Source organism: Phascolarctos cinereus, unplaced genomic scaffold, assembly GCF_003287225.1.
Source record: "Phascolarctos cinereus isolate Bilbo 61053 unplaced genomic scaffold, phaCin_HiC Scaffold_5;HRSCAF=322, whole genome shotgun sequence".
NCBI classification, from domain to species: Eukaryota; Metazoa; Chordata; class Mammalia; order Diprotodontia; family Phascolarctidae; genus Phascolarctos; species Phascolarctos cinereus.
In genome coordinates, this window is record NW_027555958.1 from 185,600,793 (window position 1) to 185,672,881 (window position 72,089).

Sequence of the window (72,089 nt, forward strand, 5' to 3'; positions counted from 1 at the left end):
TCAGGTGAGCCTCAAGATTTAAGAAAGACTCTATTGTTTATAGCATGTAAGGGTTTACCTTGTCAGTATTCATTTAAATGAAATCTTATATCAGGTCTGAAAATAATTACAGACCTGACAACATAGGTTACTATGGTTCTGAAATGATTCCAAAATGAATTCTTGAGATAATTTCCCAACTATAACAATGAAGCAAGGTATTTCTGTTGCAAAATAGCAGCATGCATACTGTCTAGTTAGATTCCATTGTCATTGTAGACAAATTCTTAGTTCTTGGAAAGTATTTAGGAAATCTTTGCTTATCATGAATCCATTCTGAATACAGAGCCATGTCATTCAGAAATTCCATTAAATTCTGGTTTTGGTTTCTTATCATGAGTCATTTTGTGTCTTTGGAGGATGCTGTGCTTTAGAGTTTCCATTTCTGCATCTGGAAAATGTACTCAGAGATTGTTGAGCATCTTTACTAAAGGTGTTGGTATTCTAAATTCCATTCTCAGATAATCGATTAATTACAAATAAAATATTTTAAAATCACAGTTGTTTAGTACATGCAAACAAGGATAAAGGGAAAATGTGTTTGCATTATGAATATGGAAGAAAGGAACATGAAATTGAAATAATACTGCTTTTTTGACTTTTCTATGGAGACATTTTAAAATATATTTGATGCTTTTCTTATCCTGTCAGCCTCTAACAGGTTACTGGGCCAAGAAAAGAAAAACGTGATAATCTACCTCCCAGTATATCTCCCTGGCTAGCTTGGAAGAGGTAGCATCTGCACACCTGAGTCAGTGCAGGTTTTCCAGGCAGCTGACCCTATTATTTGTTTACTCTCCAGGCTATCAAAAAGTGTGCAGGATCCTTTTCTCCTGATGCTAATGATAATTAGAATAAATATGTTAGGAAACCATGTTTTTGGATAGTGTTTTGAGAGCAAATTTTCATTTTATAGAGGATAGGGAATTAATGTTTAGCTTGAGTGATGCTGAGCAAAGTCGTATGATCCAAAAAGTGAGACAACATTGCCTATTGTGAATGAACAAGAATTTTATTTGGGGGCAGATCATTGACAATTGAGCTAATTTATAAGATAAGATGATTTGTGGGAGCATGGGAAGAGGCAAGAATAATGCATTATGCATTATTAAGAGGCATTTGTTGTCTGACCAATGTGGAATCAGGTAACATGGATATGTACTGAGTCCTTGTGCCAATTCCCAAAGAATTATTCAACATCTTGGGAGAGTGATGACCAGACTTAGTAGATATCATATGTGATTGGTAAAGTTAAAAGTCCCCAATATTTTCTGTAGAGGAATGAGATTGCAAGCAGATCCACAACCAGAAAGTCATAGTTTTTGTATTGTACATCACAGAGTCTCTTATAGCACATAAAGAACGTAAAATGAATCTGAAATTTTACAGTATATGTCATTACAATCATTTTTAGATCATTATCCCCTCCAATGAACATGGTGTTCTTGCCTAAATACAGCCACAATTGAACTCTAACACTACGAAGCTAAGTGAAGATATATCTTCCTTAGACATCTGAATTCTAGGTTTAGATGAAATGTCCATGATTCCACTATTAAGCAGTATGAACTAAGTGTGTCAGGAGAGGATAGTCCCTTTGACAAAGGATGAAGTGTAGTGTGTTGGAAAGGAAATTGGATTTGCAGCAACAGAACCTATGATTGAGTTCTGAATATTCTTACTATTTGTCTATGCTTGAGAAAGTCACTTACGCCCTTTCAATGTTATTTATTTTCCTCAACTTCAATATGAAGTTATATTAGAAAAAAATATGATACCTTAAAACTGAAGAGCCTATGGTCCGTTTTAGTCTGACTGATTACCATCTTATACACAGGGAGGGAAATTGCAACCCCACCAATACGTATCCAAGAAAATATTAAGTAATATCAACCATTCACTAAAAGCTTTATTCTACTGAATGAAAGTTATACATTCTTCAGTGCACTTTGCTAAAAAGTATGCTCAACTTGGAATCAAGAGAGACAGAGATTGAAATAATGACTTTTATATTTGTAAGCTTTGTATTCATGAGAAAGTTACTTAACCACTCTGGTTTTCATTTCTTTAGCTGCAAAATAATTATTTTCCAGTTATTGAGTGTATCAAGTGAGATTTTTTAAATATATATTTACATATATAGTTTTAAACAGATATCAATTATTAGTATTTGCCTTTAACGTATTATTATTATGAAAATATTAATTTTCTCAAATTTTTATGCCTTTACTGCTCCTTACGAGTAGATGACTGTAATGATTTTTAGTCCTATGGTTTAGGAAAGAATGACCAGGATATTCCAAAAATGATGACAATCAGTGAAGTAGATGAATTACTAGTCCTCATTCTAGATATTTGGACAGTGTGCTGTAATCAAAATTTGATTATGCATAAAACAGAGTTAGTTGTTAAGTTGAGTGATCAATTTAATGCTGAGGGAAGTGATGTGAGGCAAAAGGAGGAAGAGAACATTGCCTATTATACGTAAAAAAGGAATGTTATGTGCAGACACTCAAGGATTTTATGAAAAGTCTAATAGGTGATGCAAGACTTGCTCTCAGAAGAAAGACAGATTGTACATATGGGATCCAGGAATCATAAATCTAGAGCTGAAAGTCATTTGTAGAAAACATAATTGAATCCATGGGAGGAGGACAATGAGGGAGACAGAAAGAGGAAATATAGAGACAGAGATAAAAACAAAGAGACAGGCAGAAGAAGAGAGAGAGGAACAAGAGAGAGACAGAGATAGAGGCACACAGAGAGAGACAGAGAAAGAGAGGCTTTCTGGTGGTGGTGAACTAGTCCTCGTAACTTACCAAAACTGCTTCACTTTCCCTAATCAGGCCTTCATGATTTAGCCATTTGTTTGATGATTCTTTGTTAATACATTTCTAGCTGAGTTCATATATATGACACCCATTAAGGGTCTTTTGATTCCATTCATATCTTTTACATCTCAGAGGATCCACCTAAAAGTAAAAGACTGATTCAGTTTCTGATAACGTCTACCTGTTATCAACCTCCACTTTTGCTCTGTGAAGCATTTATTGCTTATTCCAAAGCTATTTTTGTGGGTTTTTGCCCATTACCTTTTGCTTTGAAAATGTGTGTGTGTGTGTGTGTGTGTGTGTGTGTGTGTGTGTGTGTGTGTGAAATGACATAGAAGCCAGTGGGTAAAGTGTTTCAAAAACTGAGAGGGTGGTCACCAGCATCAAATTCAATAAAAGTTCAGGAAGCCTAAGTAACCTCAAAAAAGTCATTGGACATAATGATAGAACAACTATAGTCAGAGGTGGATTACTTGTAATTTGGTTGAACAAATAGATGGTAGAGAAATAGACGCATCAGATGCTGACCATCCATTATCTTCTCTGTCTATCTATCTATCTATCTATCTATCTATCTATCTATCTATCTATATCTATCTATCTATCTATCTATCTATCTCTCTATCTCTCTATCTATTTATCTGTTTATTTTTGAGACTGGGTCTCCACATCTCACTACCCAAAGAGGAAGTGTAGTAGCCATCCACAGATCCTATCATCATCATTTGGGGACCTTTGACCTATTGTCTTTCTGACCTGTCAATTAACTGTCTTACACAGTCTGGTGACTCCATGATCCTTTGGTCTCACTAGATTAGTGTCAAATTTAGTGCAGACACCTTAACAATTTAGTGTACTGCAGCTCAAAGTCCTGAGTTCATGTAATCCATCAGATTCAGTCTCCCCCAGTAGTAGGAATTACAGGAATTCAATACCGTACATGACCATTAAAAAGAAAGCTTTTTTGGAGAAAATCTGGAGAATGTTAGTATGTGTTGCCAAATACCAATAACATCATTGTGATTGAATTGAAACCTTGCATGTGTTCTATATATTGGCAAGGTAGAGGGAAGAAAGTCTACAAGAGAAGGTCAGCAAGATAAAAAAAATCTAAGAAAAGGTTAGCTTTGGGCTAGAGAAGAAAAAAATTATTTTGTCAAATCGAAGCAGATTTTCTCTGGTCACAGCTGGTTGTTTCTTAAAGAGTATCTCGTGTTGAGAAAGCATAGACTGTATTAATTTTATGTATGTACAGACATACCTATGTATAGGTATATATATATATATGGATATGGATATATACACACATATACATACATATACACATACACACACGTACAAATGTATATGTGTGTATGTGTGTGCATGTGTGTATGTATTTGTCCTCATGTTGTCTGCTCTGAAGGAATGTAAGTTTCTTTTGTCATTGTATCCTTGGTGCCTATAATAATGCCCAATACACAGAAAGTGCTTAATATATGTCTGTTGATTCATAAAATTGTACTCTAGAAATAGATTTAATATGGAAGGTGCTAAGAAAACCTGCATGAATTCTTGGAAGAGATCCACAGGGTAAATGGCCAGGGTTGTTAGTGCTAGAGACAATAGATTTGGGAGTTACACAGAGGAATAATAATTATAGCTATGAGAGTGGATGAGATGTCTGGGCACCTTAAATCCTTATTATCTCTAGGTTCATTTTAACCTTCATTGATAGGTTTTGAAGTTCATCACAACCAGACTCTTTTTTATCTTTCTAATTTCTTGAACCATTTCTCTTTTCCACACCTTCTTGGATCCAGCTATACTGGCCTACTTGATAGTCCTTACACATAATATTCTACTTCCCTTCCCTCTATATTTGCACTATCTATCCAGATGCTTGGAATGATCTCTTTCTTCAAATTCCTGGCTTCTTTCTTTTTTTATATATTTAAAAAATAATTTATTTATTGTTAGTTTTCAACTTTCACTTCCATAAGCTTTTGAGTTTTAAATTTTCTCTCCCACTCCCTTCCCTCCCTTCCACTCTGCTCCCTCCCCTCCCCTCCCCAACCCTTCTGTCCTCTTCCCTTCCCTTCATTTCCCTTCTCTTCCCTTCCCTTCCTCAGTAATTAAAGTGGATGTGAGCTTTGTCTTGAATGTGTCAATAATTGTAACCCCTGTTTTCAAGAACATGTTAGTCATTGGAAGGAAAGCTATCGAAAGTACTCTTTGCAATTTGTCTAGACTTTCAATATTAGCAGTGCCATGCTGTTAATAGGTGGCAAGCTGACAGCATATTTTCCTGTCAACAATAAAGTTGCCAATTCAACAAATATACTAATTTTACTTAATCTTCATTTTCTTTTGCTTAACTTTGGCTTCTCTCCTAAACTTCCATAATCTTCTGGGCCAGACAAGACTTAGGACAAAATGAGAAACCTGCAGTCCATATAATGTACATTAAAAAAGGAAATTTAGTTGAGTTACATGAAAAAGATATTCTTCAAAGATACAGCCCTAGTTCAAGTAGATGCAGCACCCTGATCTTTACATGTCAATATGGAGGTCAGAAGTATGTATTGACTCTCAGGGACACTGGAACATCTATCAAGTCTGAGTAGCCCCAACCCCTCCTGAGCTCGACTTTTTTATGCCTCAGGAACCAGGAAGCCACATCTACATCTCAAACCCTAATCCCCTGGACTAATAAAGTATCAAATGGCTTCACTGACTTTGAGGGAAAAAAATAGATAAACCTACATAGAAAGGACCATACCTGGTTTTCCTCCTACTACACATGCAGTTTTTTACTATCATTTTAACAATTTCCTTCCTATTTTTGATGGTTTGGGGCAAGGTTGGTTATTTTGTTGTCCATTTCTTTTTTTATTTCTGTTGTTCATAGGTTTTTGATACTTTCATGATAAAAGAGAGCCATAAATAAGTGAATACTTCTCATATTCTGTTCTAATCAGTAATTACGACAATAGAGAAAGAGCTTAGAGGTCTAGATAGTAAATTCTTAGCTAAGACAACCTTCTTCTGACACATTCTAGATCTATGATATTTGATAAATCAATTAATCTCAGTGCTCTGGGAAACTATTTAAGGATCTAATTAATTAAAGGTCTAATTAATTAAGGGTCTAAATTAATTAAAGGTCAAATAGAATTTTTAGCTATGGGATCCTGAGCAAGTTATTTGACTGCTCTTGGCCACAGTTCTTTATCTGTAAAATGAAGGCACTGCATAAGATGATCTCCAAGGTTCTAATCCATTGAAATCTCAGGTCTGTACTGAAATAAAAATTGATAATGACGTCAATAATAATATGCATATTTAGATGTATGTAAATATATGCATACTTTTAGAACACCTAGCATGTTAGCATATATGTGTGCATATGTACACATGTAAATATATGCATTTTGTGATGTGTTTACTGTACATAGATGTGTGTGTTTATATAGTTGTATATGTGTATATATAGATATTGATATAGATATAATAGATACAGCTATAAATGATGGATAAAATTTGAGGCCTAAAACTGTACCAAGACTTTTAGAACAACTTGCTCATAAATAGTATTTTAGAATTTATAAAGAATTTAATACACATTACTTCATTTGCTTTACATAATTATAAATACTATATTTTTTTTAGTGAGGCAATTAGGGTTAAATGACTGGCCCAGGGTCACACAACTAGTAAGTGTCAAGTGTTTGGTCTGAGGCCGGATTTAAACTCAGGTCCTCCTGACTCCAGGACAGGTGCTCTATCCACTGCGCCACCTAGCTGCCCCAATACTATACATTTTCAGCCAGCCTCAACCCTCTATTTTCTTGAGAAATCTAAAGAACTCAATAGTGGCTCATTCTAGCATTTGGCCAAATTAGTCCACCATGTGTTGTTGAAATTTCTTTTTTTTTTTTGATATAAATTTATTTATTTTTAGTTTTCAACACTTACTTACACAAGATTTTGAGTTCCAAATTTTCAACACATCTCACCCCTCCCCCACGCCAAGATGGCATGCATTCTGAATGCCCCTTACCCTAGTCTGCCCTCTCTTAAATCTCCCCCCCTTTTATCCCCTTTCCCTTCTGTTTTCCTGTAGGGAAGGATAGACTTCTGTACCCCATTTCCTGTAGTTCTTATTTCCCAGTTGCATGTGAAAACTTGTTTTTAAAAAACATGTGTTTTTAAAATTTTGGGTTCCAAATTTTCTCCCTTCCTCCCTCCCCACCCACCCTCATTGAAAAGGCAAGCAACTCAATATAGGTTATACATGTGCAGTTATGCAAAACACTTCCATAGTAGACATGTGAAAAACTAACTCTATTTCTCTTAATCCTACCCTACGCCCCCATTTATTCTATTCTTTCTTTTGACCCTGTCCCTCCTCAGAAGTATTTGCTTCTGATTACCCCTTTCCCAATCTGCCCTCCTCTCTATCATCCCCCTGCTCTCTTGTCCCCTTCTCCCCCTATTTTCCTGTAGGGTAAGACAGATTTCCATACCCAATTGAATGTGTATGTTATTCCCTCCTTAAGCCAAATCCTATGAGAATAAGATTCACTCATTCCCTCTCACTTTCCCCCATTTCCCCTCCACTGTAAGAGCTTTTCCTTTTCTGCTTTTTTATGAGATATTTTACTCTGTTCTACTTCTCCTAGTATAATCTTCTCTCATCCCTTAATTTTATTCTCCAGAAAAGAGCCCTTAATCTTCAACTCATCCTGTGCCCTCTACCTGTATATCTATCTATCTATCTATCTATCTATCTATCTATCTATCTATCTATCTGTCTACATACATATAATTTCCCCCTCCAACTACCCTAATACTGACAAAGGTCTCATGAGTTATAAATATCATCTTTCCATGCAGGAATGTAAACAGTTCAACCTTAATAAGTCTCTTATGATTTCTCTTTCCTGTTTACCTCTTCATGTTCCACTTGAGTCTTGTATTTGAAAGTCAAATTTTCTATTCAGCTCTGGTCTTTTCATCAAGAATGCTTGAAAGTCCTCTATTTCACTGAATGACCATTTTTTCCCCTGAAGGATTATACTCAGTTTTGCTGGGTAGGTGATTCTTGGTTGTAATCCTATCTCCTTTGCCCTTGGAATATTAAATTCCATGCCCTGTGGTCCTTTAATGTAGAAGCTGCTAAATCTTGTGTTATCCTGATTGTGTTTCCACAACACTTGAATTATTTTTTTTCTGGCAGCTTGGAATATTTTCTCCTTGTGGGAACTCTGGAATTTGGCTATAATATTCCTAGGAGTTTTCCTTTGGGATCTCTTTCAGGAGGAGATCGTGGATTCTTTCAATTTCTATTTTGCCCTCTGGTTCTAAAATATCAGGGCAGTTTTCCTTGATAATTTCTTGAAAGATGATGTCTAGGCTCTTTTTTTGATCATGGCTTTCAGATAGTCCAATAATTTTTAAATTCTCTCTCCTGGATCTATTTTCCAGGTCAGTTGTTTTTCCAATGAGATATTTCACATTGTTTTCTATTTTTTCATTCTTTTGGATTTGTTTTACAGTGTCTTGATTTCTCATAAAGTCACTAGCTTCCAATTGCTCTATTCTAATTTTTAAGGAAGTATTTTCTTCAGTAATCTTTTGGACTTCCTTTTCCATTTGGCCAATTTTTCATTTTAGGGCATTCTTTTCCTCATTGGCTTTTTGGACCTCTTTTGCCATTTGGGTTAGGCTATTTTTTAAGGTGTTATTTTCTTCAGTATTTTTTTGGATCTCCTTTAGCAAGCTGTTGACTTGTTTTTCATGATTTTCTTGCATCACTCTCATTTCTTTCCCAGTTTTTCCTCTTCTCCTTACTTGCTTCTCAAAATTCCTTTTGAGCTCTTCCAAGGTCTGGGACTGATTCATATTTTTCTTGGAGGCTTTGGATGTAGGAGCTTTGGCTTTGTTGTCTTCTTCTGATTGTATGTTTTGATCTTCTTTGTCCCCAAAGTAAAATAATATAGTCTGACTCTTTTTGTGCTGCTTGCTCATGATTCCCAGCCAATTACTTGAGTTTTAAACTCTTTGTTAAGGTAAGAATCTGCTTCCAATGTGGAGAATATACTGTCCCAGGCTTCAGGGGTTATACAGCTGTTTTCAGAGATACTTGTAGGAACCTGTAAATTTTCAGTTCTTGCAAGGTAGTATGATAAGGTGTGAAGTGTTTACTCCTTTCCTGGCCTGTTCTCTCATCTGTTAGTGACCACAAGTACTCCTTTCTTTCCTGGAACTGTGAAGAAGGTTTCATCTGTACTGCCACTACAAGCTCCACCACACCAGCACTCCTCCTCACCCCAGTACCACCTCCCAGAACTATGAACTAGATCCAAGCACGGGCAAAGCAAGAGATTCCTGCCTCAGCACTGGCAAATAGATCCCTGAAATCCCCCTCTGATTAGCCAATGGACTCCCCCTCAGTCTGTGGGCTGGAAGCTCAGGACACAGCCACCACCCCAGCTCCTGAGCTCTGTGCTCTGCACTCTGGAGCTGGCTCTGACCTACCTCCTCTCTCAGTACCACAAAAGCAGACTTTTCCCACTGACCTTCTAAGTTGTCTTTGGTGTTTGTGGGTTGAGAGGTCTGAAAGCCACCACAGCTGCCCGTGATTCAGTCCTCTGAGAACTGCTCCAGGTTTGCTGTGGCCTTCACTGCACTCCTCTCCTAGCCTGGAGAGATATGCCTCTCTGCTCAACCATCCAGGTTGCCTTGGGCTGGAAATTTGCTTCACTCTATCTTTTTGTGGGTTCTGTTGCTTTATAATTTGTTTAGAGTCATTTTTTATAGGTATTTGGAGAGGTTTGGGGGAGAGTTCAAGTAAGTCACTGCTTTCACTCTGCCATCTTGGCTCTGCCCCTACCTTTCTTTTTTTGAGCCCAAATTTTTTGAGCCCAAACTATAGACTTAGGTAAATAGCAGTTAATTTGTATAGTTAAATATTTGATGACGTCATTCAGCAGAAATTCATCATACAGGATGATTATGACAAGTTACCAATGAAAATAGTTCATATCCACCAAGAGACCTTGGCTGATGCCTGTATAAATGGGCCTATTGACAGAAAAAAGAGCTGGGGAGAGAAGAAAGAGCAACAGCTTTAGAATCAGCTGTTGAAGACTCACTTGTAATATTTTATTTGTGACATTGGGCTATGTACTCTTTCTCTGACTCAGTTTTCTCTTTTGCAAAATAAGAAGATTGAGTTGCATGCCCTTTGAGGAAGTACGGTGAAGAGAATTGTTGTCACATCAAAGGACTTAAGAGTTCAAATCCCATCACTGATATTTTCTCTACTTTTGTGACTTTGGGTAAGAGATTTTAAGTCTCTCTAGTTCCATATCTTTAAAACAGCAGAGTTGGACAGATGGTGTCTGAGGTCTTTTCCCGCTCTCGAAATATTATCCTTATATTGGTTGGGAATATGTGCAAAGGGAATTTCATCTCTCTGAAAATGGAATTTTACTTAAATGTCCTGTCCCTTCATTATATAGGGATCCTTCCCTTTTCATATTAAAGTGTTAAAATTCTCACAAAATAAAGACTTAAAGAAGGAAGAAATATTTGTTTTACTTGGTACTGAAAACAGAAAACTGAAAAGAAAAAAGTACATACCTAAATAGATGCTTCTTGTCTCATTTTCTTTCAAGTTTTAAGGCAATAAATTATTTCTGTATTAAATCATTTTAAAATGAATTTAAATAAATCACAGCTTCCTATTAATGGACTATTAGAATTCAACGTAAAAGGTAGAGTAAAAATTTTCTTTAAGGCATTTCTTCACATCAGATCAATTAAAACATTCTACTCACATTCTACACCTCCATCATATTCAGAGTCCTGGAATTGCTCAATGGCTTCAAGAGCTGTTCTCATTTGCTACCTAACTCCTGGTAGGAATTCCTTGGATGCCATTTGACTTTAGAGCCCAACTGTGAAGATACTACAAGATACAGATATCTCTGTCTGGCAGGAATTAGGGTTTAGATCACCAATAAATCCCAAGAAGGAATGTTTCCTTTTCCTTCCATGCTGTAGGTGGCTTTCAAAGTCTGAAATTAGCTTCTGTTTGCTGGTGGCTGCTTTGCCTGGTCACAGTGGACTTCAGACAGACTGGTGCAAGGAGTAAGGAGGCACAATGAATCATTCAGTGCAAGGAAGGAAATGCTTGGATGACCAAAAAGCAGTGTGGACTTTCATTTAGAAGTGTGCACACATTTCCCTGAAACATGCTTAGGAAAACAGCTTTGTGCTGTTTTTAGGGTGTTCTATTTGTCATTCAGAAACACAACACATTAGCTGCTTTGAACTCCTCAGCACTAAAAATATTTAAGTTGCATAAGCAGAGCAGGAGAAGGCCTGAATGAAGCTTTTGACCAGCATGTTCTAAGGCATCTCCATATTTCCCTGACTAAATAGTGAAACTGTTGTAAGGGGCATAGCTACAGTCCTGAAGAGAGCCAACATGGTGAGACCACTAACCAAGAGAAGTAGTCATATACTTTTTTTAATAAGCTAATGAAAAGAAATATTTTAAAAGTTATATTTTCTACATACCAATACTTTCAATTCAACAATTCCAAACAATTAAACAGTATTAATAAGCAAATATGCATTTATTAAAAACTCAACATGTCAGAAACACTATTATACCCTGGGAACACATGGATAGAAGTTAAAATATTCCCTGCCTTCAGGAAGCTTATAGTCTACTGAAGGCAAAACAACATATTTAATGAAGCAGATACAAAATATGTGAAAAAGTGGCTCTTCTTGAATGATCTTCCTGACCCATTTTTCAAAACTTTCCAGACTTCAACAATGTGTTGGTAGGTGGGGCACAAAAAGAGATATAATGCTCTTTATTTTTTAAAATTCTTCATCCTTACAGTAGAACTTGAAAGGCAGATAAGCCAGAATATGCTTATAAAAACAAAATGACCAAACTTAGCTAGAAGGTTTAAATATTTTTTTGGCGTTCTCTTTTAAATTCTGAAGCTTTGATTCATAACATTGAATCATTTAGTGTTGGTCTCCGTTGACTGCGTGGTACCTCCCGTATGATTCATTCTACTACCTATTTTTGTGCTGGCACAGGTCACCAATGAATGGAGGTTTCCTTAGGATAGAAGACCTTTGTGCAACTTTCTCTAGGAAGGACCTTAGCAGTGAAATAATCACTATGCCTGGAATGGAGAAATCTTTACAGGAGCCATTGCTATTTCAAGAGGCTTTCTCCTGGATGTGAAAAAAAATCAACATAATATTGAGGCAAAACGAAATTTGTATCCGTTCCAAGAATCCTCACATGGTCAAGTATCACTGCATGAGAAGATTTACTTATTTGGGGGATTTGAGAATTTATCAGTAGAAATGGAAATAGTGATTAGATATGCCTTAGCAATGTCTATGTGCTTAATAGTCCTCTCAAAAAATAATAATTATTAGAAAACCCCCTCAAGTTCAACCTATTTTCCACCTGGAAGTGAGGGGGCAATATCAAAGTAGGGAAATGGCACAGACTGCATGGACTGAACAATGATACTTGATATAGTAACTATCAAAGCCCAGCAGCACCCAAGTTGAGTTGTGGTGATTGAGTAAGTACTCCAATCTATGTGATGTCACTGGTCCTGAGAATAAAACAAAACAAACTCACACACACACACACACACACACACACACACACACACAAAGTGGCAGAGGGCTACAGCCTGTCCTACTTGAAATCATCATGATAATCAGCTTGAGGAAAGAGAGTGGAGCAAGTGGAGTTCTTCTCTCTCACTCTGTCTCTCTCTCTGTCTCTGTCTCTCTCTATCTTTGTCTCTCTCTCTGTCTCTCTCTCTCTCTCTCCCTCTGTCAGAAGATGGTAAAATACACTAGAATAAAGTATAAATATAAATATCCTACCTAGTAGAAAAGATTGTCAATAGAATTGAATGTTAGAAAAGGTAAATCACAGGAACACATGAAATGGACTGAGGGAAGAAATTAACTGAATCATTCAATAAAGAACAGGTAGTTAAAAAAATGTAGGGTATTGTACTAGGTGCTAGGGATGCAAGCACAAAGAATAAAACAATTCCTAATTGCAAGGTGCTTGTATTCCAAGAAATGAATGTTTTCATTATACATCAATGATGTATTGCAAGAAAATTGTACTCCCAGTTGTGAGAAAGGGCTTCCTAATGCTTTTTTTTTTTGGTCATTGGTACACTCATTTTTAAGTTAGAAAATGATATACTACTGAGAAATTATGTGTGTGTGTGTGCATGCATGTGTGTATGTGTGTTTCTGTGTGTCTCTGTGTGTGCATGCATACATATATACATACACATGCATATATGTATATATAAAATACATGTGTGTATGTATATGTATATGTATGTGTGTATATACATGTGTATATACATATGTATATATACACACACACACATATACATACACATGCATATATGTATATATAAAATACATGTGTGTATGTATATGTATATGTATGTGTGTATATACATGTGTATATACATATGTATATATACACACACATAAACAGATGAATGAATACTTCAACCTTAACTGTGGTTTAGATGAAATAAGAGATGATAAGGAATTATTAAAATCATAGGAAGCAAGAACTGAAGAACTTGAGGTCCTAGAAACAAATATTTAGTGAGAACTCCAGAAATTATACTTAACAATGAAATAGCTGACAAGAACAATATGACTTCTTCTGGTGATTTTGAGGAGGAGATAGTTAGACTACAATTTTAAAAATCCATTCTTGAATTGATCTTAATAGCATGAATCTAATCAGTAGACCAATTACTTTAAATTAAATCTTATTTTTGATTAACATAAATTATTTTTTTCTCCTCATCCCATTGGGGAAAAATGGATTTAAGAGCATGAATCTAACTCATAGAAAGATTATAATAAAAAATAATTTTTAAAAATCTGTTAACCTTTCTGAAAGAACATATTTGTCTCATATTATTTGACATAAATTATAAAATGTTTCAGACACTACACACAATAATATATGCAACAGCCATTGTCATGTGAAGAACCTTAGAAAGAAAGGAAAATATATCAAAGCATTTCCTTAAGCAATAGAAATAAAACACAACTATAGTATCAGCTATTTGAAAGTGTTATTAAAGATGTGCAGAAAAGCATCTGAAGGAATCAATATAAAATTCTTATGAACAGTAGAAAATTTCAAGGTAATATTGCTCAGTTTAATGTAATGAAATATAAATAATTCCAGTTGTAATAGGAATTGACTGGTATATAGGATTCAGTCCTAAGAATAGTCCAAATGTTCACGTAGTGAACTTTGAAAAAGCATGCTTCCAGCCATTGCGACTGAGAGTTTTGTGTTGTACAATGACAAAAATGTCTTCTAGGAGTGGAGTCACGATGATGGAGTATAGGAAGCACAGTAGTCAATCTCTCTCAAAAATCACCCCCTCAAAAAAATTGAATAATGCTTAAAATCAAATTTTGTAACAACACAGCTAACAAAATCAAGGTGATACATTTTTTTCCAAGCCCAAGAAAACTTATGAGTTTGGAAAGAGAGATCTGTGACGTGCAGTAAAGGCTGCCCAAATTTTGAATGTACTTAAGATCACTGGTGGTACTCAGTAATGGTGATAACAACTTTGAGGGCTCTCAAGTCAGAGATGGTAAGAGGGTTGAGCAACTGGTCAGTAAAAAGTTTACAGGGAGCCCTTGTGATAGCACTGGCTGCAAGACTAAATGCCATTTGGCAATTCTATTGCCTAAACTCACTTCCAGGTCACAGTTATAAGGCAGAGAGGACCATTTTTGGTCATGAAAGAGCAAGGGTCATTAGGAATAAAATTATTTGATATCATAAGGGACTGGGGGCCCTGAAGATCAGCATTAACTCCAACCCCAAGGGATAGGGTTCCCTTCCTGAGATAGGACCAAATGAAAGTGCAAGAGAACAGTGGCAACACTTCTCCCTGTATCACATCATCTTGAAAGTACCAAAAATTTCCAAACTCTCAGAACTAGCTCTGAAAACATCAGTGCAAAAGAATCTGGACAATTGGGACTGTGCCCAACTCATTCCTAACCTAGAAACATAACGCAGCTTTTACATAAAATGCAAAGTCAAGAGTAGGCTAGCAAACAAATAAACAACAACAAAAAGAACCTGGCCAAAAAAATCTACTATGATGACAGGGAAGATTAAAACACAAACACAGAAAAAGGCAATGATGTCAAAACAGATATGAGCAAATCCTCAAAGGAAAGCAAGAAGTGAATTGGACACAACCTCAACAAGAATTCCTGGAAGAGATTAAAAAAATCAAAATCAAATAAGAATAATAGAAGGAAAATTTTAATAAAGAAATGAGATAGAAGAAAAATATGACAAAACAATTAACATTTTGGGGAAAGAGGCACAAAACAATACTGAAGAAAGGAATACTTTAAAGAATAGAATAAGCCAAATGGAAAAAAGATGAACAAATCTTCACCAATGAAAATAAATCCTTAAAAACAAAATTGTGAGTTTCGCTTCCAGGAGCCAAGATGGCAGAGTGAAAAGGTAGTTGCTCTCACTCTCCGCTATCAACCTCTGAAAACCCAGAAAATATCAGCCCAGAAAAAAAACCCTGGAACAACTGAACTAGAAGAAAGACAGAGAGCAGCAGTGCAGCAGCCCAGAAAATGGTCTCCCAGTGCCTACGCAAAAATAAGGGAGGCAGAACTACAAGGGGCCCCAGGCAGATAAGTATCCTGTGGCATTCATCTGAAAGGAGATGAAGAAAACAACCTAAAGGCTTCCTAAAGCCCCGACCTTGCTGATTCCAACCCAAAAACAGGTGAGCTATGGGAGGTCTGTAGCCTCCAATTGTGAAGAAATCCTGAAGCCCAGGTGGTAGAGCAGGCAAACACTGACACCTGGACCTCCAATTCCCTCAGTAAGGGCGGGGGGAACTGGTGGAAACCAGCTCAGAAAACCACCAAGTGCCTCAGCACTCCACCTCAAAGAAATCTCCTGGTGCATTAGCAGAAAGGAGGGAGACAACACTTCAAGGGGCCCCCAGGCAGATAAACACCCTGCAGCACCCATCGAAAAGGAGCTGAAGAAAGCTAAAGGAAAGGAAAAGCAGGCAACCTAGAATTGCCTGAAAGTTCCAGCCTTGCTGATTCCAGCCCAACACAAGGTAAGCTGCCAGAAACCTACAGCCTCCAATTTGCCAGCATAAGAAGCCTCAGCACACAAAGCCAGTGAACAAGACCTAGGCGCCCAACACAAGAAGCTTGGGCCAGTACCCTCTGTTCCCCAGCAGGAGAGCTCAATCTCTTTAAAGGCCAGGGAATAAAGAAACACCATGAGTAAAAAGAAACGTACCATAGATTCATATTATGAGAAGAGTGAAGATCAAGACAGAAATTCTGAAGAGGACAGCATTATCAATAAACCCACATCTGCAACAACAAAAGGAAATATGAACTGGACTGAAGCCCAAAAAGCCTTCTTAGAAGAGCTCAAGAAGGATTTTAATAGTCAAATAAGAGAGATAGAAGATTCCTTCAAAAATACAATTGGACATTTGGGAAAAAACACACTGAAGAAAACAAGTCCCTAAAAAACACAATTGGCCAACTGAAGAAGGAAGTACAAAAATTAACATAAGAGTATACTGAATGCAACAAGTCCCTAAAAAACACAATTGGCCAGTTGAAGAAGGAAGTACAAAAACTAACAGAAGAAAACAATCTGTTAAAAACTAGAATTGGACAAATGGAAACTAATGTCTCTATGAGAGAGCAAGAATCAGTCAAACAGAAACAAAAAAATGAAAAAATAGATGAAAATGTAAAATACCCCATCAGTAAAACAACCGACCTGGAAAACTGACTCAGGAGAGACAATTTAAAAATTATTGGACTACCTGAAAATCATGATGAAAAAAAGAGCCTGGACAGTATCTTTCAGGAAATCATAAAGGAAAACTGCCCAGAAGTCCTAGAACCAGAAGTGAAAATACCCATAGAAAGAATCCACCAATCACCACCTGAAAGAGATCCCAAATTGATGATGCCAAGAAATATAATAGCAAAAGTCCAAGATTACCACATGAAAGAGAAGTTGCTGCAAGCAGCCAGAAAGAAAGAATTTAAATATCATGGAACCACAGTCAGGATTACACAGGACCTTGCAGCTTCTACATTAAAAGACCGCAGGGCATGGAACATGATATTCTGTAAGGCAAAGGAGCTTGGAATGCAGCCAAGGATCAATTACCCAGCAAAAATGAGCATCATTTTTCAAGGGAGGAGGTGGATATTCAAGGAAATAGAAGACTTCCAAACTTTCTTGATAAAAAGACCAGAGTTCAAAAAAAATTTGACCTTCAAGTACAGCACTCAAGAAGGACTTAAAAAGGAAAATGGGACAGAAGGATACTATATACTGTTAATAAGGGGGGGGGCTATTTAAACCCCTACAAGGGAATATAAGACTTGCAACCCTTGAGAACTGTATTGTTATTACACCTTGTTAAAGGAGTATACATAAAGAGGGTGGATATTAGTTGACTTTGATGTAATGATAAAAAAAATCTAATCAAGTGGGTTAAATGGATCCAAATAAGTGGATCAATCTGATCTTAGAAAATGTACTGAGAAAGGAGGAGGCAGACAAGGGTAAATTACATTACAGGAAAAGACACAAAGTTCTGTTACAGCAGAGGGAAAGAAGGGAGGGAGGAAGCATTGTTTGAAACTTACTCTTATCAGATTTAGCTCAAGAAGGGAATAATATAATCAGTTAGGTATAGAAATCTAACTTGCCCTATAGGCAGTAGGAGGGAAAAGGGGAAAGAAAAGGGAGGGGGGAAGAAGGGAGGGAAAAGCAGTAAGACTAAAGGGGAAGAAAAGGGAAAGGGATAATAAAAGGGGGAAGGGACTGAAGGAGGCAGTGGTCAAAAGCAAAACACTAGTGAAGGGGGAAATGAAAAAGGAGAAAGAAAAGCATAAATGGGGGGAAAAGGATGGAGAAAAAGACACAGATAGTAATCATAACTGTGAATGTGAATGGGATGAACTCTCCCATAAAACAGAAATGGATTGCAGAATGGATTAAAAACCATAATCCTACAATATGTTGTTTACAGGAAACACATTTGAAAAAGAGTGACACATACAGGGTAAAGGTAAAAGGCTGGAGCAGAATATATTATGCTCAGCTGAAGTAAAAAAGCAGGGGTAGCAATCCTGATCTCAGACAAAGCAAAAGCAAAAATAGATCTAATCAAAAGAGATAAGGAAGGAAACTACATCCTGCTAAAAGGCACCATAGACAATGAAGTAATATCATTACTAAATATATGCACCAAATGGTATAGCATCCAAATTCTTACAGGAGAAGTTCAGGGAGTTACAGGAAGAAATAGACAGCAAAACTATACTAGTGGGGGACCTGAACCTCCCCCTCTCGCACTAGATAAGTCTAACCACAAAATAAACAAGAAAGAAGTTAAGGAGGTGAATAGAACATTAGAAAAGTTAGGTATGATAGACCTCTGGAGAAAACTGAATGGGGATAGAAAGGAATATACTTTTTTCTCGCAGTACATGGCACATACACAAAAATTGACCATGTACTAGGGCATAAAAACCTCACAATCCAATGCAGAAAGGCAGAAATATTAAATGCATCCTTTTCAGATCATGATGCAATAAAAATTATATGTAATAAAGGGCCATGGAAAGATAGACTAAAAAATAATTGGAAACTAAATAATCTAATCCTAAAAAATGATTGGGTCAAACAACAAATCATAGAAACAATCAATAATTTCATTCAAGAGAATGACAATAATGAGACAACATACCAAAACCTATGGGATGCAGCAAAGCAGTTCTTAGGGGAAGTTTTATATCTCTAAATGCTTACATAAATAAAATAGAAAAAGAGGAGATTAATGAATTGGGCATACAACTAAAAAAACTAGAAAAAGAACAAATTAAAAATCCTCAACTAAACACCAAATTAGAAATATTGAAAACCAAAGGAAAAATTAAAAATTGAAATTAAGAAAACTATTGAACTAATAAATAAAACTAAGAGCTGGTTTTATGAAAAAAAAATAAATAGATAAGCCTTTGGTTAATTTAATTAAAAAAAGAAAGAAGAAAACCAAATTACTAGTATCAAGAATGAAAAGGGAAGCTACCACCAAGGAAGAGGAAATTAAAACAATAATTAGGAATTATTTTGCCCAACTATATGCCAACAAATTTGACAATCTTAGTGAAATGGATACATATTTACAAAAATATAAATTGCCCAGATTAACCAAGAGGAAGTAAAATACCTAAATATCCCCATCTCAGAAAAAGAAATTGAACAAGCCATTGATGAACTCCCTAGGAAAAAATCTCCAGGGCCAGATGGATTTACATGTGAATTCTATCAAACATTTAAAGAACAATTAATTCCAATGCTATATAGACTATTTGGGAAAATAGGTGAAGAAGGAGTCTTACCAAATTCTTTTTATGATACAAATGGTGTTGATACCTAAACCAGGAAGAGTCAAAATAGAGAAAGAAAATTATAGACCAATTTCTCTAATGAATATAGATGCAAAAATTTTAAACAAAATACTAGCAAGTAGATTGCAGCAACTTATCACAAGAATAATACACTATGACCAGGTAGGATTTATACCAGGAATGCAGGGTTGGTTCAATATTAGGAAAACTATCAGCATCATTGAGCATATCAACAAAAAACCAACAGAAGCCACATGATCATTTCAATAGATGCAGAAAAAGCTTTTGATAAAATACAACACCATTCCTATTAAAAACTTTAGAATGCATAGGTGTAAATGTAGTCTTCCTTAAAATAATAAATAGCATATATCTAAAACCTTCAGCAAGCATTATATGTAATGGGGACAGGCTAGAAGCATTTCCAATAAGATCGGGGTGAAACAAGGATGTCCATTATCACCACTGTTATTCAATATTGTACTGGAAACTTAGCTTTAGCAATAAGAGAAGAAAAAGAAATTGAAGGCATTAGAATAGGCAAAGAAGAAACAAAAGCTATCACTCTTTGCAGATCACATGGATGATATACTTAGAGAATCCTAGAGAATCAAGTAAAAAACTACTTGAAATAATAAACAACTTTAGCAAAGTTGCAGGCTATAAAATAAACCCACATAAATCATCAGCATTTCTATATATTACCAACAAAGCCCAACAGCAAGAGATAGAAAGAGAAATCCCATTTAAACTTACTGTAGACATTATAAATATTTAGGAGTCTACCTCCGAAACAAACCCAGGAACTCTATGAACACAATTACAAAACACTTTTCACACAAATAAAATCAGATCTAAATAATTGGAAAAACATCAGTTGCTCATGGTAGGGAGCTAATATAATAAAAATGACAATCCTACCTAAGCTAATTTACTTATTCAGTGCCATACCAATCAAACTACCAAAATTATTTTATAGAGTTAGAAAAAATAATAACAAGATTCATTTGGAAAAACAAAAGGTCCAGAATATCAAAGGAACTAATGAAAAGAAATGCAGGGGAAAGTGGCCTAGCAATTCCAGATCTTAAATTGTATTATAAAGCAGCAATCATCAAAACTGCTTGGTACTGGCTAAGAAATAGGGAGGTGGATCAGTGGAATAGGTTAAATATGCAAGACACAGTAGTCAATGACTATAGTAATCTATTATTTGATAAACCCAAAGACCCCAGCTTCTGGGATAAGAACCCACTCTTTGAAAAAAACTGCTGGGAAAACTGGAAAAGAGTATGGCAGAAACTAGGCATAGACCCAAATCTCACACCATATACCAAAATAAAGTCAAAATGGGTTCATGACTTAGATATAAAGGCTGATACCATAAGTAAACTGGGAGAACAAGGAATAGTTTACCTAGAGAACAGAAGAATTCATGACCAAACAGGAGATAGAGAACATTATGAAAAGCAAAATGGATAATTTTGATTACATTAAATTGAAAAGTTTTTGCACAAACAAAGCCAATGCAACTAAGATTAGAAGGAAGGTAGAAAATTGGGAAAGAATTTTTACAACCAGTCTCTGATAAAGGCCTCATTTCTAAAATATATAGAGAATTAAGACAAATTTATAAGAACACAAGCCATTCCCCAATTGATAAATGGTCAAAGGATATGAACAGACAGTTCTCAGATGAAGAAATTAAAGCCATCTATAGTCATATGAAAAAATGCTCTAAATCATTATTGATTAGAGAAATGCAAATCAAAACAACTCTGAGGTACCACATCACACCTATCAGATTGGCCAACATGACAAAACAGGAAAATGATAAATGTTGGAGAAGATGTGGGAAAATTGGAACACTAATATTGTTGGTGGAGTTGTGAAATGATCCAACCATTTTGGAGAACAATTTGGAACTATGCCCAAAGGGCTACAAAAATGTGCATACCCTTTGATCCAGCAATAGCACTTCTAGGGCTATATCCCAAAGAGATCAAACAAATGGGAAAAGGACCCACATGTACAAAAATATTCATAGCAGCTCTTTTTGTGGTGGCAAAGAATTGGAAATTGAGAGGATGCCCATCAATTGGGGAATGGCTGAGCAAGTTGTGGTATATGAATGTAATGGAATACTATTGTGCTATAAGAAATGATGAACAGGCTGACTTCAGAAAAACCTAAAGACTCTGATGCTGAGTGAAGTGAGCAGAACCAAGAGGACTTTGTACACAATAACAGCCACTTATGATGACTAATATGTTAAACTGAACCCTTCTCAGCATTAGAGGATCTAAGACATCTCCAGACCTCGGATGGAAAATGCTGTCCACATCCAAAGAAAGAACTATGGAAGTCTAATTGCTATCACTTATTTTTACCTTCAGTTGAGTTTTGTTTCATCTTTCTGATGGTTCCTCTCATTGGTTTTAATTTTTATTTAAAACTCCACTAATGTGAAAATATGTTTAATAGGAATGTAAATGTAAAGCCTATATCAGATTGTTCACTGTCTTGCGGAGTGTGGTGGGGAGGAAGGGGGAGAAAAAATTTTCAACTCAAAAGCATATGGAAGTGCTTGTTGATAAATCAAAATAAATTAATAAAATTTTAAAAAAAGAAAAAATTGTCCCAATACAAAAAAGAGATGCAAAATTTCACTGGAGAAAATAATTCTTCAAAAATTAGAATTGGGCAAATAGAAGCTAATGTCCCCATAAGACATCAATAAGTAATAAAACCAAATAAAAAAAAAGAATGAAAAAATAGAAGAAATGTCAAATATCTCATTGGAAAAAGCAACTGTCCCAGAAAACAACTGAAGAGAGTTAATTTAAGAATTAATGACCATCTGAAAGCCATGTTGAAAGAAAGAAACTAGATATCATATTTCAAGAAATGTGAAGAGAACTGCTCCAATATCCTAGAAGAAGAGGCTAGAATAGATATTGAAAAAAAAATCATCAATTACCATCTGAAAGAGTTCCCCCTCCTCCCCCCAAAAAAAAAAACTCCCAGGAAAATTATAACCAAATTCCAGAGCTCACATACCAAAGAGAAAATACTTCGAGAAATGAGGTGTGTGTGGGAGGGGGGAGAAGTGGTTCTTTGATATCATAGAGCCACAGTCATGATTACACAAGATTTCTTAGATTTTTAGGAGCATATGATATTATAGAAGGCAAAAGAGCTAGTATGACAACTGGGAATAACCTATGTAGAAAAACTGAGTAAATCTTTCAGGGAAAACTGGATATTTAGTGAAATAGACGTGTTGCAAACATTCTTGATGAAAAAAGCAGAGTTACTTAGAAAATTAGATGACCAAATACAAGACTTGAGAGGAGCCTAGAAAGGTAAAAATGAAGTCTTTCCAATAAGATAAGAGGTGAAGCAAGTCTGTCATTATTATCACTATTATTCAATTTTGTATTAGAAATGCTAACTATAGTAATAAGAGAAAAGCTAATTGAGGGGATACAAATACACAATGAGGAAACAAAGGTATCGCTCTTTGCAGATGATATGATGGTATACTTAGAGAACTCTAGCAAATTGACTGAGAACTAGTTGAAATAATTAACAATTTTAGCATAGTTGCAGGATGTAAAATAAACCTACATAAATAATCAGCGTTTCTATATATTATCAACAAACCTTAGCAGCAAGTGATTTTTAAGAGAAATTCTCATTTAAATCGCAGAAAATATAAAACAGTTTCAAGTGTCACTGCCAAGACAAACCCAGGGACTATATAAAACCAATTTCAAAATATGTTGTTTCAGGCAAATAAAGGCAGATCTAAACAACTGGAGCAATATTGACTGCTCATTGGTAGGCAAAGCCAATATAATAAAGTGACAATCTGCAGAAATTTACTTATTTAGTGCCATACCAACCCAACTAAAAAAGAATTATTTTATAGAGCTAGAAAAAAAAATTTAACAAAATTCATTTGGAAGAACAAAACATCAAGAATATCAAGGGAGTCAGTGAAAAGAAAAAGAGAATGTGAATGAAGGCATCTTAGCAGTACCAAATTTCAAACTCTTATAAAATGGTACTCCTGAAAACAAATGCTGGAGGAAATATGGGGAAAAAAAGTAGAGACACTAATGTACTTTTATCGTGCAATTAGGTGACACAATGAATACAGTGCTAGGCCTGAAGTCAGAAAAACTCATCTTTCTGAGTTTTGATTTGGCTTTAGATACTTACTGACTGTGTGATCCTCAGCAAGTCACTTAATCATGTTTGCCTCAGTTCTCTCATCTGTAAAATGAGCTGGAGAAGGAAATTACATAACCTCAAATGGGGTCACAAAGAGTTAAAACAACCAAAATGACTGAATGACAGCAAAATACAATGTTGCTGGACTTGTGAACTTTTCCAAATACTCTGGAGAACAATTTGAAACTACTCTCAAAGCGCTATAAAAATCTACATGTCCTTTGACCCAGTTATTCTGCCACTAGTTCTGTATTCCATAGATATTAAATCAGAGGGAAATAGACCTCTTTGTACAAAAAATATTTATAGCATCTCTTTTTGTGGTGGCAAAAATTTATACCTGAAGGGACCCCCCTCAATTGGAAAATGGTCTAACAACACAATATTATTTTGATGGAATACTATTGCGCTATAAAAATGATGAGCTGGATGTTTTCAGAAAAAAATTAGGATGTCTTACATAGACTGACATAAAGTAGAATGAGCAAAAGCAGAACAGTGTACACCTATGATCAACTTTAAAAGGTTTAGCTACTTTGGTCATGACAATGATCCAAAAGAATTCCAAAGAACCCAAGATAAAAAATTCTATCCATCTCAAGAGAGAATTGATCAACTCTCACCCATAGTATTTCACTTTATTCATTTTTCTTGTGTTTTTGCATGTGTTTTCCTTTGCAATGTGACTAATATGAAAATATTTTGCATGACTTTACATGTATAATCAATATAATTTAGCTTGACATCTCAAGGAGGGGGAGAAGAACAGGAGGGTGAGAAAAAATTTGGAACTTAATTGAAAAAAAAGAATGTTTAAACTCTTGTACTTATCAGATTGGTTAATGTGACAAAAAAGGAAAATGATGGATGTTGGAGTGGATGTGGGAATACTGGGACATTAAAGCATTGCTGGTGGAGCTATGTACTGATCCAACCATTCTGGACAACAATTTAGAACTATGCCCACAGGTCTATAAAACTGTGCATACCATTTGATCCAGCAATGCCACTTCTTGCTCTATATCACAAAAGCACAAAAAAGGGGAAAGGACCTATTTATACTAAAATATTTATAGCATTTATTTTTGTCAAGGCTAAGAATGAGAAATCAAAGGGATGCTTTTTAATCAAGGAATGGCTAATCAAGCTGTGGTATATGATTGTGATGGAATATTACTCTACCATAAGAAATGACAAGCAAGATGATTTCAGAAAAAAAAAAACCCTGGAAAGACTTACATGAAATTATGCAAAGTGAAGTGAGCAGAACCAAGAGAACACCGTACACAGTAACAGCAATGTTATATTATGAAGAATTGGGAATGGCTTAGCTATTCTTAGCAATACAATGATCCAAAGCGATCCCAAAAGATTAATGATGAGTACTATCTGCCCCATAGGAAGAACTGATATTGTTTGAATACAGACTGAAGCATGTTATTTTAACTCTCATTCTTTTCTTTTGTTTGAATTTTCTTGTACAAAATGACTAATTGAAATGTTTTACATTATTGCATGTGTATAACCTATATCTGACGGCTTACTGTTTCAGGGAGGAAGAAGAGAAGGGAGGGAAGGAGGAAAAAAGGGAGGGATAGAATTTGGAATTCAAGACAAAAAAATGTCAAAAATCATTTTAACATGTAATTGGGAGAAAATAAAATATATTAAAAATAAATGCTAAATTTTTTTAGAAATATAACTGGGAAATATTTTTAAAAATTTCAAATAGTCTTTAAATAGACTGATAAGTCTGATGAACAACTGGCTTGGAATTTGATGGTTCAGAACTCAGAATTCAAATGCAAAAGGGGATATATGCCCTTTTAATGTTCTTTTTTTTTTTAGTTTCAGCAATGAGGAGGGAAAACTCCTTTGACCTGTCTCTGAGAGTCATGTGGATTCTCTGTGTTGCATTTAGCCATGGAAACCATGAGAACAAAGGTACTTCTTCTGTCTGTCCCCCACTCCTTTCTTCCCTCCCTTTGTCTGTCTCTCCCTCCCTCTTTACTTCCTTCCTTCCTTTCTTCTTTCTTTCTTCTTCCTTCCTTCCTTCTTTCTTCCTTCCTTCCTTCCTTCCTTCCTTCCTTCCTTCCTTCCTTCCTTCCTTCCTTCCTTCCTTCCTTCTTTCCTTCCTTCCTTTCTTCTTTCTTCCTTTCTTCCTTTTGTCATTTCTTCCTTCCTTTCTTTTTTCTTTCCTTCTTTTTCAATCAGGAAAATCCCACTGCTGAAAGGACAGCTTTGACCTGATCCATTTATGCCTGGGCCAAATTGCCTCCCATTAGGCAGCCTGGTGCCCTCTTCACCCCCAAAATCATCAGGGACTCACCACCCCATTGCTGATGGATCCTGTGCATGTTCTAAGCCAATTCATCACAGATTTTGAAAAGAATATTCTGTACAACTGTTATTAGTATACCTTCTCTAGAAATACCTTTTCTAAAAATTAATACATTCTAACTTGCTGATTGTCACGTGAAGTCTGATGTGAAAAAAGGTCAAGTTGGGTTAAACGAGAAACAGAAATTTTGTGTATAATTGATATAAATAATGACAGAATAGAAGTAACTGACTATCTAGTTTTTCTAAAAAACCTGGAAAATGGCAGGGCTATAGAGAATCCATAAGTATTGGCTAAAACATTTCATTGTAATGCCACCAGAAAATTAATAGCAAAGCTATTTACTAGCTTTCTCTTAGACCTAAGCCTGATCCCACTTTTCTTAACCAAAGACATTATTAATCTATTACCAGTACATGAGGAGACCATTGACTCTTTCAGTTGTAGACCAATTAGATTTATGCACTTTGAACAAAGCATTCACAACTTATACCACTTCATAAATATGTAAACACTTATAAGAAAGCAATATTGGACATGCAAAAATTTTCTATACCTTAAAAGATTGTTTTATTATTGAGATCAATTTATCATTAAGTAATTATTGAATGAACTGCCTGAAAGCACTGTGAAGATTTATAGTATGTTACCTATTGTATAATAGTGATACATGCAATTTTATACTGTTGATAGCCCCAAAGACTTTGACTTAAGTCTCTGCTCGTAACTTATTCATGTACCAAGCTGAAATGTATGTGAAATATTCAAAATCTTAAGGAGAATACTAGAATACTTCATATCTACATGGAAAATTGTTCTCTGTTTAAACTATAGTTCTTTTTGTTTGTTTGTTTGTTTTTGCCTAGGCAGTGGGGTTAAATGACTTGCCCAGGGTCACACAGCTAGTAAGTTTATGAGTATGAGACCAGATTTAAACTCAGGTCCTCCTGACTCCAGAGCCGGTTCTCTATCCACCACACCCTAAAATACAGTTCTTACAAAATGTTAAGCTCAATTCATATCAAAAGCAAGATTTTTTTCAGTGAGAACTTTTAAGTCCATTATAATTCTGCCTATTCTTAAATTATTTTTTCCTATGTGGTTATCAATTATGTGATATACTTACATGTCATAAAGGTACATAGCTCCATTAAAAACACAATAACCTACCTCTTCATGTCTTGGAAGCTTTCTTACTAATGACATCAAAATATTACTTAGACTTCATTAATGGACAATGCTTAATATATAACAAAAAAAGATTAATATTGAAGGCTTCAAGCTTGAACTCATAAGTCACACTCAATCAATAATTGAGGTTTTACCTAAAAATATTTCCTGACAAAACATTTCAACCATAAGGTACCAACAAGAAGGCTTTGGTTGCATATGTTAAGAGAATTGTTAGTACTTTTTAAAGTTAAAGCTGAGGAAAGTATATGTTTAGAGCAATAAACACCTATAAAATGATAATCCTAATGTATTGTTGTTGAACTATATAAAATGGTCAATAACAGACTTGAAAAGCATCTTCACAAAAACCCATACAATTATTACAAGACAAAAGGTCCATAATCTTAAATCAGTTAAAGTAAGATAAACACTTTTTTTTAACAAAATGAAGGAAGTGGATTGTCAGACTTCTCAGATCACATGAAAAAATTGGTTAAAATTAGAATTACTTAAAATTTAAGCAAACATCATTTTATGAAACAATATTAAAGACATAATAGATACATGCCTTTGAATTTGTTCACTTTAACTGTAAAGTAGGATTTCCACACATACTTCAAATAATGTAATCACAGAAGACTGGCATGTTAACTCAAGCAATCAATTAAGAGCATTAATTAGTTTTTATTATTTTTTCTAACTCAGTCAAATAATTTTTGGTAATTTAATTAGGATGGCATTAAATAGATTAGTTAGGCATTACCAACCCTTCCCCCTCAATTACTTCCACTGTAACATTTCTTCCATTCATTCCCCATTTGTATAATTATGCCAATTTACCTCTCTCTACCCAGTTTTATTTGTTATAATGACCCTATCATATGCAACTCAACTCCAAGCTTTTTGACAATGTATGATCTTTCAAACTACCCAAGTAATAATAACAATCTTAAGAGTACAGATGACATTTTTTTCCATGTAAGAAGTAAGCATTTTGACCTGAGTCCTTTATAATTGATCTTTAATGTTTACCTTATGTTTCTCCTTGATCTTATACATCAAATTTTCCATTGAGTTCTGGTCTTTTTGTCACAAATACTGGAAGGTCTTTCAATGGATTAACCATTCATTTTTTCACTCATGATAATATTCAACTTAGCTGTGTTATTCTTGGTTGCAAACCTATCTCCTTTACAAAATATAATGTTCCAAATCCTTCAGTTTTTTTAATGTAGAAGTTGTTAGTTAGATCTTGTGTTTTCTTGACTGTAACTCTCTAGTAGTCAAATTTTCCTTTTGTTGATTATAGTACTTTTTTATCTTAACCCAGGAGCTTTAAAACTTGGCTAAAATTTTCCTGTGGACTTTCATCTTGGGATCTTTTTTCAAGTGGTGATCGATGGACTTGGTTTTTTTTATTTCAATTTTATCCTCTTATTCTAGTACTTCAGGGCAACTTTTCTTAATTTCTTATTATAGCTACACTCTTTTAAAATTATAACTAAGTAGTCTAACAATTCTCATATTGTCTCTCCTCAGTCTATTCTTAAGATTGGTTGTTTTTTTAATTAGATGTTTCACATTCTCTTCTTTTTTTATTCTTTAAATTTTGTTTTATTTTTTCTTTCTGTCTTGTAACATCATTGGCTTCCTCAATTCTAGTTTTAAAAGAATTATTTTCTTCTTTAACTTTTTTCCAATTGGTTAACTTTCTCTTCATAATTTTCTTGGATTGTTCTTATTTTTTCCTAATTTTCCTCAACCTTTCTTATTTTATTTTTAAAGTACCTTTTAAGTTCTCCCAAGAACTCTTTTTGGGCTTGTGACCATTTGACATTTTTCTTTGAAGTAGGCACCAATGTATAAAACATCAAAAAGCTAAGCTGCTGTAGGTCAGTCCATCAGTTGAAGCTTCAGGTTCTTGAAGTGAGATTTTTGGAGTTTAAGCTGGACATCACAACCTCTTAGGACTCTGGGAGTAATGGGAACATCATGCTTTAGGGTTAGAGAAATAAATATTAAACACCTCATATGAAGACCAAATGGAGTGAAAGTTCCAAGTTGGTGATTGGTCCCAGAAACAGGATTACATTATCCAAAGTGGATTACCATCAGATGCAGCCTGTTAAATGGCCAAGATCTGAGATGAAATTCAATGGTCCTCCATGTGTAATAAAAATTAAAAAAAGGAATAAATCAACCAAGTTGAGTCATGAGAATTTGTATAAATGAAGGGATTTACAACACTTTAGAACTATGCCATCTCTATCAGAAAACAGGGAAGATTTTTTTTTTAAGTAACAATTTTGTGATAGATGTGGATTGTGTAAGGACATGCTAGAAACTTCATAATATGTCACTGGAGGCTACAATAACCTACCCAGTATCTAGCAAGATAGGGCTTGTGGCTAGAATTTTACATCAAAAGCTTACTGTTTTTCATGGACAGATAGATAACAAGTAGCAATACTACAAGCATACACCACAAAATATCCTTGAGAACACATTCAATAAACTGTACTAGAAAAGATCCATTACCCTAAAAAAAATGTTGTCGACAATCATCTTGACCCAATGTTGATGCATAATATTTTAAGAATAATGCTCTTGGAAGCTGTTTAACCAATCCGCTTAACCTCCAAATGGTATGAAATGAGAAGCTTTCACAACAGTAGTAGTAGTAGTAGTACTAGTAGTAGTAGTAGTTGTTGTTGTTGTTTTTTGTTGTCATAGAAGTTGCAGTAGTAGTAATATTCATATTCATTTTATAAAGCAAATATCTACTTACACAATTCTTTGCCAAACAATAAATAATAATAATGGTAAGGTAGTAACCTAATCCTGGGAATATTTCTATCTAAGCTAAAAAAGAAATCATGATGATGATGAGGAGGAGGAGGAGGAAGAGGAGAAGGATGAGGAAGGAGCATGGTATTGATAGAGGAGTTTTAGTGAATAGGTCAAATTTGGAGTCAGGAAAACCTAGGCTCAGATTTTCCTTCCTGACTTCCACTAACAGTAACCATGGCAAAATCACAACCTCGCAGTGCTCCAGGGACCTCTCTAGACTTAGATAGCCAATTTGTATCAGTAAAGGTAGTTTCTGGATGGGATATATACTTTGCTTTATCTCCATCTGATAAAACCTTAGGTCTATGCAGATTTTTCCCTTAAAATTATAAGAAATAGCCATCAATTAGATTTACCCTATGGTAGAAGCAAATTGTTTAGATTTAATATTAAACTTCATTCTTTGATTTCCTAATATGTCTGAAATATTTGCAAACTCATAACACTCCAAAGGGAACTACAATGGAAATAAGTTATAATTTAATATTGATTAAACATGTTTGTTACTTTATTCTAAATTTAAACTAATTTAATAGTTTCCCTAAGAAAAAGTTTGGGTCTTCCTACTACAGAGGAAAAAAGCTCAAGTAGCCAAATTAACCTAAATAGCAATAAAACTCTTAATTATGCAACAGAAAATTACTGGAAGAACTTTTTTTAGTCTACCAATTTGAAGAATCAAACAAATATAAAAAGATGGTATTAATTAGTAGCAGAAACAGACATGAAATAAAACTAGGAGGGGCACAGGATATAGGAAACTATTTGAAATATTTTAGCACTTGAAAATGTCAAGCAATTTATTGTGGATTTATTCACTTGGATTGGAAGGCTAAGCAGGGTTGTTATAAAAAATCTAAGAATGAGTAGTTCTATAACTGAATAGAAGAATAGAAAAATTCTTTCAAGGTACTCTTGTTACTGTTAAGAAATAGAAGGAAGATATTAATTATGGTCATATTAATATTATTCTCACAGATGGGAGATGAAATATTTGTAGATAGGGTCTACCCCTATTTAAAATACATACATGAACAGATACTAGAAATACAATCAGTTTGGTAGACTACAAAAGCAGATGTACATCAATTGAAGCTAATTCAGAGGGAAAGTCATTTTGGAAAACATTGGCCACAGTTTCATCCTCGATCCTCTCCATCAACAAAATTGTGTGGTTTTAACTTTTTTCACCTATTTTTTTATAAAATTCTGCTTTATTCAGTGAATATTACATGTTAATAAAATATTTCAAGACTTTTTAATTCAATATTTTTGGATGAAATTAATATTTTATTTTCCAATTACATGTAAAAAGACTTTTAAATTCATTTAAAAATGTTCTCTTCCAAATTTGCTTCCTCTCTTACTTGACCCTTCCTTGAAAAGGCAAGAAATTTGATATAGGTTACACATGTGCAGTCATGCAATACATATTTCCATATTAGTCATGTTGTGAAAGAAAACACAGACTTCCCCCAACTCCCCCAAAAAAATAAAGTTTAAAAAATGTGCTTCAATCTGCATTAAGACTCCATGAATTCATTATCTAGAAGTGGCTAGCATTTTTCATCATAAGTTCTTTAGAATTGTCTTAGATCATCATATTGTTGAGAATAACTAAATTATTCAGTTATTGAAAGTATATTGTTATTACTGTGTACAGTGTTCTCTTAGTTCTGCACGCTTCACTTTGCATTATTTCATATAAATCTCTCCAGGTTTTTCTGAAAGTGTTCTGCTTTGCATTCTTATAGCACATTCTTATAGTGTTCCATCACAACCAGATACTACAACTTGTTTAGCCATTCGTTCTTCAATTGATAAATATCCCTTTATTTTCCAATTCTTTGCCACTACTAAAAGAACTACCATATTTTTTTTCTGCACACATAGGTCCTTTTCCTTTTTTAAATCTCTTTGGGCTAGAGGTAGTGGCATTGCCAGAGTATGCACAGTTTTATACCCCTCTAAGCTTAGTTCTAAATTGCTCTCAAGAATGGTTGGATGAGTTCAAAACTCCACTGACAGTGCTAATGTTGCAATTTTCCCGTATCCCTTCTAATATTTGTCATTTTCTTTTTCTGTCATATTAGCCAATCTGATAGGTGTGATTAGCCAATCTGATAGGTGTGATATTGTACCTCACAGTTTTTTTTTAATTTCTATTTTTCTAATCAATAGAGATTAAGAACATTATTTCATATGACTATAGATAGTTTTGATTTCTTCATCTGAAAACTGTCTGTTCATATTCTTTGACCTTTTATGAATTTGGGAATGACTTGCATACTTATAAATTTGTCTCATTTCTCTACATATTTGGGAAATGAAGACTTTATAAGAGACATTTGCCATACAAATTTCTCCATGGTTTTCTGCTTTCCTTTTAATCTTGGCTGCATTGCCTTTTTTATTTCTGCAAAATCTTGTAAATTTAATACAATCATAATTATTCATTTTACACCCTGTAATGCTATCTATTTCTTGTTTGTCCATAAATCCTTCCCTTATCCATAAGTCTGACAGGTAAACTATTTCATGCTCCTCTAATTTACATATGGTATCACCATTTGAGTCTAAATCATGTAATTCACTCTGCCATCTACTTCCATTTTATGGGTAAGTTAATTACACTCACATTAATAGTTAAGCTTATTGTGAATTTCTCTATATCCTATTTTCTCCTTATCTATCCCTCTCTCTCTCTCCTTTTTTAATATTTTTTTCAATTGTTAAAGATTTATTTTGCCTCCCATTACCCAATATTGGGTAAGGGCTAAAGGAAATATGAATACTTGTATCATATAAGAATAGTCAAGCAAAATAATTTCTCACATTGGCATATGTATATGTTTCTCATTCTGTGTATTAGTCCATCACTTTTCTGACAAGAGTTGGGTAGTATTCTTCCATCTTCAGTCAGCTAGCAATACATCTACTCATTCTTTTGATCTGAGTTGTCTTTCAATATTGCCTATTTTTACAATATTGATGATGTAGCATTAATTGTTTTCCTTGTTATGCTTATTGAAATCTGCATTGGTTCATGCTAATTTTCCCAGGTTTCTCTGGAAGTGTCTTTTCATTTTTTACAACACAATAACACCATTACATTCATATACCATAATGTGTTCAGGCATTCCCTTATTGATTGGCATCCTCTTCGTTTCCAGAAATACAGTAATTCGTTTATCCACTCCACAGTTGATGCTCATTAGTTTTTTTTTTAATTGTAGGATATTATTCATTCTTGTTTCCCTCCATAGGAGGAGTGGTGATGTTGTCTTTCAGACTTGCGGTAATATTGTAATAATTAATGGGATTCCATACTGTGAAAGCACATTAAGTACTTAGGGAAATTGCCTACATTGATTTTTTTTTTCTAAATCATTCAAATACTGATAAATGTGTTCAGTCAAAAATATTTATTGAACATGTATTATATAACTTTAGCTAGCACAAGTCATGCCTGGAGTTAATGCAGGTTTTGCTTTTTTGGTGGGAGGGAAAGAGAAGTAGAAAAACCATAGACCAAAGAGGATGAGGAAAGTAATAATAAGAGTGTAATTAAGTCATAGGTCAGGTTTAACATGTGAGGATAGGAACCCTGAAGTGTAATTGTGCTCTGTGTAGAACTATAAGTTAAGATGCAGGTATAGCAGTTGAGTTGAGGAAAATGTAGACAGGTATGTAGTTTTTTAGCAGGAAATGTATTGCTCACATATTATTGACCCATTATACAACCCCTTTTATGTGCATACTATTTGATCCAGCAATAGCACTTCTAGGGCTGTATTCTAAAAAGATCATAAAAATGGGAAAAGGACCTACATGTACAAAAAATATTGATAGCAGCTCTTTTTGTGGTGGCAAAGAATTGGAAATTGAGAGGATGACCATCAGTTGGGGAATGGCTGAAGAAGTTGTGGTATATGAATGTAATGGTATACTATTGTGCTATAAGAAATGATGAGCAGGAAGACTTCAGAAAAACCTGGAAAGACTTGTATGGACTGATGCTGAGTGAAGTGAGCAAAACCAGGAGAATGGTGTACACAGTAACTGCCAGAATGTGTGATGATTAACTCTGATAGACTTAGCCCTTCTCAGCAATACAATGATCTAAGATATCTCCAAAGGTCTCATGATGGAAAATGCAATCCATATCCACAGAAAGAGCTATGGAGTTTGAATGCAGATCAAAGCACACTATTTGCTTTTTTTCTTCTGTTTTCTTTTGTTTCCTCTTTCTTATGGTTCCTTCTACTGGTTCTAATTCTTCCTTACAATGTGACTAATGGGAAAATATGTTTAATAGGGATGTACATGTATAGCCTATATCAGATAGCATGCTGTCTTGTGGAGGGAAGTGGGGAGGGAGGAGGAGAAAAATTTAAAACTCAAAAGTTTATGGGAAATGATTGTTGGTAAATCAAAATAAATTAATTAATAAAATTCCTTTTATCCTGTGCTTTTTTATGACTAAGTAGTGTGGACAGTAGTGGGAAAATATAATAGTCTTAGGAGAATATATAAATAATTAAATATAATCTGTATTCTCTAGCTAATTCGATATTCTATTTTTATATAGTTATCATATACTCTAAACTTCATTCATCCAAAGTAAAATATTTTTTCAGTGCCTGATTTCTGATTTAATGGGATTTTATACAACATAATAGGCAGCAAGGTGTCACAGTGGATGCTGGGCCCAGTATCAGGAAGACTTGAGTTCAAATCCAGCCTCGGACACTTACTAGCTGTGTGACCCTGGGCAAGTCACTTAACTCTGTTTTCCTCAGTTTCTTCTTCTGTAAAATGAGCTGGAGAAGAAATGGCAAACCACTCCATTATCTTTGCCAAGAAAACCCCAAATAGGGTCTTGAAGTGTTAGACACAAGTAAACAACAACAATGAAGGCTAAGGGATACAACATGGCATAGCAGAAAAAAGTGGCTCTGGAGTCAGAAGTTCTAAGTTCAAATTCCACCTCTGGTCCTATGTACCACCTTAAACAATTCACTTTATCTCCTTGGGCTTCAGTTTTCTTGACTATAAAATGAAGATGTTAGATGAAATTGTATTTGAACTCTTTCCAGCTATATATCTATAATCCTATAAACTGATACATTTTAAAATTATTATGAGACCTCCATATAACTGAGATTACTGGAATTGTGAAAAAACACTAATTATTAAATGGTTACATACCCATCTTTCAACTGATATATTTAATTCAATGAGAGTTTTCTAGTACCAGCATATTCAAACACAGATCATATTCCTACTGACTCTTGGTGTTACCATCTGAGTAGCCTAATAAAGGCTTACTCAGTTTTCCTATGATTCATTTATAGGAATGCTATCCAAGAACAGACTATTTGAAAGCCAAGTGGAAAGAATTAATTTAGTGTTGTCATCATCATTTCGGACTTAGCCCAATCATAAGGCTAAGGGACAGAAAAAAGCTGAAGTGCAACCAAGCCATTCTGCTACAGACTTCTAAGCTGCCCAAAAAGATGTATCACAACATTAATTAAGAAGATCAAAGACTTTGTTCAGAAGCTCCTTTCTCTGGCATTCAGAGTTCATTTTCTCTTATTTTAGACAGAACCCTAGCAATCTTGGTTAAATGATTTCCCAGGCAATAGAAGATTTGAAACAGATAATCAAGATATGCTTTGAAGACTGTTAGAGATATGTATAGTGACCAAGAGTAAGAACTAAGAGGTGAGAGACTGACAAAAGAAGGAGAAATAGAAACTATAAAAATGGAGACTCAAGAACTTGAAATGCATTTCAGTTTAATGCCAGTTAGCAATGAATTAATTTGGGTAACTGGAATTTATATCTGGGCTGCTCTTGTGGTGAGAGACAGTTCAAATGTTATACTGATTGTCTTGAAAGTTTCAAAGAATTAAGGAAATCAAGAAGATTCCTCTGGTGAGCAATAAATTATAGACAGCACTTGTACTATCAGGAGCAGCTAGCCAACAGAGTGAATAGAACACCAGACTTGGAATCAGGAGGACCTGAGTGCAAATCCAACCTCAGACACTTAACAGCTAGATAACCCTGGCTAGTCACTGAACATGTATTTTGTCTCAATTTCCTCAACTGAAAAATGAGATACCTCCTAGGTTCCTTGAGGGGTTCAAATGAGATAATAATTGAAAAGCACTTAGCACAGTGTCTGACATATAGTGTTATGTAAATATTAGCAATACTACTATTTTTATTATTTAAGAAAATTGGGAAGAAGATGCGATGTCTTTCACAACTATAGTTGGAAGAAAGTTCTTAACCAAACAAAATAGGCACACTAATACGTTTTTGCTTGAGTTGTGAATTTATCCACTTATTCTTGGAAGCAATTTGGAGTGGTATCTGGAACAACACTAAACTGCCTGCTCTTTGACATAGCTTAGTCAGGGGTGGGAATCTGCAGGCTTGAGGCCATGAATGGCCCTCTAGGTCCTCAATTGCGGCCCTTTGACTGATTCCAAACTTCACTGAACAAAATCTTTACTGAAGGGGATTTGTTCAGTGAAGTTTGGATTCAGTCAAAGGGCTGCACTTGAGGACCTAGAGGGCCACACATGGCCTTGAGGCCACAGGTTACCCACCCCTGGCTTAGGTATATATGCCAAAGAAGTTAAAGACAGAGGGGTGTGTGTGTGTGTGTGTGTGTGTGTGTGTGTGTGTGTGTGTGTGCATGTGTGTGTACACATGATTTTCATTGTAGCAACTGTGGGATGGATGAACAAATTATGGTGTATGAATGCAATGAAATATTATTTAGAAACTTTTACTAAATGATACAATGACATGAACAAAATCAGTAGAACAATTTATACATTCAATTATTTCAAAGGGAAAACAATTTTGAAAGACTTAAAAATTCAAATTAATGCAACAACTAATTACAACTGTAGAGGGCCTCTTAGCAGAGAGGTAAAGAATGAGACATACATATTCAGATATGATCAATGTGTGAATCTGATTTGCTTGACTTCATTAAAAGAGAGGATCTTTATAAAGGAGTAGAGTGAGTTGTAGGGAGGAATGAGACAGTGATATTGATACCAAAAAAAAGAGAAGAAAAGAAAAAAAGAGCATCAATGAATTATTTTAAAATACACTGGAAATATGGATGAGTTGATTTTTATATGTCCAAATATGCACACAAGAACACAGAAGAAATTTTTCAAGAGGACAAGGGAAAGCAGAATGCAATTGGTATTAATGTTAAATTTAACATATACAAAATATGTATATAATATTGATTCATAATTTTATATATAATCATTTATTCTTCTTTATAAATGAATATCTTATTTTTTGATGTTTCTAACTCATGATAAAAATGATGTTAAAATATACTTAAATTATATATACATATGTATTTACAGTTTCATATACGATACCCCTACTGTGATTTGTATGTGAAAATATTAACATTACTTGGTATCTATCAAGTTCATAATAAAAAAGAAAAAAAAGAATGAACAAAGAAAAGAAGAGAAAGAAAGAGCAGGAGGTGAAAGGACAGTGAAAAAAGAAACTTGCTGAAGAATGAATTAAGCCCAATGAGAATGTCATAGTTACTGATTCATCATTTCTCCTTAACATACTTCTCAGTATAAAAGTTTTTATTATTCTTATCACTATTTTATCTCTTCTTCATAAGAGTTAATGAAGTGTTTTAATAAACTTAGTCATTCAGCTTTCTTTTAGAGAAGTCATGTCACTACCTTTTTTGGCACTCATTATTATGACATCAGCCCATCTTACCCAATGAAGTCAGGCTTGGATGAGTATTTGCTAAAATGAACCCTTCCATAGTCATAGAAGTCAATTCACTTTCAATAAAAGGTCTTGTTGATTTTCCAGGACCATTAAATGTCATGCTATGTATCAAAGTCACTTCATGTTATTGGGCACAGAATGCAACACAAGTCAAAGCTATTTCTCTAATAAAACCTTTCAAGTATTTATTTAAACTCTTTATAGCATTTCTTAATGAACTTTATGGCTTTTCTTATATCAGTTAATGATTTCACCTTTTCTAGTGAAATGCTAAATGGAGACACTAAAAAGAAAAAAGAAAAAAAAATTTGTATAAATGAAAAGATGCTCTTTTCAGGTTACCCACCCCATATATTCTGGAAGGCAGGATTTGAAGTGGAGGAGATGGATTCTGTGATTGCTGCTTATTAGTAACTACCTCTGAGCTGAGCATTGGGAATCTATGTGTGCAAAATGAATCACATCGTGGACAAAAGCTTCCTGTTTCTTTTTACCTCCACAGTTTGAGCCCTGGTCGTAAAAGGTACAGATCAATAACAAAATACACAAGTTACACAGGCAGCTGTATGTATATGGGAAGCCAGACTCTCTCAGGAGAGAGCTTTGGGGAAAAATAAGAACTGACCCTTCCCCTTCCTCATTCCCATTTGATAAACAAAGAATGATTTCAGGCAATCGTGTTAATGGTTCATTCTTCTATCCATAATAGCATCCATAGAAACATAGAACTATGGAATGTCAGAGTTGCACCATAGAAATCATGTAGTCAACACACTTCCTTTATAGATGAGGAGGCCACGGCCCAAGGAGGTTCAATGACTTTGCCCAAGGTTACACAGCTTTGAGGCAGAGCTGGGAACACCCATTTTTGAAGAACAAGACTTCCACGGCATTCCGTAATATATCAGACCTATAAATATTTTATATTCCCTTCAAGTTTTGGAGAAATTCTTATTTGTATTTTCTTTTTTTTTTTTCAATAGAATAGACAGAGTAAGAATGGAGTTCTTTCTAAAAAAAACAATGTTTGTTTTAGCTTTATGGAATTGTAGGATGGTACCATTCTGTAGTTTCATCAGCATCAGGGGAGTCCAGTGAGGTACTTACTCCACTAATTCAAATCAACAAATTGTCAGTTAGAGTTTCTGGGAGACCACATACATACTTGAGGCTAAACTCGAACCCAAATCCTTCCACAGGATCATAGAACATAGGTATAACACACTATTATAATAATTAGTTCATTTTAAGCTTACAGGTCCCAAATGGTCCATATTGTACCCTGCTTTTAGTTTTAGGGACTTCATTTTAGACAGAAAATTATGTTCCAGTCACAATTGCTCCTAGACCCCCCATTAAAAAAAATTCCTGACATTTAGCAGAGACTGTGCTCTTTGTCTTATTCTCTCTCTCTCTCTCTCTCTCTCTCTCTCTCTCTCTCTCTCTCTCTCTCTCTCTGTCTTTGTCATATTATCTATATAATATTTATTAGTTCCTGGCCTCTTTTGTTCGAGACAATGTTCTTTTCCTTGAAAACATTTGGGTAATGAAACAATTGTTTTTTCAGTTGTTTTCAGTCATATCTGACTCTTTTTGACCTCATTTTTTTTTTGTGCAAATACTGAAGTGGTTTATGATTTCCTCATCCAGCTCATTTGATAGATGAGGAAACTGAGGCAAACAGGGTTAAGTGACTTCCCCAGAGTCACAAGCTAGTAACTGTCTGAGGCAAGATTTGAACTCAAGAACTTGAGTTTTTCTGACTCCAGGCATATAATTTATCCACTGTGTCAACTAGCTTCCCAAGTGAAAGAGTGGTTTATAATATATTGTCTCTGTTTCTCTTTTCAATATTTCACATTGACTGATTTGTGTGAATTACTCCTAGGTGAGGGAAATACCTAAGTAACTGATCTGAGATAAAGGAAGACATGCACATATACATGCACACTTGTAAACTGGACTCCAGAAAAACCTGAGGCAATTTGTATACTGCCAGTATGCAAATGGAGATGATTCTGGACTGGTAGAGAAAATGTTGGGACAACTACTATCTACCTGTATAAGGGTTGAGTGTCAGTAAGAAGTTGGTGTCAGAGCTTCTTCACACACACACACACACACACATGCATATTCATATGTGTAGGTATATATGTGTGTATGTGTATACACACATACACACATATGGTTCAAGAGACACTTTGGGATAGCCACATGGCCAGAGAATTCACAGAAAAGAAAGATTTTGGTAGCTTCCCACATATAGGGGAATCCTACTTCTCATCATGTCCCTGATTTTTAGCTTGTCTCTCTAGAGATTTTGGATTATTGTTCTGTTAGTAAAATTGGGGCTTCTCTCTTGGTGTCAGCTGAGATCTTGACATCTCATCTTGTTCCCAAACTATCAAGATCATTCTCTTTTGTGTAATTTTAGTACAGTCTAAACTACAGCACTTTTCTGGTTTCTGCTTGTTCACTATTTGCTACTTTTAACAGTCTTTTCTGTAACTAGCATTTTTTTAGGAAGGAGTTAAATAGCAACTATAAATTAAAAGACTACCTTATCCCTTAATTGTGACCATTTAAGTAGTTTTTGTTCTTATCCACTAAAAATAGCCATGCCAGACCAGCAATATGTGATTGGAAAAATAAATAAAATAGTAGTTTTATATCCCTCTTGGAGATGGATGGGGAAAGGATCAAACACCTAACATGGCCCTTATTCTAATAACCTAGAGACAGAAATCACAGTCTCTCTTGGAGATAGGGGGACCAAATTCCAGAGATATCTATCCATGACACCCATGAACTTTGCATCTACACATTGAGAAAATACATATGCCATACAGTTTGCATACAGATACAGTGTGCAAACCTACACACACACACACACACACACACACACACACACAAGCTTGATTGCTGCCCCAGATCAGTTGTCTGATTTCTCTGCTCAGTAGGATGGGGAAAAAAGCTAGAAATTTGTGAGCAGTGGGTTAAGTCCTCTTTTTTTTTTTTTGCAATCAACCAACAATGTGATTAACACCTCTTCACCTGCTCATAAGAAGCCTTCAGTGGAGAGGTTTTCTCCTGTTATCATCCACAGAAACATGACTGGGTAACAGATTACTCAAAATGTGGGTGGAAGAGGTGCTTTCTTTTAACTAGATTGGGTATCAAAAGAGAAAAAATTCAGTGCAACAAAATATAGCAAATATAGCCCTAACTCAAAATTTATTGGTTCCTATTTTTAGGTTGCTGCTGGGTAAAGAGACTAGAAAATGAATTCTCAGGTGGTAAAAGTTTAAATTTCTTCATGGCTAGACTGTGGCTTTGCCCCATCATGCCTCATACTCAGTTCTGTAATTCCAGTGTGTGATCAGTAAAATCCAGATGAATTGAAATGAATGAGGGAGGGAAGGGTGGGGACCAGGACTATTTTTTTCCCTTTAGCATTAAAATCCTAAGGATGCTTGTAATTTGCATTATTGCTCTAAAACAGGAAGCCTTTTCTCAGATGTATGCCAAGTTCTCATCTTTCCAAATCTGAAATAAATAGGAAGTGATTTATGCATTTTCTTCTTATATTCTGAGTTCAGAGATCTGTATATCTGCAAACACTTCCACTTGGCAAAAGAGTCACCAGGCTTTCTAAATTCACCAGTGTCCTTCCATACTTCTACACACACCCAATAATTCTTTCAGAAACCTAAGGAAACACAACTGTTATTTCCTTCCCTGCCCAAATAAACTCAAATGACCCACTAATAGAAAAGCTAATGAAAGTCTAACAGGAGAAAAAAAATAAGAGAGAGACAGAGAGAGAGAGAGAGAGAGAGAGAGAGAGAGAGAGAGAGAGAGACAGAGAGACAGAGAGAGAAAGTAGGAAAGAAGGGAAGAAATAGAGGGATAAGAAGGAGAACAGAGAAACAAAGGGTAGAGAAGGAAAAATAATAAGTAGGTTATTGAATTGCATTAGAAACCTTCACATTCCCATCCATCATTTTAAAGATACCATATGAAATTTGAAAGTATAAATGTATATGATCCTTCAAAAACTCAGGTTCACCTCTTTCATTACATTTAGATCAGGATAATTTATAAGGAGTTTCCCCAAATACATATTTTCAAATGCTTCATGATCTTCTCATTTAAATATAAATTATGGCTATAATTGTTTCAAAAAATTTTGTATATTTCATCTTAAAAATACACATAAAGAATGCTGTATCTGAGTCACAATATCTGAATTCAAATCCCAACATAGATACTTGTAATTGCATCATCTTAGGGAAGTCACTTCATTTCTCTAGATATTATTTTCCTCATAAAATAAGATGGCAGACTAAATGATCTCTAAGGCCTCTTCTAGTTCTAAATCATATAAACTCTCTGGATCTTGGCAATGAGAACTAGAAATAATGGTGTAAAATGTCATTCCATTACTTACTACTGGTATGATCTTAAACTGAGCACTTAAACTCAGTGGGCTATATCTGAGAAAGAAGAGGGCTTTGTAAATTGACCTCTATGCAGTTAGGTAGTACAGTTGATAGAGTGCTGAGCCTGTAGTCACAAAGGCCAGTGTTTAAATCTTACCCCAGACAAATAGCTCTGTGATCTTGAACAAGTCACGTATTTGCTCTTTGTCTCAGTTTCCTCAACTGTAAAGTGAAGACAATAATAGCACCTACCTCTCAGAGTTGTGAATAGCAAATGAGATAATATTTCTAAAGTGCTTAGTGTAGTACTCAGCATATAGTAGGCAGTTAATTTCCTTTTTTTTCTCCTTCCAAGGCCCTTTCCTGTTTTACATGCAATAATAATAACATTAGTATTGTTTACACTAGTGCTAGTATATTAGAGAAATAGTGCTCATATTAAATGCTTAATTTGCCAGACACTTTTCTAAGTTTTGGGGATACAAACATGAGGAAATAAGAGAGTTCCTGCCCTTAAGGAACTTGCATTCTAATAGATGGGAGATATCTCATCAAAAGAAGCTAGAAGGCGTAGCCAACGTGGCGGAATGGAAGCAGTTACTTGCTTGAGATCTCCCCCAAACCCCTCCAAATACCTATAAAAAATGGCTCTAAAAAATTCTAAAGCAGCAGAACCCACAAAAAGAGAGAGCAAAACAAATTTCCAGAACAAGACAACCTGAATGGTTGATCAGAAAGGTATATCACTCTGGGAAGGTAGAAAAACGCAGTGCAGCGTGGGCTCACAAGACTTAGAGGACTGAATCATGGGCATCTGTGGCAGTTTCCAGACTTCTTAACCCACAAACACCGAAGACAACTTAGAAGGTCAGTGGGAAAAATCTGTTTCTGTGGTGCTGAGAGAGGAGTGCAGGGTCTCAGATCCAGCTCCCCAAGAGCGTGGTCCCAGGGTGGTGGCTGCCTCTTGAGCTTTTGGCCCACAGACTGAGGGGGAATCAGGTGGCTGATCAGAGGGGGGACTGCAGGGATCTCTCTCCTGGTGCAGGAATCTCTTGCTTTGCCTATGCTTGGATCTGGGTCACAGTTCTAGGTAGAGGTCCTGGGGCAAGGTGGAGTGGTGGCATGGTGGAGCTTGTAGTGGCTTTGGAGGGGAAACCCTCACAGTTCCAAGACACAAAAGACAGCTTGTGGTCACTCATAGACTAGAGCATAAGACAGTAAAGGAATAAACACCTTGCCTTTTATCATAGTGCCTTGGAAGAACTGAAAATTTACAGGTCCCTAGAAGTATCTCCGAAAACAGCTGCACAAAACTGCTGAACTAGGTACAGTACATTCTGTAGATGGGAAACAGACTCCTACCTTAACAATGAGTATATAACTTAAATAATTGGCCAGAATTATGAGCAAGCAGAGCAAAAAGATTCAGACTATATTATCTTACTTTGGTGACAAAGAAGATCAAAATGTACAACCAGAAGAAGACAATGAAGCCAAAGCTCCTACATCCAAAGCCTCCAAGAAAAATATGAATTGGTCCCAGGCCATGGAAGAGCTCAAAAAGGATTTTGAGAAGCAAGTTAGAGAAGTATAGGAAAAACTGAGAGTGATGCTGAAGGAGACCCAAAAAAAATACTGAAGAAAATAATACCTTTAAAAATAGCCTAATCCAAATGGCAAAAAAGATCCAAAAAGCCAATGAGGAGAAGATTGCACTAAAAAGCAAAATTGGCCTAATGGAAAAGGAAATCCAAAAGCTTACTGAGTTAAATACTTCCTTAAAATTAGAATGGAGAAATTGGAAGATAGTGACAATTTGAGAAATAAAGGCACTGTAACACTCATCCAAAAGAATGAAAAAATAGAAGAGGGTGAAATATCTCATTGGAAAAACAACTGACCTGGAAAATAGATCCAGGAGAGATAACTTAAAAAGTATTGGACTGTATGAAAGCCATGTTCAAATAAAGAGCTTAGACATCATCTTTCAAGAAATTATCAAGGAAAACTGCCCTGATATTTTAGAACCAGAGGGCAAAATAGAAATTGAAAGAATCCACTGATCACCTCCTGAAAGAGATCCCCAAAGGAAAACTCCTAGGAATATTGTGGCCAAATTCCAGAGTTCCCAGGTCAAGGAGAAAATATTACAAGCAGCCAGAAAAACAATTCAAGTATTGTGGAAACACAATCAGGATAACACAAGATTTAGCAGCTTCTACATTAAGGGACCACAGGGCAAAGGAGATAGGACTACGACCAAGAATCACCTATGCAGCAAAACTGAGTATAATCCTTCAGGGGGAAAAAATGATCATTCAATGAAATAAGAAACTTTCAAGCATTACTGAGGGAAAGACCAGAGCTGAATAGAAAATTTGACTTTCAAATAGAAGACTCTAGTGAAACATGGAAGAGGTAAACAGGAAAGAGAAATCATAAGAGACTTATTAAGGTTTAACTGTTTACATTCCTGCATGGAAATATGGTATTTGTAACCCATGAGTCCTTTGTCAGTATTAGGGTAGTGGGAGGGAAAAAAATTATATGTATGTATACATAGATAGAGGGCAGAGGGTGAGTTGAAGATGAAGGGATGATATCTGGAAAATAAAATTAAGGAGTAAGAGAGGATTATACTGGGAGAGGGAGAAAAGGAGAAGTAGAATGGGGTAAATTATCTCACATGAAACAGATAAGGAAAGGCTTTTGCAGTGGAGGGAATTGGGGGGTGGTGAGATGGAATGACTGAATCTTATTCTCATAAGATCTGGCTTAAAGAAGGAATAACATACACAATGGGGTCTTACAGGAAAATAAGAGGGGAAGGGGACAAGAGAGCAGGGGCTTGATAGAGGAGAGGGCAGACTGGGGGAGGGGATAATCAAAAGCAAACACTTCTGAGGAAGGACAGGGTCAAAAGAGAGAATAGAATAAGTGTGGGGTAGGATAGGATGAAGGGAAATATACTTAGTTTTTCACAACGGCACTACTATGGAATTGTTTTGCATAACTACGCATTTATAGCCTTTGTCAAGATGCTTGCCTTTTCAATGAGGGTGGCTGGGGAGGGAGGAAGGGAGAAAATTTGTAACCCAAAGTTTTAAAAACATATGTCAAAAATTAAAAATAAATAAAGTGCATTACTGAATGTCAAAAAAAAAAAGGAAGCTAGAAAGTAAAAAAGGTGGGTAAATAGCAACATGAGTTGGAAATGGTGGCCATGAAATGAAATGGAGGTCTGTTAAGATAAGATGAAAATCCAGATCCCAGAGTGGTTCTAGGGTCACAATCCAAGCCTCCATATGAAGAAAAAGATAGATGATGCAGTAGGGTCATATATATATTAGTAATACATCTAATTCTCTACCATTTCAGAACTATTTGACATAATTGATCTTATATCTGTTTCTTTCTTTCAGAACTTGGGAAAAAATAAAGTACCTTTCTTTGACCTGAAAAGTTATGTTGCTGGTATTTGCATGTTAGGTGCTATGACAAGAAGAGGGAAAGAGACATACATGCAAGTATTTCAGTGTTTTTTTCTTTTGCCTTTCTTCTCAAAGTTAGAATGACCTCAATCAAAAGTCAGAGAATCAGTGGAAAATTATATCTCCAAGAAAAAAAAAATGAAATAATTCTGTCTAGGAAGACGTATCTTCCAAGAAATATGCAAGCAAGAGGCTGTCTATATTAAGGTACTGGGTATTCATTGTCAGAATGAATTATTATCTCAAGAATTTGTATGTAATCTGCTGCAGCATGATTTAGGATTTCCAGGAACAGGAATTGCCTATATCCCCTGTCTCATTGAATTTAATGGATTGTTCATTCTTGTCCTGTCTAGAGACAGAGCCAAGCAGTACTCAGCAGCAAGTGCAAGATGCATTGTGCCAAGAGACCAGAGCTGGAAATGTCATTGGTAGGAAAAATCTATCCAGTGCCTAATGGAATTAATGCCTATGGAATAAACATTTCAATACAGATAGACAGATGACATACTTTTAATTAAAAATTTTCAAAGATTAGGCACACATTAATGAGTAGTACATTTCTGTACATTGCCTGAGTATGTATAAAATCCAGCTAAGTTGACTTAGTTAGACTTACGGAATCATAGATTCACCGCTAGATGGGGGACTCAGCAGTCTTTTAGTTTAATTCCTTTACATCACAGATGAGGACACTGAAGTAAATGCATGTTAAATGACTTGCCAATGGTAAAGTAAAAGGGATAAGCAGAAGGACATAATCCTGGTATTTTTCCAGTGAGCAACATGTGTCTAAAATATTGATGGTTCTTTACTAGTTCCCTTGTGTTCCAGTGATCTTGGTTTAAATTCCATCTTTGATGCTTACTACCTGTCACTTAGCCTCTTGAGGCCTTAATTTCTTCATCTGTAAAATAAAGAAATTGTACTAGATGGCATCTGAAGTATCTCTTAGCTAGTAGTCATGATCTTACAATAAGGGATGTTGTTGAGAATGTTTAGCAATTGAGCTGCTATCCGCAGAGAGCTAGGATTCAAACCTGGGGTCCCTAGAGCTACATGTAGCACTACTGCTTCTTCATCACACTGCTTACTTCAGTGCCTAAGTAAAAAGCAGCAATCTTTTGCAAGACACTGATGCAAACTCATGCTCAGAAGTCCCATTACTATCAGAGGAAATTCTGAAATGGACAAAGGGCAGTAAGATAAAGATTGCAAGTGTATCAGGAGTGGGGAACTTCCAGCCTGGAGGCCACATGTGGTCCTCAAGTCCAGCCTTTTGACTGAATCCAAACTTCACAGAATAAATCCCCTTAATAAAAGGATTTTTTTTTCTGTAAAACTTGGACTCAGTCAAAAGGCTGCACGCAAGGACCTAGAAGGCCATATGGGGCCTTGAAACTGCAGGTTCCCCACCCTTGGCTACAAGCTGAATGAATGAATGCTCTGTAAAGACTCAATAAGAACAGTGTCTTTGGCTTTTGTTTTTATCTTCTCTCCCTAATTCTAACTTTGCAAATATCTTAAGCAAACAATTTTCGATTTATTTCATCCTTTAATAATGTATCTTAAACAGAATAAGAAATAAAAAAGACACCACAGGTTTCAGCAACTTATAAGATTAAAAGCCTAGTAGCAGCTTTCATCCCACTGTGTGCTTGAACCTGTCTATTCTGACTGTGCCAGCAGACTGTTTAAAGTTCCTGTGGCTTGGGGAAAAGCCAGTCTTTACAGAGAAAGTTTTACAGAAGATTTTTTTTCCCTTGGACCAGCTAAGTTTTAAATCCTTCAATGGCTAATTGGAAAGGGAACTGAGAAGGTTGTGGGAGGGCTTTAGGGGAAAGGAGAAGAGAGGTGAGTTTTCATTTCTTCAAAAATACTGAAATGTTCCCTGTTGCAACAGTGCCCTTCAGTAAAGACTTTATTTATTAGTTCAGATAAGATCAGAATCTGAGAGCTCCAAGGACCTTAGACTCAAAATTTGCTTTTGAGCCTTCATGTGCAGAGTACTTTTTTAAAGAGCCAGTATTTACTTCAATGCTGTGTAGCTTCTCTGAAATCAGACTGCAATACTTCATTTGTTCATTCACTCATTCATGCATGCATACAACCATTAACTGAAGACCTGCATGGATCAATATACTGCCCTAGAGCTCTGGTCATTTTTAATTATGAATAACTGTTTCCTTCCATTCCCTTTCCTCTTAAAATTTTGAATATTTCATTTCTTTGTTTTCTAGTCTTGATTTTAAAGCCAACACTAGGTGATGTTTTTTTGACATTTGTTCTTACACTTAGAGCATCAATAAACTGATATAAAATTTAGCAGTAGCCTCTTAGTGAATGTAAAATAATTAGTTTGTTTATAGCACTTTAAAGTTTATGAAACATTTTCTCCACTACAACTCTCTGAGGTAGTTAGTGAAAATTTTATTATCTCTATTTTACAGCCAAGAAAACTGAGGTCCAGATAGTTTAAATGGCTCGCTTTTAATTACTTAAATAGAAAGCACAGTATGTGATACTGGAACCCTGATTTCCTTATTCCAGTTCCAGTGATTTATTCCAATAACATACTCCCACTCATCACATTCTTTATATAAATCAGAAATTTTTCTTTGGAATTCGATATGAAATAACATGATCATAAAGGATTTTTATTTAGTTTGATATTATTTTAAACTGACTGCAAAATCATTAGTACCACAGTTCAGCAATGCTTTCAATTATTCCTTTTTAATTGCCCAGCATATTAAATTCAAAACATTTATTAATAACACTCAAATTTACGTGACATTTTAAGGTTTTGCAAAAAAAAGTGGTTTAAGTACATCATCACCTTTGGCCTCACAATAAGCCAGTGATATAGTTGCTCAAATTATCCTTATTTTATAGATATGGAAACTGAGTTTCAGAAAGTCAAGGGCCATGAAGTTGGTAAAAATCTAAGGCATATATCAGATTAAGTTCTTCTTGACTACAAATTCAATACTTTGCTACGCAGCTTCTATTAAGCACCTATTATATTGAATACTTTACCAAATCAGGGGAAAAAAGACAAAAAAACCCAAAACTGGCCATACGTTTCAAGTAGTTTACTTTGTACTAAGGGATAGGATACATGCGTACCTATAAATTACAGAGAAGTAGAAATAAAGAAGTGTATAAAAGCATGGCTATGGGAGATGAAATGTTTTGTTCAAGGAACAGAAACTATGCCAGTTTATTTGCAATGTGGAGAAGGTGAAACATCATAATGCGAAATAAGACTGGAAAAAATGGCCTGCAGAATTTTACTTTAATTTCAAGGTGATAGGTAGCTACTACAAATTTTTCAGCAAGGAAGTGACACAGATGGACTTATGGTTTATGGGAATTATTTAGGCAATAACATGGAAAATGAATTAGAGAGGAGAAGGACCAGAAAGAAAGAAAACAATTAGGAAATTATTATAATAGTCCAGATGAGAAATAATGAGGGCCTCGATAACAGTGATCAAAAAAAGATAAAAAAGGCAGAAACTAAAAATATTAAAGAACCAATAAGCCTTGATAACAGACTGGGAATAGAGTGTGAACAAGAGAGAAGAGTCAAGGGTGACTTAGGGTGGGTTCAGGAGGAAAGAAGATCTCTGCTGTGGATTTATAGATTTTTAATTGCATGTGGGACATCAAGGTGGAAGTGTTTAATAAATTGTTAGAGTTGTATGCATGGATCTAGGATTCATCTGTCTCCACTCAATTACTGAATCAATTTGAGTGGAGGAAATTGTTAAGAAAGAGGGTGTGGAAAGAGAATAAAAGAACACATATGGGTGGGGAGCATTTTTATAACTTTTTTAATCTGTTCATTCTCCTTATCTTCCCAATTCTACCTTCTGCCTTTACTCTATGCCAATGGTTTTGTCTCTTTATTGAAATGATGAATATTATGAAGCATCAATTCTCTCATGTTTTCTCCACTCTACCTCTCTCTGTATCTTACAACATCTCTCATTTCTCGTTTTTGATCTTCCTGATTTGAGTCCAGTGTTCTATTGCATTACTTAGCTCCATCCATAATTTCCCTCCAATATGAGAAAACTTGTTCATTCTCTGTTTGTAGACTAACCACTGTATCCACATGCTTGAAAGTTTTTATCCTTCTACTTTCTATCTTTATCCCATTAATAATGCCTCCTTTTTAGCATTTTTCTCTTTTTGATACCACTGAATTCGCTAATTACTTTACTATTCCTTTTTTTTCCTTTCACTAATAAATTTATTCTGAAGAGATCACTAGGTGACTTAGTGGATACATCACTGGATAGTGGATATATACTCAGAATAACATGAGCTCAAATCCTGTCCCCAGGTCTCCCTCATGGCTCAATCTCAAGGAAGGTGATGATGTATTTTCTGTGCATCCAGGAGGTCCACTTCACAGTAGGAATGAGAAGTAGATAATGGAATCTAATCTGGATGCAGCTGTGGATGATCTGTAATGGAGAAAGTGGTAAGTTGGGAAAGGATATCGAAGGAGTCTTGTCTTAGATTAACCCCAAAAGATATTTTTTTCTAATATTCTGTTATTGTCTAGGTCACTGTCATTCTCCAAACTGAAAACATAAATATTCTTTGACTATTCCATCTACCTTTACTCCCATGCCCAGTAACTAATTTCTATATACTCACCTTTACAATTTTTCTTGTATCCATTGCTTCTTTTAGTCTCAAAATTTCCATACCAATATCATCAGATGACTAGATCCTACCACACCCTTCTTTCTCTTCCCTTTACATTTACACATACTGTATGTTTACCAAACAGAAACTTTTTTTTATTTGATACTCTCAAAACTATAAGGTAGATGGCACCAGCAATAACTTCTTTTTACAGATTTTATGAACATGGATAAGAATATCTCAAGATAAGAATTTTTGGAAGGCTTGTAGGGAGTCCATGTATGAAATCACAGAAGCAACAAATACTTGAGCTTATAGAACAAAAAAAATGATTTCTTTCAAGAAGTTCTAAGATGCATCTGGAATCACTTAACCAGTAAGGGGCAGTGGCAAGATCTGAAGCAGTGTCTTCTGACTAGCAATTCACTGCTCATTCCACAACACTCATTTCAATACACATCTAACTCCCCATGTGAGGTGCAGGGGTAATGGTGAAAAGTTGCAGTTTAGAAGAAGATTGTAAGGAGAGTTTTCAGGAAGGAACCATATGTTGAATAATGAACAGATCGAGAAGAATACATGGGAATTTGAGGAAAAAGCTAAAAATATTAAATTTAAGGGGAAAGGCAGGAGTAAGAATAAAGCAAAAGCCGAGAATACTGGGGCAAAAAACCAAGAGAATCAGACCAAGCCAATTGAAACAGGAAAATGGGGAAAGCCAGAACAGGGAGGCTAGATGTCAAAACCACAGAACAGCTGGATGGAAATATATGAAGTTAGGTCATGGGGGGGACAAGTGGTCTGTTTACAGTCTCTTTTGGATAAAGCATGGCAATTGCATATAACTTAGCATCTAAGAAGAATTGTCCCTAAAGGAAAACCAGAGTCCTAACAGTCATTTTGTATTCCTATCAGTCTGCCTGCCCCCACTTCCTCTTTACTTCTAACCTATTCTTCCCAGCCTCCATGCCAGTTGTTCTAAAAAGCTGCCTGAATTTTATGTATTTTCAGCCCTTTAGTAGTTCCTTCTTATTTAGGTTAATGTGCAAATTCATAAGCCTATAATTTAAGACCCTTTACAATCTTATCCCAACTAAATTATGTGAGAATCCTACTCTATGCTATGGTAGTCTGACCATATTTCAAATATTGGTTTAAATTACAAAATTTGCAATGTGTATAAAACATAAGCTTTAAGGCATCTTCATTTCAGTGTCCTAAGTACTTTCATTGCATTGTTTTTGTTTACTATTTATTTGTTTTATAAATAATTTTTTATTAAGATGATATCTTAAGAAGAGTTGTATAAAATATATTCCACAAAATCTGTGGTGGATTTTTTTAAAAGAACACACAAAATTCAAGGCAAAATTGGATCAAACTGAGAAAGCAAATATGGCAAAAGAATAACTCAGTTCTGTGTGCCTACATGTCTTTTTCCTTCATTTTTGCTGTGTTTAAGAAATTCTCCTTATGTATAATGAATCTGTACTGATTCTGTCCTTGATTCCCAATTCACAGATTACTACCATCTTGTGCTATATTGGGATGGGCCAGAGAGATGATGCCAGGATGTAAATAATAGTATAGGAACTTAAAATTCTCTATACTATTTGAAACTCTTATGGTCATACTCTTGCCAAAAAGGGATGATTGTGTGTGTGTGTGTGTGTGTGTTTATGTGTGTGTGTTTATGCATGTGTGTGTATTTGTGTATATGAAAAAGACCTGACAAATGCTAAAGGTAAGGGCTTTCCCTAGCCATACTTGGTTTTTTTTTTCAGGGGAGTTAGCTGTGAATATAACAATCACTTCAGTTTCTCAAATTACCCTGGTTCTAATAAGCTTAGCAATTTATAGGTGGCCAATTGGACATGATCAATATTGCTTTGTCTATCAAAAAAGGATTCCTCTGCAAATATTGTAAAAGAGACCTTCTAATTTACTTCTAAGACTATTATTTACTCATTGATATGTTTTCCCATAGTTAAGGTATTAAGACTGAAATGGAGATGGGAGGGTTTCAAGCCAGATTTTTAAAAAATGAAATCTATTTCCTTCAGAGCTATGGTGGACAAAAGGCAAAGACCAATGTTTATGTGATTAGTCACAATGACTTTGCATTTCTCGTACTATTTTCCCCTCATTTTAAAAGAGGTTGAGAAGAAAGTAGTTTGTTGGGTAGTAATGGTGGTGATAAAAAGTGAATAGCATTTAAAAAAACACTAAAAATTATGGGTAGCTCATTTTAGGAAGAATATTGACAAGCTAAATGCATCAAGAAAACTTGGGGTCAGGTGAAAGAGTAAACTGGAGTCTAGATTGTACATAAGTTAATAGAGTTAATTTCAAGTGTTTGGCCCAAATACAGAGGAAAAAAATATTAGGAACTTACTCTCCTCAAGGCACCATGCTAAGCACTTTACAAATATCTCATTTTATCCTCCCTGCAATTAAGGATATAGGTGATATCATTAGCCTTATTTTATAGTAGAGGAAACTGAAAGAGATAGACATTAAGTAACAAGACAGGAATTACATAATAAGTTTCTGCAGCTAGGTTTGAACTCAGATCTTTTGAAAGACACTGTGAAAGTAAAACTCACAGGGTTTGGTAACCAATTGGCTGTGGGATATTATGTTGAGGGGGAAATCAAAGATGATTCCAAGATTATGAATATGTATGAGTGGAAGAATGGTGGTATCATCATCGGTAACAGAAAAATACTTGAGAAGCATGAGGAAAGATTAGTAGTTGGCATGGTATAACAGATAGAGAGTTAGTGGTGACTTCCAGGAGCCAACACGGTTGAGTAACCAATAAATTGCTGGAGTTCTCCCATATTCACCTCCAAAAATCAATAAAATAGCACCCTAGAGCAAATACTGGAATAGCAAAGCCAGTGGAAAGATGAGATGGAGCAATCTTTTAGCCTGGGAAACTTGGAGGATCTTCAAGAAAGGTCTGCTTCTCTCAGGTACAAGAGGAGTGCATTCTAACTTGGGAAATATCCAGCAAGCCAGCAGCAAGCAAAAGAGCTAGGAGATCTTGAGCTTTAGTGTGTGGAGCAAGTAAATGCCAAAATGAGCCACCCCAACCCCCTTTTCATGTGCTTTAGCATAGCTAGGAGAACTGGCAGACTCCAGGTCTGATAACTATCACATTCTTCAGTGTAGCTCTAGGCAAACTGACATCCTCCAGAAAATAGGACAGACCTCCACTCATTTCAGCATATCCCAGGGCAAACAGGCATCTTCCAGGGGACAGACCTCCACATGCTTTAGCACAGCACAGGGCAAACAATGGCCAGATCATCACATGTTTATAGCCCCAGGGAAAGATAAACACCCCACCAGGCCACAACACATGCCAGACACCACCACTGGGACCCCACCTCAGCACCCTGGGGATGGAGAGCTCAGTTAAACATCAGTGCAACACCAGGGTCTGCAGAACAGAAAGACTGAGACAAAGTCCCTTCCACTCCCAGAGCAGAGCTCAAATTTAAAAGAAAGGACAAAGGCAAAAAAAAAAAGAGCAAAAACCAAAAAAATAAAGAATTAGACTTTAGAAAGTTAGCATGGTGAGAGGGGAGATCAAGAGACAAACACAGAAAAGGACAACATGTTAAAACACCTATGAAACCTATGTGCAAAACCCCAAAGAAAAATAAGAAATTGTCTCAAGTCCAGAAAGAACTTATGGAAGAGCTCAAAAAAGAGGCTTAAAAATCATATAAGAGAATTAGAAGACAAGTTGGGAAAAGAAAAGAGTGATGATGTTGTGTGATGACTAATATTGATAGACTTAACCCTTCTCAGCAATACAAGGATCTAAGACATCTCCAAAGGCCTCATGATGGAAAATGCCATCCACAACCAAAGTAAGAGCTATGGAGTTTGAAGGAAGATCAAAGCATACCATTTGCTATTTTTTTTTCTTCTGTTGTGTTTTGTTTCTTCTTTCTGGTGGTTCCTTCTATTGGTTCTAATTCTTATCTACAACATCACTAACGTGAAAATATGCTTAATAGGAATATATATATGTATAGCCTATATCAGATTGTATGCCATCTTAGGGAGGGAGGTGGGGAAGGAGGAGGAGAAAAAATTAAAACTCAAAAGGTTATAGAAGTGATTGTTGATAATTCAAAATAAATTAATTAAAAAAAGAAAAGAGTGATGAGAAATAATTATGAAAAAAAGAGTCAACAGCTTAGATAACTACTTAAAAAGTAGAATTGGACTAATGGAAAAGAGGTTACAAAAATCCGATGAAGGAAACAATTCCTTAGAAAATATAATTGGCTAAATGAGGGGGGGAAAGTACAAAAGCTAATTGAGGAAAACAACAATTTAAAAGTTTGAATTGTAGAAGTGGAAGCTAATGATTTTATGAGACATCAAGAATCAATTAAATAAAATCAAAAGAATAAAATCAAAAGAAAATGTAAAATACCTCTCAGGAAAAACAACTGGCCTGGAAAATACATCTAGGAGAGGTATCAGAATCACTGAGCATTTAGTTAAATACAGAAATCTATATTACCTGACAAAGCAGTAGGAGGGGATATTGATAAAAGGGTGGGGAGTAAGGATAAGCAGAAGGAAGGGCAGATAAACAGAGATGGTGACAGAAGCAAGACACTGGTCAGGTGAGAAAAGGTGAAAGAAGACAGAGGACAAACAGAAGGAAGAATAAGATGGAGGGAAACACACAGGTAGTAATCATAACTGTGAATATGAATGGGATGAAGGCTTTTGTAAAAAGGAAGAGGATAGCAGAGTGGATCAAATACCAGAATCCTACAATACATTGTTTACAAGAAACGTGCTTGAAGAAAAGAGAAAAACACAGAGGCAAGGTAAGGGTCTGGAGCAGAATCCATTATGCTTCTCCTGAAGAAAAAAAAAAAGCAAGGGCAGCGATCCTGATCTCAGACAAAGTAAAAGCAAATTAAAAGAGACAAGGAAAGAAACTACATCTTGCTAAATGGTACCATAGACAATGAAGTAATATCAATTCTAAACATTATATGCACCAAGTGGTATAACATCTAAATTGTTAAAGAAGTTAAGTGAGTTACAGGAAGAAATAAACAGCAGAACTATACCAGTGGGGGACTTCAACAGTCCCTGCTCAGAACTCAATAAATCCAACCAAAAAATAAACAAGAAAGGAACCAAGGAGGTAAATAGAATATTAGAAAAGTTAGATATGACAGACCTCTGGGTAAAACTTTCTCTCGGCAGAATAAGGCACCTGCACAAAAATTGTAATGGAATAGGGCATAAAAACCTCAAAATCAAATGTAAAAAGGCAGAAATATTAAATATATTATTTTTGAATCATAATGCAATAAAAATTCCATTCAACAAAGGACAATGGAAATATAGATTAAAATTCCTTGGAAACTAAATAATCTAATCCTAAACAATAAGTGAGCCAAAGAACAAATCATACAAACAATCAATAATTTCATTAAAAAGAATGACAACAATGAGGCAACACATGAAATTTATGGGATTTAGCAAAAGCAGTACTTAGGGGAAAATTCATTTCTCTAAATTCTTTTTTTTTCTTTTTTGTGTTTTTGGCTAGGCATTGGGGTTAAGTGACTTGCCCAGGGTCACACAGCTAGTAAGTGTTATGTGCCTGAGGCTGGATTTGAACTCAGGTCCTCCTGAATCCAAGGCATTGGATACATCAACAAAATAGAAAAAAAGAACAGATCAATGAATTGGGCATGCAACTAAAAAAAAATAGAAAAAGAACAAACTAAAGAGCCCTAATTGAGCACCAAATTGGAAATGCTGAAAATCAAAGGTGAGATTAATAAGGTTGAAAACTATTGAACTAACAAATAAATTCAGGAGCTGGTTTTAAGACAAAACCAATAAGATAAATAAACCTCAGTTGATGTAATTTTTTTAAAAAAGAAGAAAACCAAATATGCAGTATCAAAAAGAAAAGAGTAAAATCACTATCAATGAAGAAGAAATTAAAGCAATCACTAGGAAATATTTTGCCCAATTATACGCCAATAAATCTGACAATCTGAACAAAATAGACAAATATTTATGGAAATATAAATCACCTGGATTAACAGATCAAGAAATCGAATGCCCAAATAACTCCATCTTAGAAAAAAAAATTGTAAAAGATATTAATGTACTCCCTAGGAAAAAAATTGCAGAGCCAGATCTATTCACAAGTGAATTCTACTAAATACTTAAAGAGCAATTAATCCCAATACTATATAAACTATTTGGAAAAGAAGGTAAAGAGTTCTACCAAACTCCTTTTATTACACAAATATGGTGCTTATACCTAAACCAGGAAGAGGTAAAACAGAAAAAGCATTATAGAACAATTTCCCTAAAGAATACTGATGTAAAAGTTTTGAACAAAATAATAGCAAGATGATTACAGAAATACATTACAAGGATTATACATTATGACCAGGTAGGATTTATGGCAGGAATGCAGGGTTGGTTCACCATTACAAAAAAAAAAATAAACAAAATTGACCATATCAATAACAAAACCAACAAGAAATTATATGATTATCTCAATAAATGCCAAAAAAGCTTTTGACAAAATACGGCAACCATTCTTATTAAAAAACAATAGAGAGCGCAGGAATAAAGGCAGTCTTCTTTAAAGTGATAAGCAGTATCTATCTAAAATCATCAAAAGTTATGTGTAATGGAGGTAAGGTAGAAGTTTTCCCAATAAGATTAGGGGTAAAGCAAGGATGCCCACATCACCATTATCATTAAATATAATAATAAAAATATTTATAATAACAATGATAGAAGAAAAATAAATTGAAAGAATTAGCATATGCAATGAGGAAACAAAACTATCACTGTTTTCAAATGATTTGATGGCATACTCAAAGACCCTAGAGCATCAACTGAAAAATTACTTGAAATAATTAATAACTTTAGGAAATGTGCAGGATATAAGATAAACCCACATAAATCATCAGCATTTCTATATATTCTTAACAAAGCCCAGCAGCAAAAGATAAAACAACTTCATTTAAAATAACTGCAAATAATATAAAATACTTTGGAGTCTACCTGACAATGCAAAACCAGGAATTATATGAAAACAATTACAAAACACTTTTCACACAAATAAAGTCAGATCTAAACAATTGGAAAAAAAATATCAACTGCTCATGGGTAGGCCAAGCCAATATAATAAAAATGACAATTGCATCTAAAGTAATTTACTTATCCAGTGCCATGCCAATCAAACTACCAAAAATTATTTTATAGAGTTAGAAAAAATAACAACAAAATTCATCTGGAAGAACAAAAGGTCAAGGATAAGAAGGGAATTAGTGAAAAAATAACAACAACAACAAAACAAAACAAGGAAGGTGGCCAAGCAATGCCAGATCTCAAACTATATTACAAAACAGTAATCATCAAAACTTTATCATCCTGGCTAAAAAATAGAGTGGTGGATCAGTGGAATAGCTTAGGTTTACAAGACACGGTAGTAAATGACCATATTAATCTAGAATTTGAAAAAACCCAAAGACCCCAGCCTTTGAGATAAAAACTCACTATTTAACAAAAACTACTGGAAAACTAGAAAACAATAGGACACAAACTAGGTATAGATCAACATCTCATATTGTATAAGAAGGTAAGGTTAAAATGGGTACATGATTTATTCAAAAAGGATGATGTCATAAGCAAATTAGAAGAACAAGGAAATGTCTACCTCTCAGATCTATGGGAAGGTGAAGATTTCATGACCAAACAAGAGACAGAGAGCATTACAAAATGTAAAATAGATAGTTTTGATTATATTAAAATGAAAAGCTTTTGTACAAAGAAAAACAATGCAACCAAGATTAGAAGGAAATCAGAAAACTGGGAAATAATCTTCATTGCAAGTGTCTCTGATGAAGGCCTCATTTCTCAAATATATATGCAGAATAAAGTCAAATTTATAAGAATACAAGATGTTCCTCAGTTGATAAATGGTCAAAGGATATATATATATATATATATATATATGTATATATATATATATATACATATATATATATGTTTTTCAGATAAAGAAGTCAAAGCTATCTGTAGGCATATGAAGAAGTGCTCTAAATCATTCTTTATTAGGGAAATGCAAATTAAAACAACTCTGAGATACCATCTGATGCCGACAAGATGGGTAATACGACCAAAAAAAAAAAAGGAAAATGATAAAAAAATCAGAGGAGATGTGGGAGCATTGGGACACTAATGCAATGCTGGCGGAGTTGTAAACTGATCCTCCCATTCTGTATACTAATTTGCAACTATGCCTAAAGGGCTATAATATTGTGCATATCCTTTGATCCTTCAATTCCACTCATAAGTCTGTATCCCAAAGAGTTCATAAAAAAGGAAAAGGACCTGCATGCATAAAAATATTTATAGCAGCCCTTTTCATGGTGGCAAAGTAGTGGAAATCAAGGGGATTCCCATCAGTTGGGGAATGGCTGAACAAGCTGTGGTATATGAATGTAATGGAATACTATAGTGTAATAAGAAATGATGAACAGGCAGATTTCAGAAGCAAACAAACAAACAAACCTATAAAGACTTGTACAAACTAATGCAAAGCGTAAATGAGCAGAACCAGGAAATCCTAGTACATAGTATCAACAACTTATGTGATAATCAATTATGAATGACCAAACCCTTCTCAGCAACATGATCATGATCATCCAAGATAAGTACAAAGAATACAGGAAGGAAAATGCTATTCATATCCAGATAAAGAACTGATGGACTCTGAATGCTGATTTAAGTGTATTTTTTCACTTAATTTATTCTTTCTCATGATTTTTTAAAAATTTTGATCTATTTCTTCTTTCACAACTGTGACTAATGTGAAAATACTATTTCACGTGATAAAATATGTATAAAGTATATCAAGTTGCATACTATTTTCATAAGAGGAGAGGGAAGGAGAGAAGTAGAAAAATTTGGAACTCAGAATCTTGTAAAACTGTATGCTAAAACTTGTATTGATATATAACTGGGAAAAATAAAATACAATTAAACAAAAAAAACATATAGAGAGTTAGTTCTGCAGTCATGAAGTGCTAAATTCAAATACTGACTCAGACACTTACTAACCTGTGAATTTAACTTCTCTGTGCCTTACTTTTGTCATGTATAAAATAAGGAGGTGATGTTTAATGTCATGGAAGGTCCTTTCCAGCTCTAAAGAATCATATTACGATGAGTTCAGTTTTAGATATATTGAGATTGAGGAGGGACTGCCAGATTAATGTGTCCACTCAACAGCAGGAAATATGAATCAATAATTCAAGAAAAGTTAGTGCCAGTTGTCTAGATTTTTGAATTTTCTTCAGAGAAGCAAGAATTGAAGACATGGGAATAGAAGACAGAAGAGAAAGTGTAAGTACGAAGAAAGAAGACAAGGAATTAATTCTTGGAGAATTTCAATATTAACACAACCAGAGGAAGAAGAAGATGAAAAGGATAGATGATAGACATACACAGATAGGTACTAGATAGATAAAAAGCATTTATTAAGGATTTTTAGTGCCAGGAACTATTTTAAGTTCCTAGGATACATACACAGGAAAACAAGTTAGCCCTTACCCTATGTTCTACTTAAGGAAGACAACACGTAAGGGGAGTTGGAAAGAGGAAAGGTGGAAAGCTATCCAGGTAGCTGGTGAGAAGCTGGAAAAGTCCAGAGAGTAAAGTGATCCAGGAATGAAATGGTTTAAGTGTCTTCATGAAATTATATGCCAAGCTAGGAATTTAACAGTCAAGAGAAAGGGTCTCACAGTGAAGGTTTTTAAATTTTTTTTTTCCTGAATGAGAATGTAGCTAGTGAGTAGGTAGAGAAGTCAGGAACTAAATCTAGGCAGGAGGAGTGATTTGAGAAGTAGGATGAGAATTAGGAGGTTCTCCTTGGGAATGAAGGACTATATTCTATACTATATTGAGTATTTACTATATTGAGGAGTTTATACTTGATCTTGGAGGCAATAGGGGACTACTGAAATTTTTAATACAAAGGATGGTATTAAGGTGGTATCAACAAAGAGGGTGATTAGAAATTTCAAATGTTCATTTCGGTTTCTCTTCTAGCTTCCACTACTTGAATATGGTCATTCCTTGGGATTAAATTCTTCATGCTGTCATCATTTCTGTACTTGCACTGAAGATATACTGTTTGGCTTAAAATCAGGAAAACTCATCTTTATGAGTTCAAATCCAGCCTCAGACACCTACTTACTATGTAACTCTGGGCTAGTCACTTACTCTGCCTCAGTTCTTCATCAGTAAAATGAGCTGGGAAAGGAAATGGTAAACCTCACCTATATTTCTGCCAATAAAACCCAAAATGAGTTCACCAAGAGTTGGACACAACTGAAAGAACTCAACAACAAAATGGGAGACATTTCTCTCACAGCTGTCTTAAATAATGTCATGTTAAGGGAACAACAAGAAGGTTTTATTTCCAGTACTACAGAGCCAATTCAGGGCAGAGATGCAAATTCAGTGTAAAATAGTGGAAAGAGAACCAGTTCTGGCAGAGGATGGGCTTTCAAACCCCCTCTCTCATAGCTTACTACCTTCATGACTTTGAACAAGTCAAAACCTCCATAGACCTTTATTTCCTCATTTATAGAATGAGGGGGTTGCACTAGAAGGCCACTGAAGTCTTGTCCTACTATAAACTTTAAAAAAAAAAGATTGATTGAAACCAGATAATGAAGGGGAGGAAATATCACATGGAAGAGTCTATAGTTGATCTTAGAGGTAATAGTGAGCCACTGAAGCTTTTAAAGTAAAGGATTTTCAAGATTATTAAGTGCCTATTTTGTACAGTGCACTAAGCAGCCCCTGCCCTAATGGAGTTTATTGTGTAGAAATGGGATTAATTTTAAAATTAATTAAGGAAGTGCTGACCAAAGCTTTTTGTAAGGTCTTAGGGTGGATTTTTTTTTAAAGTGGAATCTCTCAAAAAGTCCCTGAAATGATAGACTTTCTAAATAATTTCTGTTGTTAGACTAATGAAGTAATTTCACTCACACATAATCATATGACCCAGGCTGGATTGCAGCCCAAAGTAGTGAAAGGGAACCCTAGAGCTTATCTTAAATCTCACTGCTTTAATAGATGCTACTCAGAAAGCCCAATCTTGTGTACCATCTTCTTTGTCCAAATTTAATAACTTCCCATACATTCTTTCACTGGCTGGCTCTGGCCTACCCTCCTTTAGTTACAATGTGGGTTACATACTACTAGCAATTTTCAGATATTTCCATCTTTTCAATCTTTTTTTTTTATTGGATGAATTATGTTTAGAAGCAATAACAATTTTGACTAGCATTTAGAGAGCTATCAAGTTAGCTGAATACTTTCCATACTGCATCTCAACTTATGACATTAACATAGTGCGTTAGAAAGAGCACTACATTAGGAATCAGAGACTGGGTTCAAATCTTACATTTGAAACCTTTGACCTGTATGACCTTGAACAAATTAAATTACCTTCTGGGCCTCAATTTTCATCAGTAAGATAATAGGGCTGTATTGAATAACTCCCAAAGTCAGTTTCATATTTTAATCTATGACCCACAAAATGACTCTTCAAGGTAAATACTTGAGTCATTTCCATGATCACCTCTTTAATTCTAAATTATGCTGAGATTTCTTTTCATCATCTATAATACCTTGTATGTTGTAGTTGCTCAGTAAATACCCATTTATTTTGTAAGCATATTGAGAGTCAAAAATTAACCCACAAAATATCTTCAAACCTTTGCCATTGCAAAGCACTTGGGTTCCTAGAATTGAATGATGGCGAAGGAATACTAATTTCATTTCAGATGCATCTTCATATCTAGGCTATTTTGAATAATGCATCATAAACTATAAATGTTTTTATTACATAATAAATGAAGTGGCTTAACCATCTGTCAAAATAATCAATAAGGAGAGATGAAAAATCATCAGTTACTTGAGAGAAATTTATGAAGTAGCAAGCCTGGCCAAGAGCCACTAACTGGGTCTCTTGAGAGGTATTATAGCTCCTTCATTTATGTGTTTGTTTCCCTATTGTATATACAGAACCAATTCTTTCATATTTCTGAATTCAAAAAGGTTATACATCCAGAGATGAGTCATACCTTAGAGCTTAGCCTCAATTAAAATCAATAGCATTCGTTGTTGTTGTTCAGTCATCCCAGTCATGTCTGTCTCTTTGTTACCCAATTTGGGGTTTTCTTAGCAAAGATACTGGAATGATTAACCATGTCTTCTCCAGCTCATTTTTCAGGTGAGGAAACTGAGGCAAATACAGTTAAGTGACTAGCCCAGGGTAATAGCCAGTGTCTGAGGCTGAATTTGAACTTAGGTCTTCCTGAATTTAGGCTCAGTGCTTCAACCACTGCACAACCCAGCTACCTCTAGCATCGATTAAGCAACAGTAATTTTTATGGTGGAAACAATCCTATGCAATGAGAGAAATGAAATCAATCTATTACCATTAATCAAGTGTGTAATATAAACAGGGCATGGTGCTAGGTGCTAGGACTGCAATGACAAAAATGAAATGTACTCTGCCTTCAAGGAATTTATATTCCATAAATAAACCTACAAACAGATACAAAATGGAACCAAGCTGAGTTCTAGGCACAGGAGCCAAAAACTAGCAGTTAGAGCAAATGGCTCTTTACCTAGAATATATGGAAGGATTGGGGTGGGGGGAGCTATAAACTTGACAGGGGGATACTAAGACATTTTTTTTATCAGCCTATAACTTGAACTGAGTATTTCCTTCAATTATGAATATAGGCAACAGACCATAATAGTATTGGGGTCTATCAGCGTCACTAGATGGCCAAACCAGTCAATCTAATAGGTAGGGGGTAGTTCCTCAGAATTGTTTAAATTTGCATTTCTCCAATAAATAGTGAGTTAGAGTATGTTTTCATATGGCTATAGATACTATCACTATCTGCATTTCTGTCCATCCTATCTCATCTCCCCCTTTATTTCATTATCTCTTCTTTCATGCTGTCCCTTCTCAAACATGTTTTGCTTTAGACTACCCCCACCTCAATCTGCCCTCCCCTCTATCACATATCCTCTGTCACCCTCACCGCTCTCATCCCCATCTTCTCTTATCCTTTCAATCCTACTTACCTGTTGGGCAAGACAAATATCTATCCCCAACTGAGTGTGTATATTATTCCTTCTTTGAGCCAATTCTTCCAAATTGGTACAATCAAGGGCAAGGTGTTTACTCTTCTCCTGGCCTGTGCTCTGGTCTGTGAGAAATCACAAGCATTTTTTCTGCCCTGGAACTGTGAGAAGGGTCCCCCCTCCACTGCGTCTGCAAGTTCGCTATACTAGTGCTCCTTCTCATCCTGGGACTGCCACCCAGGACCCAGATCTGAGTACGGGCAAAATGACATAGTCCTGCCTCATCTCAGTGCTTTCAAAAAGGATCCCTGAGGGCAGAGCCAAGATGGTGGAGTAAAAACAGTGACCTGCTTCATCTCTTCCCCAAACCCCTCCAAATACTTGTAAAAATGGCTCTAAAGAAATTCTAAAGCAGCAGAACCCACAAAAAGACAGAGCGAAAGAAAATTCCAGCCCAAGACAACCTGGGTGGTTGATTGGAAAGGTCTATTGCACCAGACAGGGAGAGGAACACAGTTCAGCATGGGCCATGCAGGCAAAAACCAGGCCACAGCAAAGCTGGAGCAGTCCTCAGGGCATTGAATCAAGGGGAGCTATGATGTTTTCCACACTTTTTCAATCCACAAAAATCAAAGACAACTTAGAAGGTCAGTAGGAAAAGTCTGTGGACCATGGTGAAAGAGGAGTTCAGTCTGGCCCCAGTCCTGGCACAGCCCTGGGGTGAGGGCTTCTTCCAGAACTCTCAGCCCACAGATGGAGGGGGATCAAGTATCTGATCAGAGGGGAATTGCAAGAATCTCTTTGCTGGTGGAGGTAGGAATCTCTTGCTTTGTCTGTGCTTGGATCTGGGTCGCAGTTCTAAGTGGCAGTCCTGGGGTGAGGAGCACTGGGGTGAGGACCTTGTGGTGATAGTAAAAAAGGGAATCCTGGAATCCTCCTCACAGTTACAAGGCAGAAAAGAGTGCTTGTGGACACTCATAGACCAGAGCACAGGCCAGGAAAGCAGTAAACACCTTGCCCTCGATTGTACCAATTTGGAAGAACTGAAAATGTACAAGTCCCTGGAAGTACCTCTGAAAATATCTGCACAAAATCCCCAAAGCTTGGAACAGTACATTCTCCACACTGGAAGCAGACCCTACCTTAACAAAGAGTTTATAACTTAAGTAATTGACAGGGAACATAAACAAACAGTACAAAAAACGTTAGACCATAGAATCTAATTTTGGTGATGAAGAAGATCAAAATATAGAACCAGAAGACAATGAAGTCAAAGCTCTTACATCCAAAGCCTCCAAGAAAAATATGAATCAGTTCCAGGTCTTGGAAGAGCTCAACAAGGATTTTGAGAAACAAGTAAGAGAAGTAGAGCAAAAATTGGGAACACAAATAAGAGTGATGTAAGAAAATCATGAAAAACAATTCAACAGTTTGCTAGAGGAGACCCAAAAAAATGCTGAAGAAAATAATACCTTAAAAAAGACTAAAACACATGGCAAAAGAGGTCCAAAAAGCCAATGAGCAGAAGAATGCCTTAAAAATCAGAATTGGCCAAATGAAAAAGGAAGTCTAAAAGCTCACTGAAGAAAATACTTTCTTAAAACTTAGAATGGAGCAAGTGGAAGCTAATGACGTTTAATGAGAAATCAAGAAATTGTAAAAAAAAACAACAATAACAAAACAAAACTGAGCTGGAAATAAATCCAGGAGAGATAATTTAAAAATTGTCAAACTACTTGAAAACCATGATAAATAAAAAAGAACCTAGACATTATCTTTTAAGAAATTATGAAGGAAAACTGCCCTGATATACTAGAACCAGAGGATAAAATAAAAATTGAAAGAATTCACCAATCACCTCCTGAAAGAGATCAACAAAGGAAAACTCCTAGGAACATTAAAGCCAAATTCCAGACTTCCCAGGTGAAGGAGAAAATGTTGCAAGCAGCCAGAAAGAAACAATTCAAGTACTGTGGAAACACAATCAAGATAACATAAAATTTAGCAGCTTCTACATTAAGGGGCTGAAGGGCTTAGAATATTATATTCCAGAGGGCAAAGGAGATAGGATTACAACCAAGAATCGCATACCCAGCAAAACTGAGGATAATCCTTCTGGGGAAAAAAAATAGTCATTCAGTGAAAGAGGGGACTTTCAAGAATTCTTTCTTTTTTCTTAATACAAATTTATTTATTTTCAGTTTTCAATATTTTACTTCCACAAGATTTTGAGTTCCAAATTTTCACCCAATCTCACCCCTCCCTCCACCCCAAGATGGCATGTATTCTGAATATCCCTTCCCCTGGTCTGTCCTCCCTGCTATCTCTCCCTCATTTCTCTTATCTCCTTCCCCTTCTATTTTCCTGTAGGGAAGCATAAACTTCTGTACCCCATTTCCTGTATTTCTTATTTCCCAGTAGCATGTGAAAACATTTTTTAAACATATGTTTTTAAAACATTAGGTTTCAAGTTTTCTTCCTTACTCCCTCCTTACCCACCCTCATTGAAAAGGCAAGCAACTCAATATAGGTTATACCCGTGCAGTTATGCAAAACACATCCATAGTAGACATGTTGTGAAAAACTAACTATTTCCCTTAATCCTATCCTGCCCTCCCATTTATTCTATTCTTTCTTTTGATGCTGTTCCTCCTCAGAAGTATTTGCTTCTGATTACCCCCTTTCCCAATCTGCCCTCCTCTCTATCATCCCCCTGCTCTCTTTTCCCCTTCTCCCCTTATTTTCCTGTAAGGTAAGACAGATTTCCATATCCAATTGAATGTGTATGTTATTCCCTCCATAAGCTGAGTACTACGAGAATAAGATTCACTCATTCCCTCTCTCCTTCCCCTGTTTCCCCTCCACTGTAAGAGCCTTTTCTTTTCTTTTTTTTGTTGTGAGATAATTGACCCCATTCTACATCTCCCTTTCTTCTTCTCCTAGTATAATCCTCTCTCATCCCTTAATTTTATTCTCCAGATATGACCCCTTCATGTTCAACTCACCCTGTTGCCTCTATCTCTATCTATCTACCTACCTATCTATCTATCTATCTATCTATCTATCTATCTATCTATCTAATATATATGTGTGTGTGTATGTGTGTATGTGTGTGTATATATATATATATATATATATATATATATATATATATATATATATATATATATATACACACGTACATATAATTTTTTTCCTCCAACTACCCTAATACTGACAAAGGTCTCATGAGTTATAAATATCATCTTTCCATGCAGGAATGTAAACAGTTCAACCTTATTAAGTCTTGTATGATTTCTCTTTCCTGTTTACATCTTAATGTTCCACTTGAGTCTTCTATTTGAAAGTCAAATCTTGTATTCAGTTCTGGACTGTTCATCAAGAATGTTTGAAATCCTCTATTTCACTGAATGACCATTTTTTTGCCTGAAGGATTACACTCAGTTTTGCTGGGTAGGTGATTCTTGGTTGTAATCCTATCTGCTTTGCCCTCCAGAATATTATATTCCATGCCCTGTGGTCCTTTAAGGTAGAAGCTGCTAAATCTCATGTTATCCTGATTGTATTTCCACAATACTTGAATGTTTTCTTTATGGCAGCTTGTAATATTTTCTCCTTGACCTGGGAACTCTGGAATTTGGCTACAATATTTCTAGGAGTTTTCCTTTGGGGATTTCTTTCAGAGGAGATCAGTGGATTCTGTCAATTTCTATTTTGCCCTCTGCTTCTAATATATCAGGGCAGTTTACCTTGATAATTTCTTGAAAGATGATATGTAGGCTCTTTTTTTTTTTTGATCATAGCTTTCAGATAGTCCAGTAATTTTTAAATTCTCTCTCCTGGACTTGTTTTCCAGGTCATTTGTTTTTCCAATGAGATATTTCACATTGTCTCCTATTTTTTCATTCTTTTGTATTTGTTTTACAGTGTCTTGATTTCTCATAAATTCACCAGCTTCCAATTGATCTATTCTAATTTTTAAGAAATTACTTTCTTCAGTAATCTTTTGGACTTTCTTTTCCATTTGACCAATTTTTATTTTTAGGGAATTCCTTTTCTTATTGGCTTTTTGGACCTCTTTTGCCATTTGGGTTAGGCTATTTTTTAAGGTGCTATTTCCTTCAGTATTTTTGGGGGGCTCCTTTAGCAAGCTTGTTTTTCATGATTTTCTTGCATCATTCTCATTTCTCTTCCCAGTTTTTCCTCTACTTCTCTTACTTGCTTCTCAAAATCCTTTTTGAGCTCTTCCAAGGCCTGGGACTGATTCATATTTTTCTTGGAGGCTTTGGATGTTGGAGCTTTGACTTTGTTGTCTTCTTCTGGTTGTATATTTTGATCTTCTTTGTCACCAAAGTAAGATAATATAGTCTGACTCTTTTTGCGCTGCTTGCTCATGATCCTGGTGAATTACTTGAGTTTTAAACTCTTTGTTAAGGTAAGAGTCTGCTTCCAATATGAAGAATGCACTGTCCCAAGCTTTGAGGGTTTGTATAGCTGTTTTCAGAGATACTTGTAGGGACCTGTAAATTTTCGGTTCTTCCAAGGTGGTATGATAAGGGGACAGGTGTTTACTTCCTTTCTGGACTGTGTTCTGGTCTATTATTGACCACAAGTACTCATTTCTGTCCTGTAACTGTGAGGAGGGTTTTCTCCACAGCCACTACAAGCTCCACTACTGTGAGAGGAGCACGGTTTGTTGTGGGTGTTTAGGCCACAAGGAACCTGGAGAAGGCCTCAGAGGACTGAATCATGGGCAGCTCTGGTGGTTTCTAGACTTCTAAACCCACAGACACCAAATACAACTTACCAGGTGAGTGGGAAAGAATGTTTCTGTGGTGCTAAGAGAGGAGCGAAGGGTCTCAGCCTCAGTTTTGAAGTGAGGCCTGGGACAGGCTGCCTCCTGAGCTTCCAGCCCACAGACTGAGGGGGAATTCAATGGATGATCAGAGGGAGATTGCAGGGATCTCTTTCCCAATGTTGAGGCAGGAATCTCTTGCTTGCCCATGCTTGGATCTGGGTCACAGTTCTGGGAGGCAGTCCTGGGATGAGGAGGAGCGCTGGTGTGATGGAGTTTGTTGTGGTGATAGAGAGGAAATCCTCCTCACAGTTCCAAGACAGAAAAAAAGCCTTGTGGTCAATCATAGACCAGAGCACAGTCCAGGAAAGGCATAAAAACCTCACCCCTTATCATACCACCTTGGAAGAGCTGAAAATTTTCAGGTCCCTAGAAGTATGTCTGAAAACAGCAGCACAAACCCCTGAAGCTTGGGACAGTACATTCTCCACATTGGAAGCAGACTATTTTACAGGTCAATTGTTTTTCTTGTGAGGTGTTTTAAATGTTCTTCTATTTCTTCATTCTTTTGAAAGTCATTAGTTTCAGCTTGCCCAATTCTAACTCTTAAGGAGTTGTTTTCCTTAATTAGTTTTTGCACTTTCTTTTCTATTTGGTCAATTCTACATTTTAAGCAGTTGTTTTATTTTTCTAAGCTGTTGACTCTTTTTTTTTCCATAAATCTCTTTCATCACTCTCATTTCTTTTCCCATTTTTTCTTCTATCTCTCTTATATGATTTTAAGCTCCTTTTTGAACTTTTCTGTGAGTTCTTTCTGAGTTTGAGACCACTTCTTATTTTTGTTTGGAGTTTTCCCCATAGGTATTTTGACATTGTTGTCTTCCTCTGAGTTTGTGTCTTGATCTTCCCTGTCACCAAAATAATGTTCCACAATCAGATTCTTGGGTTGTTGTTGTTGCTGTTGTTTTTGCTCATATATTTTGGCCTTCATCCTTTCTTTTAAATTTGAGCTCTGCCACTGGAGTGGAAGGGACACTGTCTCAGGTTTCTTGTGCCAGTGGCTGTAGTACCCAGCTGTTTACCTAGTGCTTCACTGATTTTGCCTTGAGGCCCATGGGACACCTTCCTGTCTGGTGCTGTGCTGATGGGATGGTGTGGGGTTGGGACATGGCTGGCATGGCTGGTAGGCTTGGGGGTCTGGTAGCTTAAACCAGCATTCTACTGTTGGTGTCTGGCATGTGCTGAGATCTGGTGGGCTGTTTGTGTTTCCCCAGGGATTCACTGAAGCAGGAGAGGTATGGCTGCTAGAGGTTGCCTGTTTGCCCTGGACTATACTACAGTATTTGCTAGTTCTCTATTTGGTGGTGGCTATACTGAAGGATATGGGGGGGGGTTGCTGTTGGTGTTTGCTTGCTCCATCACAGTAGGGCTCAGGATCTATTACTGGTTTGCTGAGACGGGCTTGCTAGGACACTTCCTGACCTGGACTTTGCTCCTCTTTTATCCAAGTGAGAGACCTTTCCTGCAGGTTTTCCAACTTTCTTTGGCCCAAAGTTTTTTTCACCCTGTCTTTTTGCTACTTCTGCTATTCCAACATTTGCTTTGGGGCACTATTTTATGGTTGTTTGGAGATTTGTATGGGAGAGTTATGGTGATTTACTGCTAACTCCACCATCTTGGCTCCCAGAAATCCCCTCAGGATCAGAATTTAAAAATATAGTGAAAGTCTGGATGACTGGCCCAATTTAATAAGATATAATCTACTATAGTTTAATATGAAAACTTACATTTGAACTAAAATATCACCTCAAATTCAAGACAGAGAAGCGTGGTTCGGCAGAAAAATATGTTGACAGAGCAGGGAGAAAAAGAGCTAATGTATTTTAAGCTGTATTGCAAAAGTTACAGTGACCTGGATTTGGGACAGACTGGGAAGGTTTACCTTGGTGAAGAGAAAACTAGGGGGGCACATGATAGCTATCTATAGTATTTGAAAACTTGTCACATGAAAAAGAATCATGCTGAATTTCTCACAAGTGTCTTGGTTTCTGACTTTTATTTACTTTTCAAATGGAACCTTCATGTGGAATGTGGATGGAATTGATTGAAAGTTCTAAAATTCTTCTGCCTTCATTTTGAAAATGTTTTCTATTACTTTTTAGTTAACTGTATTTTATAGATTTTGGCTTTCTTTCCCATATATTTTTGAAAGTAAGTCAAAAGCAGAAATGGTTGTAAGATACTCTTGTGTATATTTGAGGTTAATAAATTTCAGTATTTAATTGGTCAAAAATGAGTTCTTACATATTTTGTACTTTCTTGAAAATTTGAGATTCAAACCATTTTGTCTTTGATTTTCTTTTCCCTATATATTTCAACTTCCTTAATTTCTGGAGTACAACATATTAAAAGAAATATAATTATTGAAGTGTTTAAGGAATTTTTTATTAATGTAATATCAGTAATACTAAATTAAATTTCTCTAAATGTTAGGAATAAATGAACCAAGAGCAAATCACTCCATCTCTCTGAGGCTATTTCCTCACCTATAATAACAGTGGGTCAAATTAGACAATCTTAATATCATCTTTAGTTCTCAAATATAGTGTTTACATGATTCATTGATGTATGTTACATTCTGTTTGTGAAAGTCTGGTCATTGACATACCCATTTTCTTATAATACAAGGGTTGCAGAGAGGTAGGATAGTGCCATAGAATGTGTTAGATTTGAAGTCTGGAAGGCATGTCTTCAAAAACAGCTTCTGTTGTTATTATCAATGTGACTATGCCAGATGAAACATTCATCAACAGCATGAGATTTTTAATCTTTTAAATGGGGTTAATAATGGCACCATATTCATTAAATCATTGTGAAAATCAGTGAGGTAATATGAATTGTGTAAAGTGATTAGCAAATATTGAAGTACTATAAAATGTGAACTATCAGATTAACATCATCATTGTGCCCAAATGCTGAGAACTTTAGAAATCATTAAATCCATTAATTGTGATTTTAAAAAATCTTTTCTTGAAGTATGACCTGTCAATACTTTCTCTTTCAAAGTTATCAAGTTCAAGTTATTAAAACATAAATGTCACACAGTCACCTTTCAAAGGCTTCACTGCCTTATTTATTTTGTTTAGTTCAAGTCAAGGTTTAGATTCCATTTGTACTATAATCAACCAGCTGTGAAGGAGTATTGAGACTTCATGTAAATAATTTGGATGATTTTGAATGACTCTCCATGGCCTTTTTATGTAATGAGAGTGAAATTTGTGAATTTGAAATCAAGAATGTCATCCATGTAATCCAGGTTTTAATCTAGCTGTGTTAAAACAAAAAATTCAGTTGAACATTCTGAACCTCTATTTTCTCATCCATAAATAATACTTGTTTCATCTAACTCACCAAGTGGAAAGAAAAACATATTGAAAACCCCAACACACAATGAAAATGTGAGCTATTATTAGAGTTGATAGGATGTACCAGAGATGTAGATCAAATGGGAAGAATGTTTCTAAATCTTGCAAGTCACTATAGTTTTACAGGCAGTCTAAAATCCAGTTACCTTGTCTAGGCATGATTATTTGTCTCATTGATCTTCTCTGCCCACCTGCTTAAGCAGATAAAAATGAATTATATTTT